Here is a 62,195-nt window from a genome sequence, read left to right as displayed (position 1 = left end):
CTTAATAGAATTAGATAGAGATTGTCCTTTATATATATATATATATATATATATATATATATATATATATATATGTATATGTATATATATATATTAGCCATCTCCCTTACCATATGGTGGGTATGGATCTCAAAGTAAATAATACCTCATTAAACATCATATGTACCTCGATGTACTAAGATAAAAAGGAAATAAAAAGAAGATGATTAAGTAAAGAAAGATGCCTCTCCCATCTCTATGCTCTCTCTCTCTATCCTCCTCTCTCACTCTCTCTCTCTCCTTTCTTTGCTCTCTCCCCCCATGTCCTTCTCTTCTACTACTCTCTTCTCTCTATCGCTCTTTCCATCTCTTGTTAGAGATCTGCATCTCTCTCCCCTCTCTCTTTCTATTTTTTACACCACCTCCAATCTAGCCGACCTCTCTCTCTTTCTCCTCTACTCCACTCCCCTCCCTCCTATTTCCTATCTCTACTCCATTTCCTCTCTCTTCTCTGCTCCTCATTCGATCTTTATGTTCTTATTCTCTGCTTCATCCCTCCTTTCACTCTTTTTCTAACCAAGATCTTTAAGCCTTTGCTAGAAACAATAGTAGTCTTGCAACAATGACAATTATGAGAAATTTTTAAAATTTTGAAGAATAACAAAAAAAATCATGATTTTAAAAGAAAGCTCCTTCCCTTAAAATCTTTTTCTAAATTACAAACCTATCAAAAAAAAGAAAAATCTTTGAAGAAAATGGAACTGCCCAAAATATTTTATTTTTTTTTCTTTATCATTTGCCCCGAATATTTTTATTTCTCTTGTCCTTTCATCTTTTCTTCTTTTTATATATTTCTAGAAAATCTCTTATTATTCTTTTTACAGTTGATTTCTTTTGGTTAGATTTATCATCTTGAATGAAGCATTAAACTAATAGAATAAAATTCTTCAAGAAGTTGAGGAGCATAACTCCACTCCCTTTACTGCTATCTCTATATTTGTCCATCGTATCTAATAGTGATACAAAGAACATCGATGATTTTGATAGATTTCCTAACATCTAAATCCACTATGATTTTAGTCAGATAGTTAGATCATCCTCACTTTCATTAGTTTCTTCTTTGAATAAACAATTAATATTAAGAAATAAATACTAACATAGATCTAGTAAAGACTCATAGTTTATAGGATAAACAAAAGAAAGGAGATTTTATCTTTGATTTCTTGCTTTGCAGATTGAGTAAACACTTATCATGCAATGATAAAAACCTAGGAGGCTAGAATAAACAATAACCTTTAGATGATAAACATCAAGTCTAAAATGATAAATACTAAAGTTATCAAATAAGAAGAAACAATCTATAGTAAAGAACAATGGAGGGTAAAAAGAAACTAAGAAAGGAATAACTAGTTTGCATTAGGAATTAAACACTAACAAATGAGATATCACTAACTTTTTATGTCTCATATTGGAGTAAGCACAATAATAATGACCTATGGCCTATGACCATGATAAACAATAATCTTGAAATGTTAAACGTCAAGATCAGAATAGTAAGCATTAAGCTATAGAAATAAGTAGTAAAAATTCAATACTATGATGGATTAGGGCTATTTCAGGATAAATAGTAATGAAAAAGGATAATAAGAAACTTTGCAAGGATTAAACGATTAGTATTGAATAAATAAATATTAACATAAAGTTAATAAAAGATTGTAATATGCAGGATAAGTAGCAAAAGCAAGAACTCATCTATGACTTTCAACTTTGTAGATTTAAATAAAAACTTAGTATATAATGATAAAGACAACATGGTCAGTCTAAATAGTAAGACTAAGATGATAAACATCAAATCTAGAATAGTAAACATTACAGCTGGTCATAAGAAAATAAATTTTAAGTCATGGTCCATGTGGCCAATTTGACTGAAAGTTGTGGGAATGTACTTATCATTTAATGGGTTTCTTCATGTGAAGTTAATAAATTGATGATCGCTTGGTCACTATAGAAGAATTTGCTTTATCATTCAAGCCAAAAACCTCCTTATGTACAAAAGTTGTCATATCATAGATATCAAGTTTCTTTCTTTTCATTACTTATCGATTACTACACAATATTATGGAAAATCATGAACTGTTAATCCTAATTGATTCTTCTACAACCACCAATCAAGTTCTCTATTACAGATTAAAGTAGTTCCAAATGATATACATGATTTTCTAAAAAAAAAGTTAGTCACTACTCAAAAAATTATAAATAGTTAGTCTATTTATCTTTGTTTTATGACATTATTTACTAGTAGTTTCCAATCATTGAAGAGTTCAAAGTAGAAAATATAAGATGAATTGAATATGGGGATGGAAGATATAGGAGGGGGGCATGTGAGAGAGAAATTCAAAGTAAGAGAGGGTTTGGAGGGACCTAAGAAGAAGAAAGGGAAGTGGACTAAATAATGGGAGGAAAGAGGTGGAGAAAGAGAGAGGTGGAGCTGGGGAAAGGGGATATAAGAAATAAAAAAAGATCGAAACAAAAGATATAAAGAAAAAGGGGGAGAGAGAGGGGAAAAGATTATATGGAGAGGAAGGGTCAAGCATATCTCTTGATTATAACAAAGAAGAGGGAGAAGGTAGATTAGAAATAAGAAAATGGAGTGAGAAGAGTGGAGTAAAGAAGAGAGAGCTTTCAACTAGATTGGACATGGAGCAAAGAATGGAATAGATAAGGAGACAAAAGGCATGGATCTCTAAGATGATATAGAGAGAATAGTAGAGAGAAGAGAGTAGCCGGTGAGAGAGAAAAGGAGAAGAACAAGTAGAGAAGAGAGGAAGAAGAGAAGTAGCATAGAATATGTTGGGTGGATGTCTGGCCAGGACACCACCTCCCAAGATCCTTTCAGTACCACGCGATGCAGCAGGAAGAAAGAAGAAACAAAACAAAAGGAAAAACAATCAAAATACGTGGATCAGCCACAAAAGGGCTCGCCTCCACGGGGCATGCAAACTTCACTATGAAAAGAAAATTTTACAAGAGGAGACCTCACCCTCAACCCTTGTACACCCAATTCTCTCTCACATAAAGTTTCCCTCACAAAAGCTCTCTCTCTCTTGGAGACCCCCCTGAACCCCTGAAGAGCCTGGCGACCGCTGTCCAGGAGCCTCCTGCTCCTTCTCTCACAGCACGTCCGCCTCTCTCTCTTCCATCGGGGTCGTACGGCCTTCGTACGGCGAGAAAACGAACCACAGCACCTCTCTGTGCCTCACAGGCCTTTTAAAGGCATAAACACTGTTTAAACTTGATTAGAGAGGGATTAGGAATCCTAAACAAAACCAAAAAACCCCTCCGGACCGTTGGATCAAGACCGGGAGCGTCCTCGACCCTTAGATCACGCTCCGGTCCACGAAATAGGGCCGTGGACCGCGAGAAACGCGTGGGAAACGCCCACGCGGTCCACAGACCGCGCCGTGGACCACCCGGTCCACGGTGGACCGGGGCAAGGGCCAGCAGGCCCGCTGGCCTGGGCCGGCCCGCGCGCGCGGGCCTGGGCCGCGCCTGCACGCGGGCCTGCGCGCGCCTGGGCCGCGCGCCCGCGTGCGCCTGGGCCGCGCGCCCGCCTGGGCCGCGCGCCCGGCTGGGCCGCAGGCCCCCCGCGCGCGGGCCTGGGTCGCGCGTCCCGCGCGCCGCCGCCTGCGGCCGCGCCGCTGCCGTCCGCCGCAGGTCGCCGGCGATCCTCCGCCGCCTCGGTTTTCGTGCCATCTTCGAAAGCTCGTATCTTCTCCATCCGAGCTCCGATTCAGGTGATCTTGGTCTCGTTGGACTCCGTTTTTCGCCGCGAACCTCGCTGTGGGCTCAATGTGGGCTGAATCTCGAGGCGTCAAATCCTAACAGAATACGACAGATGCTTCTCTTGATTATACTATATATTTTTTTTCTTCTTACTATAATACATCAAGGCCGATAAGGGGTTTAACAGAACTTTATTTGTTTTGAGATTCATATTTTTCTTAATCTCGTAAAAAAATCAATATGAGAAAAAATATTCATATCTCAGAAAAAATCTTTAAAAAAAATATTGTAGGATCACAACCATTTATTTTTTTATATTTTAATATAAATTTTTGTATTGTTGCATTCTTATCTCTGAATTAAATAAGAGAACTCTATCTTGACCTATGTTGTATGTGATTTCTATTTTTTTTCTTTTTTTCTCTTGCTTTCGTTTTATTTCCTTCATCATATATGGTTTTCATCCTTTAGTAGCTTTTTTTTATTTTTTCCAAATTGTTGAACTCCTTAACTCAAGTTGGAGTCTTTGCGATATCTTTCCTAATTTTTCATTATAGCCCTTCCACTTTGGAAAATTGGACCTTCATTTCTTTGCATACCGTCCAGGTTAGAGCCTTAGGTGTATTTCTTAATTGTGGTATTTGATTTACCCAATCAGTTTTTTTAAGTATATGATAGAGCTAGAGCATGCTTTCATTAAGACTTTGGTTTTATTTTTTCCCTTTTACCACTATCTGACATTCCTCTTTCCCGTCCCCTTTTAAATAGGGACTCTCTACTCTCCTTTTGGATTTGAACTTTCCATCACATGATCTCATGTCATAATAAAAGTTCTTATAATATAATAAGAGATGGCAATAGACAATGATGAGGGGCAACACAATAAACAACTAGTATGGAGTAGCCATTCTGTTTTAATTCCTGTCAGCCTTGTTTAGATGATCCTGATCTTTTTTTTTTTTTTCTTTTTTTTAGTTCAAGAGTGTTCTGGTGCCACCATGTAGATTTTCTTAGATAGAAAAATAAATTGGCTGTTTGAAAGATAATGTCCTTAATGGCCTCTATCTTTTCATGAGCAAGGATAAATATGTATACGCACTTCTTCAATGAACAAAATATTCGTCACTCCATGCACCACTCCCTTAGTATACTCTATGGAGCACCAACGTGGGTTTTTATGTGCCATACACGAGGGTGAGTGGATCATGACGGGCTTTATTGCCCATTTGTCCTCTGATGGCTCATAAAAACCCATCTTGTCCTTTATCATCTTTAATCTTGCACTATTTCACATGCATTTATTGCATGAATAACTCTACACAATCCTGACAACAATATTACAATCCTTCTGCCTACTCTATATGACATGAAGAAAGCAGTACGCATGTTATTAGTAACCGTTGGACTGGATTGGTTAAAGATAATTAATTAATTAAATTCTCCTACTCAACCAAATGAACATCTTGATACTCAATGATCAACCAGCCTCTCCAATTCAACTAAGGGGCGAACGATAATCTCTCTTTGAATGAAGCGCAAATAAATTTTAAATTTCATTTTTACAAGTCCCTCTACACAACTTCACTATCTAATTGAGTTAATTCTTGCTCAATCTGTCCATGCGCAATGATCTTAGCCAAATGTAGACATGATTACCATAACCTCCTCCACAGATTGTTAGCAGTTCACCTATTAATAGCGCATGAAGGACATCACAAATAATCAACTGGTCCAAGGCATCATGGTTAATCATGAGGTGAGTGGGAAACTATCTTGGATGATGCAGAGAACAGGATTTATATATATAATTTTTTGGTACAAAGGATTTATAAATACTTGTGGCTTACAAAATATGCATGGTATATGTAATGAAAAGATGGGGCCGATCAAATTAGCAAAAAGAAATTCTTTATGCATCACAAACGATGTAAAAAATCCAACGTGGAATGTACCATCTCATTCAATTAGTCTACGTAGTCATTATTTTCCAACGCACACTTAATACTTGTAAATTAATTTTTTTATTTAAAAATTTTGTATAACGAAAAAATCCATCTTTTGAAAAAAAATTATGACATCCTTTGACGTAATATAATCCAAGATGTCATAATATGACCTAAAATATCCTAATATGAGAGAAACATTTTTGTCAACTACTTTTCAATACGCATTTAATACCTACAAGTCAGTTTTTTCGTTTGAAAATTTTTAATAATAAAAATATCTCCACCCTTTAGAAAAAATCATGATACCCTGTATATATTATTAATGCAGGATGTCATAATATGAATATAAAATATCATAATTTTTTCAGAGGACAGAAACATTTTCATCATACAAAATTTTTAAACGAAAAAAATTCATCTACATATATTAAATGCATATTAAAAAATGATGATTATATGAATCAAATCGAACGAGACTATGTACTTTACATCGAATTTTCTACACTGTCCAGATTCATGCACATGCTCAGAGAAGGTTTCCACCAGAAATGTTTGTTATACAACTCAATGACAAATCAAAGTGAACAGCCAACATCAGCAAACTCTAAATAACAACAATAAATATGCTCAGGAGATCACTTTCCGGTAACATTGCTCTTCCAGGGCAAGTGTAGAGACTTCACATATTCTGCTTTTTCAACATGGAGAAAATATGTTACATGTATTTCCCTCTTTTTATCATGTTTTATTATGGACGTTACAAACAATAGTTGGGACTGTCTGAACAGGAGGTGAGCCACAAATTAAATAAATCTTAATAATTTCTTTAAATCACTTCAACAATAAGTTGAGAATTTTCTCGAAGAGCTAGGTTCCCATGTTCCAACAATAACCACGAGCGCTACGCAATGCATAACATTCTTTCCCCTAGGCAGAAGAACAAATAGAGCCTGCCTCCACCATAACAATCGTTTTCAGTTCCTATTCATATACACAACACGGGGGAATTCTTGTAGTAAATTTAGCTTTGAGGACAAGCAACTAGCAACTGAAGCTAATTGCTTCAATCCAAAGTTGCTCAACTGGGAAGGAAACATCAATGGAAAATCACGTGCTTGGCTCAGTTTTGGACTTTGATGCTGACAACTTCTTAGTCAACTCTAAGTCTTGCTGTTTCTTCAGATATCCCTGTGCCGTGGCCGTCACTATCTTAACAAAGAAATTTATAAGCATAAGCCATATCAGAGTATTCCAGATCAAAGAAAAGGATAGGTTCCACCGCTTTGCCTGAAGAACAAGAGACAAATTCGAAGTTAGATAATGCTAATACAAACAGCCATGGAAAGTCATGTGCAAAGTATGCTATTTGGACAAAAGAAGAATGCAATTATGAAACCAAGGGTTATCGTCAAGATGAATGAGTCTGAAAAAGCAATGCCCAGAGTCTGGAGGTGGCCTACCATTTTATCTGACATAGCTGGAGAAGGAACTGGAGGTGATAAATACTTGCCCTGAATCATGTGCAATTTTGCAACTATGTTGGGCAACACAGAAGAAAAGCCAGGGACGAGACCAAGAACCCAAATTAACTCATTTTCCACCAATTCCAAAAGTTGATTATTGCACATAGCAATGATAAAAGTTGTCTGCAACAACATAGAAAAAGGACTGTCATTAGGAAGACAGAGGCTTAAAGAACAGCCAAATACAGGAGCATAAAAATATATGCACTACTCCTAGCCAATGCCAAGTAAGAATTCCATCATATACTATCTAGATTTCAGTAGTTAGAACTCCCCTTTTAGCAAACTTGCTTTTCAAGTTGTCAGCAACTAAAGCAGCATATTACATATTATTCATGTTTTTCATGTTGCCAGCAACTAAGGCAGCATAATAACAATATCCAAGAGATGAGAACCTACACAGCTTGCAGAATTAGCAATATCCATACAGGAATACAATAGAACTGAAAATAATGGAGAAGCAAGTCACCTGTATGTGAGTCTTAATTATTGCCTTCCCAGTAAAGGTTGCAAGAAAGAACTTCCAAAATGGGACTCCAAATTGTCCACACATGATACCAGCGAGATCAAATAGTGGGTTTGGCACCTGTAATATAGCACCAGCATTATGATCATGGCATTTATGGCAACAAATGGGGAAAAAATTAATTATAAGAAATGAAATAATTGAAAAATTCATGATATGCTCATGAAATGTTATCAAACCACCAACTTCTAAACATTAAAAATACAACATGGTATTTTATATTTTGTCCAACCAACGCTGGGCAATGATTTAAATGTTGATACCATGGCTTCCTAGGTTTAATCCTAGGTCAGTGTAGTTCCAAGATGGCTCAGGATGGAGAAGGTAGACCAAAATGATCGTTAACAAGAATTTAAAAAAAAAAAAAATTGTATCTCAAGAGATCAGGGTATCCCAACTGTTGTGTCTCCAGACATAAGACTATCCCAACCATTGAGATGCAACCATCTCATTGATGTCTCATAGTGCCTATAGTTTTTCAGGTTTAAATTAACTAATTTTGCTGTTTTCTTATTACTTAAGAAGTCAAAAGATAACAATAATAATAATTTTCTGGTGGACATTAGAAATTAAACGTCAGGGACTGGTAATAGTTGTAAGTATATCTAAATCAAGGAGGCTGGATGAAATAAGAGTCACTTCAGTGCTCTGCAATGTCATTCTACTTCCTGACTTTCTATCCTCTCCCTTCGGTGATTATGTTGGACATTCATCCCCTATGACAAATTCACCAGAAATGTTAGTATTCCTATAAAATATTGAGCCTGTAGATAAAAAAACCATGAACTTGGAGCTTCATAATGGATACCGACAAGGCATATTCTAAGTATGAAGATTCTTTAAGGAATCTAAGGATGAATGGATTTATATATACTTTCAAATATTCTCTACAATGAGTTGAGAAATATCATTATATACTGTAATGTTTCTTTTGCTGGGAATTTGATGTTGGCTCATTACCTGAATCAAACAGGTTAGTGTCCTTTATTTAACCCATACAATTTCCGATTTGAATTATGAAAAGATATGCTACAAGTTTCCATAAAAATATGTAGGTTTTATATAGCATTTTTTGAACATCACATTGTGATAAGTTTTACATGGCACGAGAAGGAAAGCAGAAATTCTAGGAAATGACAATAAGCGACATGCATAATATAACTTGCATCAAACAGTATTGAAAATAACATACTTCAACGAACTACTTGCCTCATGCTCCATGTATTTTTTTTTTCCCCAGAAAGAAATTGTATGGGAAACTGTTGCTTATAGTAAATTTAAAATAACAAGTGTTAAAAGAACTGAAAAGTTCTTGCATGTGTCCACCATGAGGAGGGGAAGCAAGTTTCAGATGTGAGAACATACTTAAAAATAGCATGCTTCTAAGGTAACTCCATTTATGTTGTGATTCTTATACCAAAAGTTCTCATCATTCATAAAATTTTATTAATTTAGATCATGAAAGTGGCAATATTGACTTGAAGTAGTTTGTAGGTGTATCCATGAAAAAGAAAAACAATTGGGCTTATTAACTTAAATCACAAAATGACTGAATGAAGGAAAACAAACTGATTGGAAACTTGTCATCAAGTTATTATTTTATTGTTCTTGAAGAAAACAGATGACGAAAGATAGCTCAAGATGGAACTGTAGGTTTGAATTCCCATATTCTTTGTAATTTTATATTAACCATGTGATTTAATTTGGAAGGCTCCCACAAATGCTTTATGTGGTCATATCTATGGTCAAATGATTAGCACAGCATGCACGAATGGTGCTTAATCCGTAGTAGGGCCACAAAGTTGATTCCAACATGCAACAAGATATAATTGTCAGAATACTTTGGAAGTTCAAGTCCAAATTTTTTCCATGCTCATGGAAATCACCCCCAAAAATCTACAGGTTGAGGTCTCATTGTCTCAATATAATAAAGAACTATATTGAAAGAACATAAAGGAGACATGAACTATGGAAATTTCAATGAAAACTTACCAAATGAGCTTGTAAAGCACTTTGATCAACATAATCTCAGCAAATTATGATGATTAGAAGATGCAAGGAAAACAAACCAAGCATATTAGGAACATCACTGCACCTAGGCAGGGGCTGTCCAACCTGGGCTTTGGGTGGGCCTAGACTTGCATCTAGCCTGTTAGGGCAGACGAGAATGACACTCTGACAAACAATCAAATATCAAGTAAAATTCCAGCTCACCTGGAAATTGCCAATCCTGATGAAATCCAGCATTAAACTATTATATAACAGCCAAATTTCTTGAAATTTTATTTTTCTAGGTTTTCCTCTCTGCTGGCACATCACTGCAACTAGGCATGGGCTGTCCAACCTGGTCTTTGGGTGGACCTGGATGTGCATTTCTAGCCTGTTAGGACAAGCCAGAACGAGATTTTGAGAAATAATCAAATATCGGGTTGGAAAGCTCAGTTGAAAATTACCAGGCGTGATGAAATCAAGCAATTAATATTATTAGTTATCAACTATTATATAACAGACAAATTTCCTGAGATTCTATTTTTCTAGTGTCCCCTCTCCTCTCACTTTCTTCATTGTTCTTGGAGGGGGGACAAAAGGTGGCATCCTTGTTGCCGCGGCTGAGTGAAAGTGCAAAGCTTCACCAAAACAGTACAAGTATGGGTTTCCCAAAGTTCCTTTATCCAGTCCTCTCTCTCTCTCTCTCTCTCACTCTGTCTCATGCATAGGCCTTTTTCTTGTTGTGATCATCCCAAAGTCTTGCAACTGGAAGCATAACGGGACCTACATGATCTAAAAGTTATTCCTAAAAGGATTGGAAATAATGTACCGAGGCAGCGCGCAGCAATTTAAGGCTAGATGTATCCTCTCTTTAATTGTAATCTAATGGTTTCCTGGATTTTAGTTATCTTTGCATCATGTGTAAGATCACTATTATATACCTTTTTTACAGTCTTTCATTTTAATTATCCACCAAGCAGATATGCAACTTTTCAATCAATTCTCAACAAATAAACTTCCCATATTTAACCAGTGCTAATGAAATAGAATTTCTAAATCATAAGAGAAATGCATCTTGGAAGATTGCTAACACATTGGCTCCAATTGGATTGACCCCTCAATCTAATTGACCCCAGATCCCCATTTTATCACATTGAATACAGGCAACCGGAATCTAAACTAAGAAGGCTGCATAATGATTACTTTAATACTTCCATAAATTATTGATGTTTGCATCATCTCTTTAACCATTAGAACATGAGATATTTAATTTTTCTTCCTTTCCACTTTGACAATGTTGCTACCATCCAAGCATACCAAATAAAGAATAATGAAATCTAAATATTTGTATCATTGCAAAAATATTTCAAATTGGATAATGTTCAAGATTTTGAAATTATTCAGATTATTGCAGAAAAATCCTGTGAAGGAACAAACATATGTTCCCGAGGTGGTTTTTGTTCCTGAACAGGAAAATCTCAAAACCAAAGAAAATAAAACAAGTTGGAGAGAGGAAAACTAGAATAAGAGTATTTATTTATTTTGCATTAGACACCAAACTGTTTTTACACCATCTGCCCTCCAGCTTTTATCGTTAAATGCATTATAAGACTTACTAGATATGTTCAGTTAGTTAGAACACATATAGACTTATTCTCCAAGAAAGAAATGACAAGAAAACAAATAAGCCACTCTTTTCTATTTATAGAAATAGGACTCCATCTATCTCAAAATAGCAAAGTAGGTATCTTTATAAGACCCAAAACAGAAAACAATCAAAAGCAATTGAAAGCAAAGCCTTGGTATAAAGTATAACTTGCAGACACCAATCCTATTCATATTAGAATTCCAGAACCCAAAGAAATAACCCCAAAAGTGCATATAGAAATTACAAAAATATAGAAAAATACCTATCATCTCCCTTACAATGGATAAATAATCCATAGACTCAACAGCACAGTTACTGAAAATAGAACCAAAATAATCCAGAATAATTAAGTTAGACCTAAGCTAAATCTGAATTATATTAGCGTCACTTCTAGTTTTTACCTTGTTTAAGTCTTCCCATATTTCTGCTTTAATATCTTAACAAAAAGCAGACATTCTTTTGCATCTTGATGAAGAACATTAAGATATATGACTTCCATGGAGACCTCACTCTTTCCTAGCCAATAAGACATACAGATTGGTAATCTAAAACAACCACTTGAATGGGAAATGTTTAAATTGGTTGAAAGGAGCAGCATTTGAAAAGTACATTTGGTAGAACACTATCACTGAATACACCTTTCTTAATGATGTTCTCTTTTTCAAGGTTTGAAGAGAGAAGGCTGACACAGATTATGTTATAGCTTCATAATGTTAAGATTCTAGGGAGAGCTAATTTTAACAAGTTGATGGTCCTTTGACTGAACTTCCATTTTGGCTCCCCCAGTTTGACCGAAGATTATGTCTTCTTCCTTGTGCTTGCTCCCCTCTGTGGCACTCTTCCACCACAGGCATGACCATCAAGCTAGGTTCCCATTAACTGAATTTTCTTTTTGCTAAGAACTTGTTAAAAGAAGAGCTTATGAGCACTTCGATTCCAGTCAAGAAGTCTTGATGTTCTAGATGTTCCAAATGACCTTTAACTCTTTGTTGTCTAGATATTTTACTTCTATGACCAAAATTAGTAATTAACCCCTTTCTCTTGGAACTCAATGCTAAATCATAGGGCAGCAGACTCATTGCTAAAGAACCGTATAACAGAAATTGTACATGGTTAGAAAACTAGAAAGCAAGCATACTTCTCGAGCTGAGCAAAAGCACCTGAACAGCAAAAAAGTACTCATTTGTGTTAAAAAAAAATAAATGGGTGAAAACCCAAAACAGAGCTAGCACAGAAATAGAAAAACAGAGGACAACTAACAATTAATCCTGGTCAAGCCATAATAGCAAGCCAAAAAAAAGAAAAACAAGGACAACAAATAAACAATGAAATCACTTCCTCTTATAGTAGTGTTGCTATGATAAGCTAATAACAAGAACCATAACCATCAAGCCTTGTTTCAACTATTCTGGTTCAGCTAGATGTATCATCATCTACAAGCATTCCTATCTAGGACCTTCCACCAACGTTAATTCAAGCTTTTCCTTATCCTTTTCACAACTTCTGTCTTTGTTACCATTGATATTCCCCTCCTCTTTCTGCATCCTTCAACAAAGATTAAAGCATACCTCCTTACTAAAGTCCCACCCTTAGATCTTTGTTAAACATGTCCAAACAATCTGAATCAATTCTCCATTATTTTACCTCAATGTGTGCAACTCCTAAGCTCCCATAATAGACTGATTTCTCACTCTAATATTACTATTTTCACCATACATCCATCTCAACATTTTTATTTCTGTTCCATTTAACTTTTCCAGCTTTACTGCCAAATGTTCTAAGTCATACAGCATCATAAAACTTATTGCTGTTCTATCAGTTTCTCTAGTAAGTCACTACAATGTCTGTTGATCACATAATTACTCTAGAAACACCTTTCTGTTCATATATGTTCTACTTTTAAAGTATCTGGAAATTAAACAAGCAGCAGTGCAGAAATTTTGCCATCCAGGATGTTACATTACAAACTGATCAACTTTAACCTCGATCTATTAGAGGCATGTATGTCACAGTACAGAGAATGAACAAGGAAGAAAGAAGACTAACCGAAGCGAGTATTAATATTATAAAAAAGTTAAGATGCTGTGAGTGTGACAGGAGCCAATGTTTTATTTGTTTCAGGGAAGCTGATATAAATCTATCTTCCTTTGAAGAAGCAGCATCCAATTCATCAATAGCATCCACTTTCCTTCCTGACAAGCGTGCTGCAATGCATTTCTTGGTTAGTATATAGACCAAGTTGAAACGTAAAATGACTAGTGAAAACTTGAGCTAAGAAAGGTAGTCATGCTAAATGTCATCTGAATATTTGATGATTCATCTCACAGAATCTATGTGAAATGAATGAACAATTACAAAAGCAATAATTGATCAAAGAAGGATATTGATGCTACAATAGGAAAGGAAAATGATGTATGGGATCAGAGATCCAATTCCACACTACTTGTACACCTATCTTTGCATGTGCATGTGCAGGGATTTTGTGCAACTAAATCATCTTACTGTCGAGGTGCCTGGTTTGAATGCAGGTTTCACCTTGTCTTTCCTAAAGGCCTTTAGTATAACTAAATGACAAGATCAAAAAGTTTACAACAAGTTGGGGATGAAGTGCATGTGACCCTGAGATACTTCTATTCTACAGCCTTGTTTGCTCCCTTTACACAATTCTTGCAGCCTCTTAATGATGACAACAGAAAGATGATTCTCCTAACTCCCTAAACCCTCTACAGGCAAAGAAAATTCTAGTTGTTAAAGAAAAACCATTTCTGTCTATTATGGTTTCAAGTATCAGATTGTAACTGTCCATGTCAATCAGCATGTCCCATGCTGGGCTGTACTGGCAACTGGCACTCGGTAGCAGATAAAAAGCAAGCCAGTTGGAAACAACCCAACAAGACTTGTTTAGACATTTATTTATCATTTTCACCATCTCCATCATCATCATTACCATTATCAGTGTCACCATTATTACTATTGTTATTTGGCCTGACACAGCAGGAAGTATGGTCTGTGGTTCTCAATGCTCCAATCAGAATCATTTAAATCCCTGCTCTGTATATCATCTAAGGTAAAATTATAAATTAAAGAAGCTAAGAAAAATGGATGCATTTTTGTTTCTTAGACTAATAAATTATAGATGTGCATGAGCACTTTTTGTAGCCACCAAAACCAGTTTTTGAAAGGTCCCCCTCACTTACAGTTATGCTTGAGGTGCAGATGCAATCAAGCATACCAAGCAAAATGTCCTCTATAAATGATACCTTTCCAAATAATTTTTCCACTTTCCATGTTGAAGCACTTGTGCACTTGTTGCAGATCTTCTAGTTAAAAAGCTTACATATCAAAGGCCCCGGCAGTGTTTAAAAGGATTTCTCAATGCCAATAAACATAAATAATCAATCTACTGTGAAACTCCTCCATATAGTAAACAATAATACATGGGTGCTAAACAATCTCTTACTCTATAAAAGCTTCCCTAAATATTATGCATATTATTCCTTAAGCATCATAGTCATCACTTAATAAAAAAATACCTACTCTAATCCCTCAAATTTTTGACTCTGGTTATTGCTTACACATGAGAACAACAATATTATCTAAATCAAAATGTTGCTGAAAGTATTTCTCATTTTAACTTAGCAAAATTGTACCAGGAGTGCAATCACCAATACCACCTGACCAACCAACAAGCCCTATCCCATCAATATGAGCCCTATTTTGTCGAGCCTTTTACAAAAGGTCCACAAAATTGACACCGGAAGCTGTACCAATATATAACCGGTTCAGAAAGAGACACACGTAGTAACATAAACTTCCAACACTTTTTTCTCACTCCTAGGTATGGTACAACTCAGAAAAAAGGCAGTACAAGTGCACAACTGCACAGGCAGTACCAGATGGTATAGGGCAGTTTTGCTCAGTTCAACTATTATGGGCCCGTTTGGATCATATTGGTATAGTACAGTATGCACCTCATACTGACACAGGCTCCCAACATTTTTTTTGTCACCCCTAATTATGGAACTATTCAAAATTGTGTGGTACAAGTTATACCAAGAAGTGTGGGATAGTTCCACTCAGTTCGGACTAATATGGACTGCTTAATTCATACTGGTACATTATAGAGCAGTATGAGCATGGTAGACCTTGCCTCTAAATTTTGTTGCTTTAGTTCTTGTAAATGGTAACATTGGGCATGAGAAGAGCTTGGCATAGAATCTCCTACAATGCTAATTTTTAAGTACAAAAACATTTTCTCATTGGCTATACAAATTAGATTCATCACTCAACCGTCAAAGTTATTATCAAACTGTGCAGCTCTTCTAGAGTATATTATCTCATCTGGGTGCGTTAAATGGAGTGTCTCCAGAAAAAACGTAATTTGCCTGTCCATAGAGTTTTGTATTTATAGTATGTGCCCTGACAACAGATTACTAACATGGGGTGCAAATTCTCGCACCAGATGTGTCAACATGTATCAATGCATATCAACTTGTATCATTGCATATTTGATAATATGGACAAGCAAAAGCAAATATACTGACACAGGCTATCAGTAGCGAATACAGAAATTTTACTTTATGGGGTCAATATAATAAAAAAAATAGAGGAGCTACAAAGAAAAAAAAAATAATAATAATAAAATATTATTTTTTAAAAATAATAAAATATATAAAAATGATAATATGCAATACCTTAAATATCTTTTATAATAAAAATAAATTGATATGATCCACTTAGGATATAAAAAATAAATTGGTGTGGGGTTTAAATATAAGAGATGGATGGATGGGGTTGGGGTAGAGTATCAAAAGATAAATAAAAAAATAATTAATAAAGAAAGAGAAAGAAGGAGAGAGAGGGAGAGAGGTCAAAGTGGTGTGAGAGAAGGAGAGAAGAAAAGAGCGGTAGGACATGAAAGTCATTAAAGAGAGAAAACGAAGATCATAATTATTCTTTTGATGTGGTCTTTCTCATCCTTTATTTCTTTAAAATTTTATGTGAAATGTGGAGTCAATTCATAAAATTAATAGGGTCAATTTTGATTTTTTCTAATGTTGTGGGGTCAATTTTGGTTTTCCCATAACTTTTCTTACTAATAGTCTAGTATATAAATATATGGGTTTTTTTTTTTTTTTTGTAGGGTCAATGACTGCATTTTTTCCCCATTGCATCCGCCAATGCAGGCTATCCATGTCCAACAAACTTGAGCATTCTTCTTTTCTACTTAAGAAGATCTGGAGCCTATTCTTAAAAGGATCTAAAGGCCCAATCTATGAAACAAGAATGACAGAAAGCTGTCATTCTGCATCAGATTAAAAGCCAGAAACTAAGTTACTTCATACTTTATAGCATATGAACTTACCTGCTATGCTACAACAATGAATTTCACCCAGTATTGGCCACATATATACAACAAAATATGTGGTTAAAATCTCACATAGTTTATTGTTCCCTTCTCATTTTTACGATGGGTTTCTTAATTGCGTTGTTAATGCAAATTTAGTTGCGTGATATCAGCTCATGTGATAAATTGCATCATCCATGCAATGTGCATGTCAAACAACTGTCTCCTTGTAGTTTTTATGATGATTTCCTAATTGTGTTGTTAATGTAAATTTAGTTGTGTGATATCAGCTCACGTGATGAATTGCATGATACATGCAATGTGCATGTTAAACAACAGTTGTCAAGCTGTCAAGGTTTGTTTGTTGTTTTAATTATCTAGAGATCAGTTTAAACTATTTCAAATTGATTTTTCACTATGAAAAACTATTTCTATTTGTTAAAAATGTCTATCCACTCCATAGACAGCTATAAAATAGCAAAGCTTTGTGAACTTGTATTGCTTCTGTCTCACTACAAGCTATGTGTTGGCATGATATCATGCACTGTTTTGCCCTCGGTCAAAGAGGACAAGATATGTGGTATTTTAATCCCTTCCACAAAGAGTGTGAACAACTATCATAAATAAACACCAGGTAACATTTTCCCACTACGAACAGTAATGTTCATAATAGGATGACGCAGTAAAAGGAGACGACAACAAGTATTGACAGATTATAGGCTAGAAAAATGTTAGGATTAAAGAAGAAACATTTAGAATTTTAGGAAAAACTCAAGTTTCTAAAGTTTATTGATTAAAAAAAGGACAAAAGATGGCTGCAAACCTATATTACTGCACTTAAATACTAAGATCGCAAATATTTCTTTGAATCCCAACCCTAGATTAACTACTTTAAATCCTAGCCATTGAAAACTATTAAAATAAACCTAGAGCTACAGTACCCATGAATAGTAATGGAACTACAGTACCCTGTGAATAGTAACGGAACTACAGTAACCTATGAACAGTAATTCGCTACAGTAAAACAATAATTAAAATAAATAATCTATTTAAAGTTTAACCCTAAGCTCCTGCATCATTCTCCTCGGCTTAAAAAACTCGACTTCGATAATAATACTTTCAAAGTTTCAACATACATCTCTGGATCAATTTTCCTCAACTCATCTTCAGCAATCCAAGTACTCTCACTAGTTGGCTTACCCAACCACTTTACCAAGAATCTTCTATATTAGTTGCCCCATCGAGACTTGACTTCTTTGACATTCAAAACATCTTCAATAACCTTAACTGAACCCTTAGGATACTGTTGAATCTGATCTGAAACTTCAACCACTTCCCCATCAAAACCCTCAAATGAATACAAATCTGAAACACTAAACACTGGACTAATCTGTAAATCTGATGGCAGCTCAATTAAATAAGCATTAGAGCTTATTTTCTTCAACACTTTGCAAGGCCCAAACTTCCTTGACTTGAGTTTGTGATAAATACCTTTAGGAAACCTCTCTCACCTCAAATGCACAAGGACCAAGTCTCGTTCCTCAAATTCCTTAACATGATGATGTTGATTGGCTGAATTCGCATAAGTCTCATTGCTGGTTTTTAAAGCAGCTTTTACCTCCTCATGAACCAGTTGAACGTGATCCACAAATGCCTCTCCATCATCACTAACTCTTGCTCCTAATGGCAAATAAACTAAATGAATGGCATGTTGAAAGCCCCTCATCGATGGCAAACCTTTGGGTGAGTCACCACTAACTAGATCTGAAAACTCTTCTAACAGTTGTTAAATTTTTGATGGTTGTTTAAGGGATTCTACCATCTGGACATTTTCTACTATTTTACTCATTAGGACATACACTACATCTGCTTCTTGGCATTCCAATTCAAATTTTTCAATAGATAAAAAGCCACTAACCTTACTGGCTTTTGAAGAACCAACTGTTTCTTTTGTTTCCTCCTTTAACGAATGCAATGTATACTTCTTGTTACCTCTATAGAACGAATAAGTGTTTGGCTTAGCACGATGGTCCATGTCATGATCATATAACCAAGGCCTTCCTACAACGATATGGCCAATGTCCATAGGCACAATATCACACCATGCTTCATCATCCAAATTACCTCCCATCGTAAACTTTACCAAGCACTGAGAAGTAACCGGTATTTCATTACCCTTCTTAAGCCAACGAAGTTTATAGGGATGAGGATATTTTTCAATAGGCAGCTTTAATTTTTTCATAGCATCTTTCGAAATAACATTCTCCATGCTATCTCCATCAATAACTAAATCACACACCTTACCATCGCAAAGAACGCGTGTCCGAAAAATGTTACATCTCCTCTAATCTTTATTTTCTTCCTTATTCGTGGTTGTTATCACTCTTCGAACCACCAACGATTCCCCTTAAACAGGATGGACATCTACTTCTTTACCTTCTTCTATATAAACATCATAAACTGGCTCTAACTCATCATATTCGCCGTCTTCTCGCTCTGTTAGGTTCACTTATCGCTCAGGACATGCATAAGAATTATGACCCTTTTCTCCACAAGTGAAACATCGACTTTGTGAGCCATTGTTCCCTTTTAAAGCAGTAAGGGCAGAATTGTTCCGTTCACGATAACGCGCTACTACCTTCCCCTTATCACTCTGGCCAAAAGGACTTGAGCCTCCTCTACTTGACCGATTGTTTGCATAAATCTTTTGACTGGTTCACTAAGCAATTTGCTCACTTTTAGTACTTCGAACATACCCCAAACCCTTTTTATTGCATCATTGAATTTTCCACCTAAGGGCTTTCTTGCACCATATCACCACACTCATTTTTTTGCTAACAAAGCATGTTGCCGAAAATTTTCAAGACTAAACAAACAAACAACCCCCATCTCATCTCTAATAGATTGGTTTAATCCGACAAGATAATGAGAAGTTACCTGTTCATTAGTTTCAGCCAACCCTTCTCGAATTGACATGCTGTGGAACTCCGAAGTATATTCTTCGACCATCATACTTCGTTGCTTCAAGGAATGGAACTTCTCATACAACTCCATCATATAATCAGCCAGCAAAAATTATTTTCGTAGCTTCGTTTTCATGTGTTCCCAAGTGCTGACCTTGGGTTTACCCTATTATGCACGTTACTCTTCAACTCTGTTCCACCATTGAAGTACAGTGCCCTTCAATTTAAGCTTCACAAATAGCACCTTTCTATTTTCAACAATAGGCTTCCACTCAAAATAATTCTCCAAAATAGCTTTCCAATCTAAATAATCTTTGGCATGCATCTTTTCGTAGAAATTAGCAACTTCAATCTTGATTCCGCCGTAATTTAAATCTAGGGCATGAATCAATCGCTCCTCCAATCTACCTTGCACTGCATTATCTATGGCTCCAGCATCATAAAAGAGATTGTCAAAATCTCTGAGATCAGTTTCATCCTTTAGACCATCTTCCGACATGTCTATTGGGTCATAGACGCCTTCCAGATACTCCATATGGGCTGCCATAAGTTCCTATCACTGTAAAGCTTGAATAGCTCATGACAAATCTTCAATCATATACCGCATCTTAGCCATATCCACTTGCTGACCTTGATTTCTTCTTCTGCGACCTCTAGCACGTCCAGCCATTGCTTAAAAATAAAAATCCTAATCTAATCTAATAGGATGCTTGCTCTGATAGCAAAATTGATGCAGTAAAAGGAAAGGACAACAGGTATTGATAGATTATAAACTAGAAAAAAATTAGGATTAAAAAAGCAACAATTAGGATTTTAGAAAAATCTCAAGTTTCTGAAGTTTATTGATAAAAAAACGACAAAAGACAGCTACAAACCTATGTTACAGCACTTAAATACTAGGATTACAATTGTTTCTTTGAATCTCAATCCTAGATTAACTACTTTAAATTCTAGTCATTAAAAACTATTAAAATAAACCCAGAGCTACAGTACCCATGAATAGTAACGAAACTATAGTAACTTGTGAACAGTAATGGAACTATAGCAACCCGTGAACAGCTATTCGCTACAGTAAAACAACAATCAAAATAAATAATCTATTTAAAGTTTAACCCTAAGCTCTTGCATCATAAGGAAGAAAATTGTAAGCAAAACCTAGGCAATCTAATAGCGGCAATTCTTACTACTGTCCTTCAATAAAAGGCCACATTACAAACATTGACTGTATAGGCAATTAGGTAGGGACTTTAAGCCTAAAAGCATATTCCTTATGGAAAAAAGTTGGATACGATGACAAAATGATTTTAATCACTAACATTTAATATCTCAGTATATGTTTGGTCAACATTTGTAAACAGAGGTAATGGAACCATTATATAAAGGACAAGAAGAGACAAGAGGGAAGAAACAATGGATAAGGAGTTGGTTCCTAACATCTCTAACTCAGCCACTTCAATGACTCACTAGGCTGGAAGTTGAATTTTAGCAAACAATGAGGACATTCCAAATTTCACATAGTTTAAAAGTTCAGCCCATAGAAATACTTCCAATAAGATGCTATACAACAAGTCGATGACTTTCACTGTTTCATCTCTTTTTCTCGGAAGAGTCCTCTGGCAAAACCTTTAAACATAGGAAAGTATAGCCAATCATTCCATGCATTGAACTCTCCTGGTTCAGCCACCTCAAACAGGTTAATCCTTTTTTCCTCATTTCTAACAGAAGTGCCTCATATTCCTTAGGAATCTTAATCAACCACTCCAAACTATAAAGGAGGGCTGTCAACATTTGGCGAGACAAGTTTAATAATTAACAGCACTCTGTCATCCTATGATGAAATTCCATGACTTGAGAATGCAAAAAATATCAAAATCAAGGGGGTGCCTAGGATATGATACATCTAGATATCAGTTGCAACATCCCAAAATGGCAGTATGATTTCAAGTTTCAATATTTTGCCTCAAAAGCTAGTCACTAACCCAAGATCATTGATCCTTAGAAGTAGATGACTATTTTACTTAGGGGATAACATGACCAGTACTTTGTTATGATTTGTTTCTCTTTTTGTTTAAAATCAAGTCACTAAAGGAATCTTACATTAGGAAACTAGCAGCTGAATCAATGATTACTAACTCATCCCAAACTGCTGGATTTGGGGTACACCAACCCATATTGAGTTGGAACAGGGATGCCACAAGGTTTCAGCTTAGTACAGGCCTGGAACCAACCTAAACCAACCTGTACTGGCCCATACCAATGCAAAACGAGTGGTACTGTCCCGTACCAAGGTGCATACTGTACCATAACCACGATGACTATTCAATCTTGTGAACCGTCCCATACCACCCTGTACTTGGTGCACTTATGGATCATTGCAGACCTTGGGCTGAATATTAGATGCACAGAAAACTCACAGAAAACTCACGGTTCAGCCACCTCGAATCACTGAACTCTTTCCTCCTTACCCTTTTTTCCTTTTTCTTTTTTTCTTGTTTTGTGGCAAAAGGAGTGCTTTGACATAATCTACCCAATCTATGGATCTCTTCTGATGCACCAAACTCCATAATGACCGCTTATGTATTATTCAAATTGCCAGCAACTTAAAAACTGAATCACCATGAGTGCACCAGGCATACCCAAGATTAAGTGTTCTCATCAATCATCATTACTCAATGATGTTCCTTCTATATGCTATCTTGCTAACTTCTTCATGAGACTCACAAAACTTTATAAATTCTAATCCGCAAAAAATTTTCCAAGCATGATACAAGTTCCAAGTTTAAGGATCTTAGAGTCATATATAAGATAATGCCATGAATTCGTTGTACTAGTAAATGATACTAATTTTTATTTAAGGTTTGGAAGAATGATTGAGACTAAGGTGCTTACACCAATTGCATATAAATTTGGTTGCTGCCTCAAGTAAAATATAGTAACATGCTCATGCTTAACTTCCCAACTTTCCTCGTTGACTTTTAGTACTAATTTATGTCGAACATATGATAGCATATCCATTCAGCATTCTGAGATAGTGGCAATTATAAGTTGACCCAATCCAATATCATGAGGTTATGCCACGTGGTCTACACCCAGCGGATACAGAGATATGGTGAGATACTTCATATTAAGGTTCGCTATCTCAATACCGGACCCCATATCAGTACTATCCTATTAGTGTTGGTATACAATACAGTACAATAAAATTCAGCGGACCAGGTGTCGGCACCGACTGGTACAACAAACCTTATTTCAAATCCTTCTCTTAAAAGGAGTAAATTGCAGATGCAAAAGCCAAAATCCTAAAGTTGATCCTAGGTAATTTGGATGTCATTCCCAATGTGGTTCAGTCACTTAACAATAAAAATACACCTTTCTTGCAAATAGAACACAAACGAGCATTAGGTCATCAAACCAAGGTACACTTATTGCATCTTATTAGCAATTGGTTCTTATACAATGATATGCATCCTCATCTAAGCAAAAAGCTACTTTTATTCACCTAGTCAAAATTTTTCTCAACAAATTTATTTCAAATCAAGATTTTAAATCCTATGGGATATAGATGTCCCGATTTCTTCATGGAACAGGATGCCCCATCGTCCCACCTCGTCCCGGAGGTAGTCTCGATCATGCATTCAAGTAGATATCTCCCATCTCTCTCCCCTTCTTTCCTTTCTCTCTTTTTCTTCTTTCTTTCCATCCTTTCATTTTCTTCTACCTTCCTTTCTTTGCTTTCTTTTTTCTATTTTTTCTTATTCCTTCATCTTTTTTCTTTTTTCGTTTTTTCTTCTTTCTCTTTCCTTTCTTTCTTTCTTCTTTTCTTTGTTTTTCCTCCCTTCCTTTCTTTCCTTTTTCTTCTTCTTATTTCCTTTCATTTTTTCCTTTTCTTCATCTTTCATTCTTTTATTTTTTCTCTATTTCTTCTTCTCTCCCTACATTGATGGGTTTCAGAGTTCCAACATGTCTCACTCCCATATTCTCATAAGAATGGGACAAGACAGCTGGGACGCCCTCCATCCTATTGAGACTTAAAAACTTATTGCAAACTAGAACTAATAATAAAGCATCTACAGCAACTACAAATATTGGAAATTCAATTTAATATATGATTACAAATCCACCAAATAATTCATAATAATGGAACCATATTCGATTTTGTTTCTGAATATCCAAAGTTTCAATGTCTCAATATTTCCACATGCCATATCAACTTAATCAAGAATGCATGGGTCATAATGTTTTTCATGCATTCAAATGACCAAACACGAAATTTTGAACTAACTAAGCTACATCACCGAAGAATGGCTTGAGTTTGATCTACCTCTAGATCCCCATGGAGTCCATAAGATTAGAGCAGCATCATGTCAACAGACAATGAAAAAAAACTGTAATCAGCAGATCTATAGAATAGCTTCTGTTGCTACCTGTTTCTAAGGAATATCATAAGTTGTTTAGAGCAGTTAACAATTATAGCGACCCAGAACTAGCAATGTGTAATGCACATGACTGGATTTAGTTACAGCAGTATTTCAAACAACTAGATACTTAGATATCTTAAAACATGTGAATGGATGTATAGAACCCCACCTTTTAATGTTTCATTCCAATGTATTTTTAATTTTAAAACTCGTTAATATTTCCTTTTGATGAAAAGAGAGGGAAAATCCCACCCAGTTTTTATTAGAATAAAATACACTAGATATAAATTGCAACTATGGCAAAGGTGGGTCAAGTTACAGTTTTTTAGTATAAAGTCACAAGTAACAAACGAATGACGAAGAAGGAAGTTTTTTCAAGATCTTTTGCATTATGATACATTAAGAAATTTTGGTTAATGCAAATAGTATGAAGAACCACATTTTTTCCCTTCACCCTATTTAACTAGCTTATTAAAATAGGTTAGTATAATGAAGTGTTTTGGTTGTATTAACCAGTACCAGACACATGAGCTTCTATCTCATAATTATGGCATTAGGGGATTTTCTAGGCCCATAGGCCGCATGCTGTTAAAAAATTTTCCATTAACACAGAAAGACGCACTTCACTTGGTGAAAAGCAACAGAAAGGGATGATCCAAAAGGCCTTCACATTGTATATAGAAGATAAAAGTGCCTAGCATGTGCAGCAAAGCATCGAAAGAGATGATCCTTTGCCCAATATTTTGGTTTTATTCATGCAACTTGATAGATAAATATCAATGTTTTTGATGATGCACTTTTTTCTCTTCTTTAAGGCAAACAGTAAGTGAAGTGTGTGTGAAAAGAACAAGATCATCTATAGAAATGAGAATAAAGATTTGTAACTATGAGATATGAGTTCCTCGTCTCTCTCTCTCTCTCTGTGGGTGTATGTGCGGGCGTATGCATGGATATTACAAAGAAGGTTCACCTCCTTTTTCCTTGTCCTGGCAGGACCTTCTGAGCACAGGTGCCTAAAGGATGGTATAACTTAAAGGCAAAAAATCCATCTAGAGAGGAAGAATAGATTGTTGTGATTCCTCGGAAGAGAGTTCAAAAGAGAGCATGATCTGAGTAAGGAAATTCAATTATTAAAAATAAATGGAATCCCTACTGAGTGGGTGTATATTTTGTAGAAGGAAAAGTCTCTCTACTAGAAGCCAAGATTATCTTGGCTGGAATTCTGTATCCACGAGACCCTGCAACAGAAGGAGTTTGCCTATTAACTCTTGACTGCAGTGTGATTCTAAGGAGGCATGGCAAAAGAAGTTCAGCTAGAATGACTTTTTTCATTTCTTTCCTCCAGCTACTGGAAAGGGTTCCAGTAGCAGATCACTTTCCCATCTATAGTAGTCAAAGGATAATGTGCTTATGTTCTAAAGACTTAAAAAAAAAAAAGAGAAACAAAGAAGAGAAAGAAAGAAAGATAGGGTTAAACTACATCTGAGTTAGAAAACAGGAAGGGCAATATGCATGGAAGTTACGAAATTGCATTTGATCATGTTATCAAATCCCTCATGAAAGAAAATAAATGACTGTAAATAATAAAGGCCTGATAAAGGATGTATCTCAGTTATAGCTTCTTATTATTGTGGATGAAATGCCATGGGAGGAAGCAAGAGCCAACATAACAACGAAATGCACCTGCTCTTGATATAAAATAAGGAGGAAGCTCTCCAAGTGCAGTTCCCAAACCCCAGAGAACGGCCTCTAGCTGAACCTGAGGGAGTATGCTGCTGATAGGAACCCTGACTAGTGAACCAGGTAGTGGATGATATAATGAAGGTCCAAACTCTGAACAATCTTTTTCAAGCCATGAAGGTCCACTTTTCAACTGTATGGTATCATATGGAGCAGTTTTCAGATCAACTCGACCACAATTCATTGCTTTTATGGTAAAAAGAGCAATATGAGGCCCCAGATACAGAACAAATGTGTGCAAGCCAGATCCTGCATTAAAGCAATATAAGCTGATCAGCAAATTGGACAAGAGCATGCATGCACGCGCGCGCACACACAGATATATATATGTGTGTGTGTGTGTGTGTGTGTGTATGTGTGTGTGTGTGTGTGTGTGTACACACATATATATATATGTACACACACACACACACACACACACACACGCACACACATATATTGGAAGAAATACCGATACAGTAAACTAATATATGAACCCGATATACATTTAGAAGAATCTGATAAACCCTATTTAGCTTTAAAATTTAAATACACTCTAAAAATTCTATCATGCTATCAAGCTACTTCAGCATATCAGCATGTTTGTTCATGTAGAATATAGATAGGTAGACAGAGAGATAGAGAGAGAGCACCCAACAAAACTTATGGCTTGACTAAATAAATAAAAATAGTATAGATAGAACAATTATTATATCATAAATACAAATATTAATACAAAATAAAGTTACAAGGATGTGAGTTTTCAAGAATTTAAGTGAATAAGTGACAAATTAGGGAACCTATAAGCATTGGTGACAAAATTACCATAACAATAGTTGATCATGATTAACAATTTCTAAGTTTGCATTTATAAATCCCATGAATATCCATGTATGTCTATTAAAGCTATATAGGTGTGCGCCCCTTTTTATACCTCATTATTGAAATTTTGAAGTCCATTTATGGTCTATCTCTTCCAGATTGATGTAAATGTTGTAATAGCCTTCTTCACAATACAGCCATGTGCCCATAAATCATTTTGCAACACATAGCAATCTATTTGTTGCACATTCACTTGGCAAAGAATTAGGCAGAATCTATGCATTTCCTGTCAACAGCAACATGAATATGAAAAATGAAATATTTTCACCTCACATTAGACAAAAGGAACGTGATGAACTATAGAGAAATAAAACCAGCATTTTAGTCTTCTGCTTGATCATAAATAGCATACTCGTAATAATATTTATGAACACCAACACACTATATTGGTTCAGTTGGTTATCTGATAATCCCAGGCATATATTGCACCTTACAGATTAGCTGAATAACTTGCGAATGAATGTAAATTGATGTTTGCAGCACAAATATAAGAGGCATAAGATCAAAAAACTACCTGAAAATAAAGTAATTAAGTTGACATACCACAAAGCCAGAACAACAGAAATGATGTTCTCGAGCAGTAAGTAGTTGCAGAATAATGCCCATAGAAATTGCAGAAATTATTGCTTAGAATAGGTTGAGAAGTTGACTTCAGGAGACTTTGAAATGGAAATTAAACTTACCCAGACCGATTGATGATGCCACCCCAAGAGCCACCCACCACAAGACAAATCTGGAATAGCGAAGGAACTCCTGAATGTGCTGCAAGCATGGCAGTGAACAAAATCAACTAGTTGATTTACAAATTTCCTTGGCAAACATGAGATGATGAGAAGTTGGAAAGCTCAAGTAAAATAAGCAATAGCTTGATATTACTTCAAAACACCTTCACTACAATTCCAACTAACAAGACATTTACCATTTGTTCCAGTCATAGTATTCTGTACCAGCCCGAACCGACCAGTACACCCCGTACCGGTAGGAAACCGGTCTGGTTCAAACCGGATTTTCGAAAAATGACCTGAACCAGACGAAACCAGTCGGTTTGTACGGTATCGGCCCGAACAGCCCAATACCTGGCGGTTTGGTCCGATTCGGTACAATTCAGGGCCGGTTCGGTACGATTCGGCCTGATTTTTTTCTCTTTTTTTTGTGCTATTGAGTAGGATTTTTTTTGATTCTTTTATATCCGATATGGTACGGTACCGTACCATACCGATCGGCAACCGGCACGAGTTTCGGTACTGAGTTCATGAACCTTGATTCCAGTTATAACATGTCATATATATAATAATAATATTTCTAACAAGGTTTGCCATTTCAGTACTGGGCTCCATACTGGTGTCAACTTGTTACCATATCGGTACAGGATTGGTTTGGCATACCAAGTATTGGTACACCCCCCATGCTGCATACCAATAATGAACCGGTATGGTATGCTACGACAAACCTATTTTCTAATTTCAACCAAAATATCCACCATTAAGTGTTTAAAAAGTCATTTACAAAATATTTAGACTTCAGAGTGGACATGGTGCAAAAATGAAACAATAACATGTTTATCAAAGAACTCTAAAACAAATCTGCCACAAAAGGATATGGTAATCGGAAGGATAAATACCTTTTCATGAGGCCCATCAACAGTCACAAGTAGCAGCCCAAATGCTGCTACCAGGACCATGAAGACCATAATCCAACCACCTTTTGCAACAATATATAGAAGTGATTGCCTAAGATATTGCACAGTAGCGAAAATAAAAAGCTGTAAAGTCTTTACAGGCTGGGTTGTCAATGTCAGATTTTCTAGATCCATTCGATGCTTCTCACGAAGTTCTGCAAAAGCAAACATGTAAGAAAGTTAAGAAGTATTCAGAGAAGCATATGAACTTCCACTTAGTTCAAAATCTTGTGTTGTATCTAGTGTTTCAATATGCACCTTGAATGGGAGGAGTCCTTTTAAGTTTCAAATTTAGGACTATTATGATAACGTACTATCACATTCATGGAGTTGATATCAATTTAGGTATGAGCTAGTAATTTATCCAATGCTCTAAATAACTCAAGCATTCTTATCTGTACAAGTGATTCATGACGACAAAATTTATGGTGCCAATAATATTATTATCACTTTAAACATGCATGTTTTACAAAAATTATGTATAAGACGTGTTTCATGAGTCAAATTTGTCGGTTTAGGGTTCAAAAGCTCAGTTGATCACAAAGAGATTGGACATTGATGTGATGAGCAAAAAATTGGGTTTTTCAAGCATCAACATAGAGCCCCCAATGCAGAGCAATCAAATGCCAGTCAGTCTTGCTCTGATGATCCCAACTGAGATATAAATCATGCATATAATGAAGAGACTTGGTAAGGACACCTTTCACACTTTAATAGATGCTCTGCCCTAAGGCTGTCTTCTCTGAAACAATTCTAGAAAAGAACTAGCACATAAATTATAATAATCAACCATTAGCTGGGTAGTTAACAATATGGTATTAAATTTTTGTTTCCTGATGGAATTGTGTCGCAATTAGACACAGATTAGGAAAGACAAGGAAATCAACTGGCCTTACATGTAGCCTGGTTTTGGACATCTAAGACTTGTAAACTGGAAAATGTTACGAAGAACAAAGGCTGCAAGCCAGCTGTTTCCCCTCATCTTTCTCCCATATTTCTCTCTGATTTCTGATTTCTTATTCTCTTTTTCTCTCTCTACTAAATATGTCCTCTATATCATATTCTGTTTCCGTTCACTGACATTATTTCCTAGAATATCAGATTCCAGTTTTCTTGGATATTTCTGTTGGTATTTGAAAACTGCTTTGAAGTCCCTGTTGATTTTGATGTATTAAATTTTCCTTTAATATCACTATGGAGTTCAATATTAATTTCTCTACCCTTTGATCGTTCAGACTTGAACACTATGTTGCCTGTATAAATCTGTGTCAATTAGTTGCTGATATTTGATATAACACACTCTTCAATTGACCCTCAAAGCCCTAGATTTTGATTTCTTCTATCCTTCTTCACAAATAAAGCCCAAGATTAGAGTCGTTTGATCCTTCATTTGCCTGGAAAACTAATAATAGTTTTTTGCTGTTATATTCTCAGATCTTGGCAGCAAATAACTAATTTACACATAAACCTCGTTGAACCTTTTTAATGGGGCCCTCTCACATGGTATAAGTCATACCTGTTTGATCCTACATCAGTTTGGTAACAAAGCCAAACTTCCTACTCCTTACTTCACCATCTTTCCCTTTCTTTTTTTGACCTCTTCTCTCTTTTTCCCACTACGGTCTCAAATGTTGAATTAAACAATAGGCTTGAGCCCTTCACCCAAGACTGTGAGGGCACTAAACAAAAGAATTTTTTGTTTTCTTAATCTTAAAGACATGGTTTCTATCGAAATTTAGATGAGTAAAACAAAATATGGTACATTTGTTTCTTCAAAATCAAAATTATAGAGCTGAACGACATCAAAATAGAATCCTCCTCTTCTGTTGCTCAACTTTCACAGATTAATATCTGGACACTCCCTTGAAAAAAGTATGTTCGTATGCATGGCAATCAACAACTTGTTGAAGTTGATCATGGTGCGAAACTCGCAGTGGCTGACTTTTGTAGTGAACACAGTCCGCATGTCTTCTTAGATTGGATTCATGCTCTTCAAAGCTACTTCGAGTGGTAACAGCTTGCTGAGGAGCATCAACTTATATTTACTGAAGCAAAGGATGTTTACTGAAGCAAAGCTGAAGGAGACAACATGGATAAAGCAGACCAAACATCAAATTTCACTATACCACCATCGGTAGTTGGGATATTATGAAGGCAGCCACGACTCATGATTTGTGCCTCCTATTTACAAGCAGTGGCTCTGGTTACAGCTCATGCATTTCATGCAAGGGAATTTAACAATAGAAGGGTATATTTCCAAAATCTATAGCTTGGTAACTCAATCTAAATTTCAGTGGTGGAGAACCCAAATCTCCTTTGGTTAGCTAATGGTACACTTTACACATCAGCGGATGTTGTGCAAATTACTTATCAGGTCGAGGAAGAAACAAAGAAGTGATCAGCCTTGAAGACGTCCCATTCCAATATTTTCAGATCTGAACTCTGACAATAGAATTGAATCAGTCAAAGACACTGATAGCCTATAGAGCCGCTAGCAACACCAACATGCACATCGAGTGCACAGAGTGATTCAGGCACAAGCAATGTTGTTAAGAATAAGATCATCTGATCCACGATTCACATCATACAATCTGGATCAAAATGCATGCAATCAATTCAGATTGAATCAACAGATCGAAATCAATGTTGGATTGGACAATCCAATGTTGGATCATGCAATCCAAATCATGGATCATGTGATCCATTCAAACAGCCTTTCAGATGTTATTTGCACAGCAAAACAAGTTAGGCATCCCTATTTTCACATGAGGAGGTAACTGGTGTCCAAATCTGAAGGTGGAACTACTTTTTTGTTGCTCTTGAGAAAATGTGATTGTCTCTCCAGCTTATCCTTATCATAACTTTCTAGATGAACTTGAACTCTCAAGCAAGATATACCCATCTACTTTTCAACTGATCCAACAACATTTACCTCTAGCAAATATCCCATCTCAAAGTTTGTCCAAACAGAAATAAAATGAATTCTCATCTTTACCCAGTCCTGGAACCCAACTTGCTCTCATTCATTTCCTCATCCATCCAGACCATCAACCAATCCTAAGTTCCTGACCAATCTCATTAACTGCAAGCACATGAGATAAAACTCAACATCAAGGAATGGATTTGTTTGTGGAGAAGATAACATTAGAAACTTGAGATTTTTTTAAAAATAAAGTCATGAGTTGTACCAAGATCAATGCAGGGGTTGCTAGGATAAGATAATTAAGTTAATTGATGATTATTTTTAGTGAGAAGTCCTGGTGGGATTTAATTATGTATTATAACCAAGGTTTTAAATACCATTGGGATTGCAAGATGTCCCACTGTCCCTGAGTATCAAGATGAGATGAGTCAGAAAATGGACAGGGACGGGACAGGATATACCCCATCCCAATTCCCAAGTGTCAAGACACAAGGCATCATACCCCCTTAACACGTCCTACGATATTTCAAAACCTTGATAAGAACTTTTGAGATGACAGTTCTCATACTGCTTATATCCTTTTTTGTATTTTTTTTTAATTTTCATATTTTTCAGAAAAATCTGAAAGCTGACAATCCATGATCCAATCCACAATCCCATCCAATCCTACCCCTCTACAATTTACAATCTAATCTGATCTTGACCAAGTGTGGCAATGCTTAACCAGTTTAACCAGTTTAACTTGATTCAACCCATTGTAGCTCAAGTTAGATTACCTATTTAATAAAATGGTCAGGTTCAGATCTGGGTTTTTGACCTGCTTAATAAACAAAAGAGTTCAGGTTGACAGATTTTGACCACTTGTATCTGACTAAACCCAATGCCATCCCTAATCTCAACAATATTGGGCACAAGTTTCAAATATAAAGCTAAAATCCAATACTTCATATGCAAAGGATTTGGCCACTTCTCTGCACAATGTCCTGATCATCTAGTAACATTCGCTAATAAGGCCCATGTGATTGCTAATGCCAGCATCGAGCAAAAGGCCAAAGAAGTTGTCTACCCTGAAACTAAAGAAAATGATGTGGAAAAAGGTGCCGACAGTGAAGATGAATTACATCATTATTTCATTCTCTTACCTCTTTTCTCTATACATCAAGAAGTTGATTGTGAAGATTGGAGGCTAAGCGATATTTTCTCAATAAGAGTAACATACAGTGGACAGCTATGCACCATGGTGATTGATTCTAGGAGCTGTACTAATGTCCTCTGAGAATACAATCATAAGTTGGTGCTGAAAGCTGACCTACACCCCAATACTTACAAGATAGCATGGGTGAACAACACTAATCTCAAGGTTTGTGAGAGGTGTTCGGTCAGTTATTTGATCAGTGGGCTCGTGGACACCATGCAATGTGATCTGCTGCTGATTAAAGCATGTCATATACTTCTTGGGCAACCAGGGCTTTTTAATAAGAAGATACAACATAATGTCCATGTGAATACACAGTCCTTGTAGTAGTCCTTTAGCATGGAGGCCTCACCATAATATACATACCTACCAAAAACGACCAATCAATGAAGTTAAAGAGGGTGGCTGGAACATTCCTTGTGCAACATCTTAGCTTAGGTGGAGTGGCTTCTTAGATTCCTACCCCAACTTGACAGAGTTAAGTATGCAAAAGAGGGGGAACTGATGCAGCAATCACTGAAGATCAACAGCTAATATTCAAAGTGAGGGCGCCATGGCTACAAAAATTGGCCCCAAAAGTGCTCAGATTTCTGTTTGGACCATCTAAGGGTTGACATGAGGTTGCACCACAATCAAGGCATCTTAGGGCCCCATCTAGCTGCAATGAACAACCATGAAACAGTTCGCAAGCAGATCTTATCCAATGACCCAGATTTTCACTGATTCATTAGCTTCTGGCTTTTATTATACCATGGTGTTTTGGGATTAGTCTTGAAGTTAAACATATATCTGCAGCATAAATAGTGTTTGCTATGGTATAAGGACTGAATGAGAGTCTCAGAAAGTAACCATTAATTCATAATTTTGGCAGTTTGGAGTCAACACACTCAAGTGACATCTTGAAGGACTTAGCAATTTTTATATTTTCTTTTCTTTAATTGAGTACATGATGTTATTGTTACCCAGCGAAGCAACCCAAGAAGGGGGTGAATTAGGTTTCTCAAAATTTACAGATTATGTGCAGCGAAAATTAACTTTCAAAAATGTATGTGATGTGCGAAGACAAATATAAGCAATAAATAATGTAATGGCACGTTTGTTTCACGATCGGAATCATAATGGATTGGAATGCTCATATCCTCCAATGTATTTGGTTCATAACGAAAATTGGAATCGGAATTGACATTGGAATTGGAATAGAATTTGAATCCTAGAAGAGAGTAAGGATTGGATTTTGGAGCACGTTTGGTTCGCTATCGGAATCAGAATGGATCGAGATATTCCTACCCATCCCTCAACCCTAATTTTCAGAATGAAAATTGGATGCCCTCTAACCAAATGGCTGGAATGAGAGTCACTCATTACCATTCCCATTCCAGAGTCCAACTCCCTCCAACTAAACATGCCCTAAGTGTCAAATGCACAAGACAAACAATCATGAAACCACAAATATAAAAAATTTATAACAGTTCGGTACCAAACCAAGCACCTACACTGCTCCCCAAGCTCCTCAAGAATTTTAATCCACTAATTATGCGCAAACTAATACAAACATCAGATACCACAAACCAGAAACTCTAGCTTATCCCAAGCTAGTCGCTCATTTCTTGAGTATAAGTAATATATATACACTCTGTTTCAAGATACGGATCAACCCAAGGTTCGTTGTACCTATACCAAAGCCTAGACCGATGGTTAAAGGTACGGTTCATTATGCCCCCCATATCGTTCCATACTGGGCCCAAACCAACAGGTAGAGGGAGAATAGGAGAGGAAGAGAGAGGAGGAGGGAAGGAGAGGGAGAGAGAGAGAGAGAGGGCCTCCGGGTTGTAATGAATGCTCCTTAATAAGCACAAGTAAAACCGATAAACCCCTTTTGATTTGCTAGGAGAAGCTCTCTTTGTTACATACTTCAGGGAGAAATCTTTGATCAATGCTCTTGAAGTTGTGGTTGTGCTTGTATTGAATGCTTTTCAATGAATAAGGCTCTTTTTCTTTCAATGATCTCAATCTCTCAATGCTTGTATTCTTTCTTCCGATTTTGGAAGCTCTTTTATGAAGAAGAGATGTTGGAGAGTGGATTCTAGCCATTGAAGATTGTTGGAGAGTGGTTAGAATGCACTTAATGCCCTCTGTTTGTGCGGAAAAACTAACTATTATAGGCCTGACAGAATAAGGGTCAACCATTGGGTAGACTCTTGGGCTAAGGGTCGACCCTAGGATCGACTCCTACTGAAACCAGAAAAAGCCCTTCTTTTTCACCTATGGCACATCAGGGGTTGACCCTAAGGTTGACTCCTGGTCCGTGCCAATAAACTCCCATGTACCAATCAGCTCTCAAGTGCCAGAATCAACTTAGGGGTCAACTCCCGATGCCCAGAAAGCTCTAAACCTTCTGTTTCGACCGATGGGCATCCAAGGGTCAACTATTGGCAAACTAGAGCCAGCTCCTATGATGCAGAAGCCTCCAAATGACTTCAAACTTCTCCCCAACTTTGAGCTTCTCCATGCTTCTCCAAGTATTCAAACTTCTAAAGCTTCCCTAAAAAACAAATTAAACTACTCCAAAACACACAAGCATTAATAACCTACTCAACTATTTTGCAATCATTAAAATCAATCCCTTAGGTCAACAATTATACCTTGGAATTATGATTGCAAGACTATCCACGGCATGTCAAGACTGACATCAAAATAAACATTGCTCATACTCTGGACCATTTAGAACAAAGGTGAACCTAAGACCATAGCAGTTACTACAAAGGTATGACATGAATATTGTTTTACCATGCCAAGCCTTATTTGAAAGTTCTTGCAGAGAAAAATGTTTAGTTTCTTTACCCTTACTAAAGATGTCAAAAGGCCATAACTTGTTCCTAAGATTTGATCACTACTTAAGAGACCGCTACAATAGCTATTTGCCAACCTCCTCTCAAAGGAATGCAGCACCATACATCCTATTGCTCGAATTATACACAAAAATTGACACATCTTCTAAATTGTCATCTAAACCCTGAATATGAGTTTCCATTGTGAGATTCTATACCTATTGCAAAGAGGATATAGTTGTCAATATACAATTCATCATGCCATCTCTAAAATCCTGACTTCCAAAAAAAAGTATGAGATGGGTGATGTGCATGTCTCGTTAAGGGTGGCAAGTTATGATACGACCTATCAATCCAACCCATGAATGAATGCTTTAAGTAGGTTTGTATCTAATATAAATGGGCTTGGGTTATAAACGAGTCAAGCTATCTAGACCCATTTATTAAATGGATTGATTTCAGATTTAGATATTTGACCCTTTTACCCATTTTGACCCACTTAATAATTGGGTCGGGTCATAACTTAACTCATTTAACCTATTTAAAATCTATTTAAGCTGTTTAACCTATTTCTGACCTTCTTAACCCGACCCATTTAACCTATTTAATCCGTTTAACTTAACTTGACCTGTTAATAAATGGGTTATGTGGGTTGGGTTATGTGTTTAACAAATAGGTCAGATTCGGATTTGAGTTTTTGACCCGTTGAATAAATAGGTTAGGTTTGGATTGACAAATATTTGACCCAACCCACCCAATTGCCACCCTATATCTCTAGTAGCACCATCAACAATATTATTATCAAGTAAGCATTTTCTATATGTGGGTTAGAATATGAATTGGATATAGTATATGGTTTTTGCTACAGAAGTGGATATCATAAAATTATGACTTAGGCGATAAGCAAGATGAGTTAAAGACAACATTCAAAATTTGAGGGTCAATGTGAATGGTTAGACATGCCATGTTAGAAACCTCCATGAGTGCGAGGAACCAAGTTCTATGAACTTATATTAAAAAATTGTCATGTAATTTGATATGCTTGTCCACAATCTAGTGAAAATCATTTGATATATTTGAAGCAATTAGTACATATATACCATGAGGCAGAGAAAGTTATATAGGAACCTCATGAAGTACATGTTTAATGGTTTAAATTGCTTGGGGCATATTATTCTTGTAGATAAAGGTCAAAGCCATACAAAATTGCCTAACACCTTGATCCACCATAAATATGAGGTGCCTTTTATGGACTATCTTTTTTAAACATAAGAAGAGATCTTAAGAAATATGAATAAGCCATAAAAGGGAAACATTAGCTATGATGTAGTAAATCCATAAAAAGAAATAACTTAGACACTATTAATTCACAAATCAATCACATTGTCCATATTCAGATTTGATGCAAAACATCAAGGCAGGGACCTAGGTGGGCACCCAAGGCAGCATCCTTAATTTAGTATTATCTTAATGTTACATTGAATACGAGCCATTGCCCTTGTGTTGGCAACAATAAACTACCTATGCACTACCACATGCTCTTGCAAACGCTTAACTTATCAAGGCCCCTCCCCAACTACAAATAAAATATTGAACAGAATACCATAGGATCCACTTAGTAATTGACACTTTTGCTCCTCACTCTTCAAAATCCTTCCTTGCTCAGAGGCACATTTCAAACGAACTCCTAGCTAAAGGCTCGGTTGCTTTGGGAAAAAAGGAAAAGACAAAAGATAAGCAAAAAATTGAACTACTTCAAGCAATAAACATGTCCATCCATAGTGATATCATTGCAAAGGCTAACAGAAGCTCCTAGTATAGGGAAGGCAGACTCTTTACTTACTTTATGTTCCCTTTAAATTGATAGCAAAGTTTGTCTTCTAACCAAATTTTGAAAAGAGCTACGGACATTTATAAACATTGTGCAGGGGCTAAGGACATTTATGAACACGGATATTCTCCGGAATAATCAAAGAACTAGAATGAAGAAAATCAGTGGAGATTAATGATACATTAACTAACCCTATAAGCCTACCTATACTAGCCCTAGCATTTTCCTAAATATAGTAAATGGATAAAGCCTTCCACTGGAAAGAATATCTATGTCAAATCGTATCAAAACTATTGCTTTTTTTGGTTGCAAGGCTCTGGCTTCTTATTTCTGATGAGAACATGTGGTGGTGATGAGAGCATAGCCGGAGAATTGTCACTAGAATACCTCTGAGATATTCTCCAAGATAAGTGATTCTTGCAGTTCTGATGAACAAGAGGTCATGGGCCCTACTCTCCTAGTTCAATTAGGGAGAGACCTGTAGAAGAGATGTTATAATCTCAATCTCAGCTCTTAATGTTGCATCATTGAAATGTCACATAAAAAGCACAGGAGTGCTGAGTGCATCAGATCAACAGATAGACAAAAGTGTTACTATATCAGAATTATCCCTAGGCAATTTCCGCTTCCCTGGACCATAGCATATGTATCCATGGGCTTCAGTAACATCTATCTTTTCCACTCTGTATAACGTGTGCTTCTTTTTACCCAGATCAATAATAATTTCACTTACCCAATCCCCAAAAAGAAAAAAAATAAAACGGATATTTTTGATGAGTTATTATAAGGACAATATATGCAGCCACCATCCACAACTAAATCTGGAGGCGTTTAGAGAGGAATTCTTCAATCCAAGAAAAGACCCAAAAAAACAAAACATAGTAGTACCAAAACGCAGCAACAGATTAATACCAAATTAGTTAATTACATAATTGAATTGCTAAAATACGAGAACTAACAAACAAAAGCTCACTTTGTGAGCTAATTCTCCTGTCTCAAACGCATAGGGGATTTAGTAAAAGAAAATTAACAGCGAAGGGTTTGCTTTCAGAAAGAAAGGAACAAAACGAGCAAGGGAAAGGTAGATTCCCAAACTCCTACAAATGGCTTGAGAAGAGAAAACAGAGCCGCTCACCTGAGATCGATGTCTCGAAGTCTTCTGATGATTGAGTCGCCGCCGCCGCCGCCTGCCCGGATCCCATCTTCACCGGCTACAGCGGAGGAGCCCCGAACCCTAGAAATTTTACTGATTCCCAGCGGATTGGGATCGGATCGAACTCCGCTCTGGAGAACAAGGACGGAGATCGATCGGGCCAATAAAACGGAGGAGGAGAACGCCCTCGTTTTGCTAGTTTTCTTTTTTGGAATTTGGATCGCTCAAAATTTCATCGACGCACGAGTTGAAGAGCTTAAATCGCTTTCGAAGCGGAAAAAGGAAAGACTTGGAAAACCTTGTCTTCGCTTACACGCCCGACACGGAAAGCAGAGGAGGCAGGAAATCTACACAATCTCGTGGACAGGTAGCGGTACCGCATAAGAAAGCGGGACGCCCGCCGCTTCCCTTTTATCCCAAAACCGTTGGATGGATAGCACCATTAGACCACCCCATCGGTTCCCCAGGACCGTGGAACTCAGCGATAGGGGACCTATAAAATTTCGTGCATGGGAAGTCGTAACGCGTAGGAAAGTGACGCCCGGCCCTTCTTTTATCCGCCACAACACCGCCCTCTCGGTTTACCCTGAAACGTAGAGGTCAGTGCTCGGCTGGGCTTGCCATTTGGTAAAGCGAGTAATTCTGTGCACCGCGCACGGTGCAAAAAATTTCGACGTAAAATATTAATCCTCATTTAATTGCTTTATATAATTATTATTTTTTAATATATATTTAATATTTTATAGATTAATTTTTATATAATAAAAATATATCTATCTCAGATGTCATATTTTAGTTTCAAATACCATAATATCATCTCGGATGTCATAAATTTTTTTCAAAAGATAGAGACATTTTTACCATTTAAAATTTTCTATGACGAAAATACTTATATTTTTTATAAAAAATTATGACATCCGAGGTCATATTTTGTCTCGGATGTCATAATATCACTTTGGATGTCATAATATAAGAAGGATATTTTTATTCAACCACTTTTCAATACGCATTTAATATCTACATATCACTTTTTTATTTAAAAATTTTGATTATTTGAAAATTTTGAATGACGAAAATATTTCTGTGCTGTGAAAAAATTATGACATCCGATGTGAATATTATAATATTCTGTAGATCAGATATCATAATTTTTTGCAAAAAATAAAGATATTTTTTTCATATAAAATTTTTAAATAAAAAAATCGATATGCAAGTATTAAATATGTATTAGAAAGTAGAGATTATGTAGGCTAATCGAATGAAATAGTGTACTCCACGTTGAATTTTCTCCACCCTTCATGGTGCAGAAAGAATTTCTCATGGTAAAGCTGCGTTAGGCTTGGTTTTTCGACTATCAAAATGGCTTAGGTTTATAGTTAATCTAAACTTAGCCATACTAAAGAGATATCAACGATAATTTTGTCTAATGGTAACAAGAAAGGCCTTGGATTCTCAAGAGTGATTCGTATCCTTCTAATTTCTGTCATACAATGAATTAGCACTTTAGTATTTTGAAACTCTCCTCTCGAAAGACTAAGATGGTGTGCTCCTTTCATGGATATTCAGAACCTCTTCATATGCATTATGGGTGACTAATACAAGTAAATATAGATGAAATATGTAAACTAGTTATGGGAAATCAAGAACAAAATACGTGACAAGATTGATATGTCACTGTTAAGGATAGTTTTATTGAATTCTCATTCTTCCATTGAGCTTCATAGGAAAGCCCAAGTTAATATAGCTATCCTTTCTGATTGGTGGCAGTGATAATGGAGATTAGAGTTCTTAATCACTTATTATCTATCTACTTTATATGAATACATATAAGTTCTATCATAGGACACTGTTGCTGCAAGACTCCAGAGGAAAGAAGATGAGGTCGGTGTTGAATAGAGCTGGAGAGCTGGTGAGAGTCAGGCCAATATAGACCATGAATGGACCTACAAAAGAAGTCCTAGAACTGGTAGGATATCCTCCAGTTTAGGACCCTCCGATGCTTAAGTTAGTTGGGGCCTTAAGATCAAATAGTAGAAATAGAGAAAATAAAAAGCAAGAAGAGAAGTTTTGAGTGGAAGGAGTAAAAAGTTTTTAGTTCTCTTTAGTGAAAAAAAGTTCAGCAGAGTCTGGGCTCTTTCAATTATAACTTACCCTCCGAAGAGTACCTTGTCCTTCTTTATATAGAGGGGGTTCGCTTAGGTCATTAGGAGAGTTTATTAGGCCATTAGAAATTTGTTAGACCGTTAGTTTGTTATAACAGAATGATCAACTATATGGAAATCGTGAGCTGTTCACCCACATGGTGATTAGCTGTAGTATAGTTGAAAAACAGTTGTTGTAGATTTGGATGACAATTGTAATAGACTGTAGAGTGACTGTCTTTGTTTCGAATTAGATCAGTTCTTGATCGATATCCTTTGTAGCAAATTAGATAAAAACTGAGCTAATCACAATACCCCGTTGAGACCCAATCTAGATCAAATCAGATTAGCACAAAATCAGTTTGAGAGTTAAATTAGATCGGTGTTGTACCGACTTGACCTAGAAGTCAATGTAATTTTTAGATGATTCTTTTTTATTCCGTCACATGGCCAGAAGTCGGTTAATTATCCCAACAGCGACATCCAAAATAATCCAGAATAAAAAATATCATTCTTTTCATTATCAATCAATTTTTTTGTATAAACAATATCAAATCATATCATCAATCACAAATTTTTAATTCAAAGAATCAATATTGCTGACTAACTCAAAATGATCTTAATCACCACACTTCTGTTTGCATACACTGATTTAAACCATTAAAATTCCTTTGGATGTGCTAAATAGTTTTTGATCAAAATATATTATTGCATTGAAAATTATCCAAACTTTAAATTCTTAAGTCAAAAAGGAGCTTTTAATTCCCATCCTAATATGTATATCAAGCACATCCTTCTAAATCAACTTTTAAGTCAATCAACTTATTCAAGCCATCATATAAGCTAGCTATTGTAATTCAAACATGAATTAGGTCTTGCCTCTCTAGTCAATTTAGTTGGACAATTCTAAATCAAACTCTTATGAGTAAAGCAATTAAATGAATTTTCTCAATGCCCCATAAATTAAAAGGCCTTATGCCATCATACGTAAGTAAAACTGACTCAATCATCTCTTCTAAAATTTCTTTCGTAGAGATCCTTAACATCTGTCAAAAATCCTCTATAATAATCATGTAAATTGCTTAAGATTTAATTCTCTATTCAATACCAGATTTTGTTGGAGACCTCAATAATAATAACAAAAGAACTCTAGATCAATTCATAATCCCATTTTTTTAATTATAATTTCACATATGTTCCAAAAATCAAGAATAGATATAATTAAGATCAATTATGTTAATCCAAAGATAGCAATCAAGGATTTTATTAGCAACTTTAACTATGATAGTAAAAAATCTCTTGATCAACTTATATATGAAATCTTTGAATTGAAGTTTCATATATATATCATATAGTTTTCAATAGACATAAATGAGATCTATTATTTGGATCCAAAGATAACAACTAAAATTATTATTGGATCCATCGAGATAAATACTCTATGATCTCAAAATAAAATTAATTTCTTCCATTAGAAATAGACTTATTTGTAATATTTTCAAATATATATTTTTTATAGCATCCCAGTTTATACATCATCCATATACTAAGTTTAACTTCAAAATATATTCTAATCAAATATCATAAAAGATCTTTCTTTTCTTAGTCTAGATCATAAGCGACTTTAAATAATGAACATTCATCTTGCCATTAACTTCAAAGTCAAGAACAATATCATAGTATTACTCCTATATCTAATTTGAGCTTGTAATTCACTTAAACAACCAATGATCAAATTAATAATCAGAATGCACAATAAAGTTTCATGATCAATCAACTTGCAATTACTTTAGATCAAGTCTAGCCAATCATAACATGATCCATAAATTGCCCATCATATATCAAACCTTATTAATCATGATTTCTTAGTGATCTTTTCATACATAATCTTAAGATTTTAAATCTTAAAATTTAATCAAAAATCACGAAGATAACTTATACTACAATCATCATAGATCTATAACCCAAAATCTCTAATGTCTATCCGTATGTCTACACTCATCTTATGTTTGATTCTTCATGTCATAATTCATTAACTAATGCTTTGATACCATATTAGTTGTCATAACTTCAATTTGAGATCATGAGTCTAGGGGTCACGGCAACCGCCACACGCTCATAAGAAACTCTCTCCACAAGCATGCAAGGTATCTCATTAAGCTATCATAAAGCAACAGTGAAATAATTAATTCAATAAGTTAAGTCCAAATTTAATCATCTAAATTCCAACTTTAATGTCTCAATAAATTTGATTATATTCGAAAGATCTTACATCAAATTCAATAAAATTTTTAATCTAAAATAAAAGTATCAGGCTCTACTTCTGATCACTCTCCCATATCATCTTAGTTCTCAAGATTTATAAAAAATAATAAAATATAAGATAATGAGCTAAACAACCTAGTAAGCAATATTCACTTCAATTAGATTAAATTAAGTAATAAAATAAATAAATTATTAATAAAAAGTAAGCATATAAATTTATCAGTTCAAAATCAATTTCTATTATGCAGCATTATTAAAATATAGTTCATGTCAGATTCAATTTCTTTTCAAAATTTGAGTTTCTTTGAAGAATTTTATAAGAATTTAATTCTTTTAAAATATTAAGTTCTCATCAGTCATGAGCTATGACCATATTATCCCTGTGGTAGGGTCATAACACCACTTGTCATCTTACGATGGGCCGTGTATTATCTTACAGCAGCTACGTATCATGTTGTAGCAGGCTACGTGTAATCTTATTGTATGCTGCGTATCATCTTATAGTAAAGTCATAACAACCATATATTATCTTACAGTATGCTATATATCTTCTTGCAGTATGCTATGTATCATCTTGCAGCAAGTTCTTAGAAAATCATGGATTTGTTGGTGGTTCATAAATCTATTGGTGACATATCGCATATCCGCTTGCGTCATAAATCCTTAAGACTAGTCAATTGCCAATGCATTAGACCCATTAGCAGGGTCCTCTATATAGTTAGACTAAGAGTTCGAGTCATCTTGAATTAAACTCTTTTCATAAATCATGTTTCATATTCCAGTTTGACAAGAATATACATAATCACATGGTGTTGAAATCAATCAAGTATAATATATAACAAAATCAATACTTTCAATCATGCTTTATTATAATATTCTAAAATAAGATATATTCAATAACAAAATATCATTCATTAAATTCATATATCTTGAATAGTAGGATTCAAAAGTTATTGATATATCAATCTTATAATTTATCAATATACCTCATAGGCATTCCAATAAATTCTTATAATTCTAAATTTTTTTTTTCAAAATTTTTGGTTCATAGGTCATACAGCAGTATCTCATTAACAGATATCTACAACCCTATACAATATCAATTCCAATAATTAGAAAGAAGATAAATAATTAAGAAAAATAGGATTGATGAATAGTTGCATCCAATGGTCTGGATTGATCCGATCATCTAATTTTATCTGATCAAGATCCAAATAGGATATAGATGGTTCAACAAAGATCGAGGATAATTAAATCAGTATTGTCTGACAAGAGTCAAGATGAAAGTCGGTATGTCATCCGATAATTAGAGGTTAGATCGATCAAATATTTTCATTTAATCAAGATCATTAAAGATGTAAGGATTCAATAAAGATCAAATTTTATGATATTCAATGAAAACTCGGATGGTACAGGCATGCTATTCAATCGATAAAGTAGCTCAAAGTCTGTCTATTGGATCAACTCAGATTTAAAACGATAGCATTGATAACCATTTATTGAGTTCACAAATCAAGTGAAGAGAAAAGGTTAGAAGAGAGAGAAATTAGTGAGATACAATAGGACTGATCAGGCAACACTTTCTAGCATCTCGATTGGTCCAAGCAAGATAATTTTATCAAATCATAATTGAAATACTACACAGATAATTTTATAAATGTTGGGTTCTAGCCACATAGTGAAAAATAATTTTAAAATTTTAAAAATAAATAAATCAATAGCTTATCAAATAAAACTATTGAGTCAGAATTCAAACCCTAAAATCACCTTATCGATATCGATAAAATAAAAACAAGCATGCAAAAGAGATAGAATTTTTACTTTCACTAAAAAAGACAAAGTGGCATGTTGGTGTTCTCTATGAGACTTCAAAATAAAAGCCCTCTAATGGTGATCCACACGAAAGTTGACCAAGATTCTTCCTAACCGGTGCGCTGCCGCAGCCTTGTCTTTTGAAAAATACTGTCGGCTTCGAACTCAAGGAACAAATGCGTTGAAGCCCAGTCGCCTCCAAACTTGCCACTAGGATCATGCCAAGAAGAGACTCTTCAGATGTCTCACAATTTAGGATTTGATTTTTGACTCCAACATGTGAAAAAATCAAACCCTAGGGCATACTAGCAACACTTGCTAAAAATCTCACCACCCTTCTTACAACTTTTGCCACTCAATTTTTCCTTGTCTTTTTCTCAGATTTTTTTTTATGATTTTCACATCCCTTCTCTCTGGTTTCAACCCAAAATCATAGTAGGTAGCCATGTGAGACATCCCATATAAATAGGGGACCAAAGGACGTGTCATGGGATGAAGGGGCGCCAACCTTTGGCACTCCATCTTCTCATGTGGTGAATAAATTCACCGTGTATGAATTATGGCACATGAGAGACTTCTCACAAAAGGATTCTCCTTCTTCTACAAGTTATAAAAAATTCAATTAATTTTGGTGGCAAATCAAAAGACTTCTGGTTTATCATTTAAGGCAACGTGTAAAGATAAGAGTCTTCATGAAGAAGGACTCTCCATCTTCACACGGTAAAATGAGTGGGGTGGCATTTATTTTTGTGTGTGGCTTCTAGTGGGTACAGAGGAATCCTTCTCCACTTGAAACTATTTTAAGTTAGATAAGGATCCAATCTAAATTGACCCAATCCCATTAGGTCAAAGGTAACTGGTCTAGGTTAGCTCAAACACTTTGATCTAAATCAATTTAAGAACTTGGGTTAATACAATATGCTAGCATATCAAATTAACCCATAAAATTTATATTAAACTCTAATTAAATTAGACCAAGGTCAAATCTCAAAGTATGTAACCTATTGGGTTCCAAATCTAGCCAACAGTGGATCAGAACTTTCGACGTAACCCTAATTCGAGGAGATTAGGTTACCCAAAGAGTCCCAATCAACTTGGACTCTTCTAAATTGATTTCAGAATTAAAATCTTTTAATTTTGATAAATTCATAAGTCAAGATTAATATCTAGCAATGGGTCATGATTATCTAAAAGATTTAAAATTTTGATAAAAAATTATCAAAATATCTTTCAGTGATAAGTTATCGTGTAATTCAATCTTTCAATCAAACAATATCTCAGATAAGCTGTGGGTATGAATATGTCAAACCCAATCACTTATCTTTATATATCTCGATCTGAAGGTGATGATTCAGTTGATGATATATTAGAAACTCTTTTCTAATTATCATTCTGCTTTGGCCAAAGACTTTCAAATCATCGACCTATAAGATTACATAGGATATTCGCTCTCCTTATTAGAAGTGACTGATCCCTTATTGATCACTCACAATCTTTATGCACTCTTCACCATATCCAAAACATCCCATACAAAGATCAAAGAATCAAGTTAGAAAGTGGACTAAAATATGGATCCAAGTACACAAGGTACCATGATGATCTCAGGTCAAAGAATCACTTACACAACTCTCACTAAAGAATCATCAGTTGATATATAAATAAAACTTCATCTAATATTTTTTTACAGGTCAATTCAGTGAACTCATTCTCTAATGAGCACCCATATCTTTGTATTAGTATCACCACACAAGTGATTGTGAGATCAACTACCCTCATTTTTGAGCATACATAGGATATGCCAGTCTTACCAGTATCATTGATCTCTGACTCAATGTACCAACGATTAGAAATATTTTAGGTCAGGGCTATCAAGGATTTAGATCTCACTGACGTGATCTCACATGGCTCTAAAATCATTGTCCAGACCTATGGGGTCTATTATAATCTTAAGAACACTAAGATGCAGTATATAATGAATCAAAAATACCTATTTTATTAATAATATAAATATCAATTACATGAGTCTAAAAGATAAATTACAATAAACACCCTATCGCATCTCATATGCGATTGACTTGTAGGACATTATTCTTTCAATGTTCTACTTGCACTAAAGCCAATCGCCCCTATACTTGATACCTATGCTATCAAGGTGGCGATCAAACTACTGCATTGATAAGGCTTTAGTGAATGGATCCACTATATTATTCTTGATGTCAACTCGCTCTACGATCATATTGCATCTTTCAACAATCTTCCGAATGAGGTGGAACAGTCTTAGGATGTGCTTAGATTTATGATGAAATCTTAGTTCTTTGGCTTGAGCAACTACCCCAGTATTATCACAATAAAGAGGTACTAGTTATTCAATCTTTGGAACCATATCTAACTCTGTGATGAATTTCTTCATCCAGATGGCCTCCTTAACAGCTTCACTTGCAGTAATATACTCAGCCTCAGTGATCGAGTCAACAACAGTTTACTGTTTGAAATTTTTTCAACTTATTGCACTACCATACAAGGTGAACACATACCCAAATATAGATTTGCTATCATCCGAATCAGATTGAAAACTAGAATCGGTATAACCTTTCAGTTTTAAATCAAATCTACCATATACCAGAAAAATATATCTAATCCTTCTCAAGTACTTGAGTATATTTTTCACAGCTTTTCAATGATCCTCTCTGGGATCAGCCTGAAATCTGCTTACAATGCCCAAGGCATAAGCTACATCAGGCCTGGTATATAATATAGCATACATGATTGTTCCTACTATCGAAGTATAAGGAATAGAACTCATTCTATTTCTCTCTTCAGGTGTCTTAGGAGATATTTTCTTAGAGAGTTGTATGCTATGACCTATGGGCAAGTAACTTCTTTTATTTCCCTCCGTGTTGAACCTCTTCAACACAAAGTCAATGTACCTAGACTGGGACAAGCCTAGATCCTTTTTGATCTATCTCTATGGATCTTTATATCAAGTACATAGGATGCTTCACCTAAGTCTTTCATGAAAAATTTTTGTAATAGCCATGTCTTGATCGATTGCAACATCGGGATATCATTTCCAATGAGTAGTATGTTGTCCATATACAAGACTAAGAAGACAATAATATCACTCTTACTATTCTTTTTGTACACACAAGATTCATCCATATTTTTGATAAAGTCAAATGATTTGACTGTCTCATCAAAATGAATGTTCTAGCTCCTCGATGCTTGCTTTAATCCATAAATGAATCTATTCAGCTTGCATACCTGATTTGCTCTCCCATTAGAGATAAATCTCTCTGGTTGAGTCATATAGATTTCTTCCTTAAGATTTTCATTGAGGAAGATAGTCTTGACATCCATCTGTCAGATTTTATAGTCATGGTATGCTGCAATAGCAAGCATTATCTGAATAGACTTGAGCATGACTACCGGTGAAAAGGTTTCTTTATAATCAATACCTTATTTTTGTCTAAAACTTTTTGCTGCCAGCCTGACCTTATAGGTCTTTACTTAGCCATCTGCTCCAATCTTTTTTTTGAAGACTCATTTGCAGTCTATTGGGATCACACCCTCAGGTGCATCAACCAAAATTCATACTTGATTGACATACATGGAGTCCATTTCGGATTTCATGGCATTGAGCCACTTGTCAGAGTCACTACTCATGACAGCTTCCGAATAGATCATGGGATCATTATTCTTAATGATATGGGATGTATTGTCATTCTCAATGATAAATTTAGATCTGAGTAGTACATTACGTACTCTATTTGATCTTTGGAGAGGAGGTGTGTGTAGTGGCTGTGCTTCAACAATGGATACATCTGGTTGAGAACCATTTTGTGAATCCTGGATAGATTGTAGGTTTTGAATTTTTTCAAGTTTGACGGACCTCCCACTGTCTCCTTCTTGGATAAACTCTTTCTCCAAGAAAATGGCATGCTCACCAACAAACACCTTTTGTTAAGTAGGATTATAAAAGTAGTATCCTATACTCTCATTAGGATAACCTACAAACCTATATTTTTCTGATCTAGTATCCAGCTTATGTCCATCAACATTTTTCACATAAGCCGGATAACCCCAAATTTTAAGATGCTTAAGATTGGGTCTTTTCTTTTTTCATATTTCATATGAAGTGCTAAAAATAGATTTTGAAGGTACTTTATTTAAAGATATACACTGCAACTTCGAGGGCATATCTTCAAAAAGATATCGAAAGATCCGTGAAATACATCATAGATCACACTATATCTAATAAGGTACGATTCCTTCTTTCCATAATTTTATTTAATTGTGAAGTATCAGGAGGTATCCATTGAGAGAATATTTTATTTTATTTTAAATAATAAAAAAACTCACTAAATAAGTATTCTCCTTCTCGATCAGATCGAAGAGTTTTAATACTTTTACCAGTTTATTTCTCAACCATTCTTTGATACTCTTCAAATTTATCAAAGACTTCAGATTTGTATTTCATTAAATATACATATCCAAACTTAGATCAATCATCAGTAAATATGATGAAATAAAAGTATCCATCTCTAGCTTGAGTCGATATTGGACCACAAACATCAGTATATATAAGGTCCAATATGTCACTTGCCCTTTCTTCATGTCCAGTAAATGGAGTCTTGATCATTTTTTTCATAAGGTAAGATTCACAAATTCTATATGATTCATAATCATAAGGATCAAAAAAATTATCTTTGAATAACTTGTTAATTCTTAACTCATTTATATGGCCAAGTCGGCAGTGCCAGTGATATATGACATTCACATCCTTTCTCTTTCTTTTTTTCATATTATCAATATGAAATATATTATCATTAAGTGAAAGAAACAAAAGATTATTATCAATATAAGCACTTCCATAATACTCGTTAGAAAAATAAATAGAACAACCATTGTTCTTTGCATTTATTTCAAAATCTTGTTCCAATAATAATGGTACAGAAATAATATTTCTAACGATATTAGGAATATAATAACAGATCTTTAGTTCTAAAACTTTGCCCCGAAGATAACTTCAAAATCTTGATTCCTATGGTTTCAGCCTGAATGGACTCTCCACTAGCACCAAATAACTAGAAATCATCTTTATTCAGACTCTTTATTTCCTATAAACCCTGCAACGATTTGCAAAGGTGTGAACCACAAGCGGTATCTAATACCCAAGAATTTGAAATTAAAGTACTTAATGATAAATTAGTTTGTATCACATACAAACCTTTAGCAACATTTGTCAATTTCACGATTGCAAGGTACTCCTTGTAATTTTTTTTTCAGTGGCCCTCCTTGCCACAGTGATAGTAAGTACTTTTGGCGGAGACCTTCTTCGCCTTCTTCTTGGAGATACCAGCCTTAGGGTTCATCTTTTTCTTAGAACCTTTCTTTGCTTTCTTCTTGTTGATCTTATCAACAAGAAGAACTGGAGCCTTTTCACCCTTAAAATGGCTCTCTGCTGTTTTCAGTATGTTCAGCAGTTCTGGCAGGCTAATGTTCAGTTTGTTCATATGATAATTTATGACAAATTGAGAGAAGGAGTCAGGGAGAGACTGCAGGATCAAATCCTAGCTCAGTTCACCATCCATGGCAAAACTCAGTTGTCCCAAACGAATCATCAAATCAATCATCTTTAGGACATGCATTTGTACGGAGGTGCCTTCAGTCATGCGCGCACGGAACAACTGCTTTGATATCTCATATCGAGCAGTTCTACTTTGTTTCCCATATAACTCTTGAAGATTAAAGAGTTCAGAGGAAACATCCATGTCCTTGTGCTGCCTCTGAAGCTCATTGCTCATGGAGGCAAACATGATACATTTGACAGTCACACTGTCATCTTTTCAGATCTTGTATGTGGCCCTTTCCTCCTTGGAAGTATTTTTCTCAAGGAAATCTAGTGCAGGTATATCCAGAACGTAGGAGACTTTTTTCTGAGTGAGAATAATTCTCAAGTTTTCTAACCAATCGACATAATTAGATTCAGTCAACTTGTTTGCATCTAGAATGCCTCTAAGTAAAAGTGAGGATGCCATGTGTGTAGTTAATCTACAATAACAAGAACATAATATAAGTGGATGACTCATGATGACATTCACAACTAGACTAGAATTTTTATCTAATTGTGTCTCTCACTATTTTATCGAACTTTATAGCCTTCAAATATAAAAATCAAGAAACATACTAATATTTCTTAGTGAGTTTGAGATCCCTATTCCTCACAAATACCTTGTGGATAGCACAACAAGTATTCATGAGTTCAAGAGTAGGTAACTCTTTATCAATTATACTTCTACAATTCTCAATATTTTTCTCTCTAACCTCTAGATTACATATAGCCTTGTGGATAGCACAACAAACTATAGTGTTCTAGTTAAGTTGACCCTTCAATTCTATATGGTCATACCTAAACAATGCTACCCTTGTGGATAGCACAACAAAGCAACACTATTCAAAATATGCCATAAGCATCAATATGCACTTGATTAACATCACATCAATTTCTATAGTAAGCCTTGTGGATAGCATAATAAACTCATTAAAATCTTGACATACTCTATTGATCAAGTTTGAAGGAAGGCCCTTGTAGTGTCTACATCACTAATCAATCTAAGTTCGAAACTCAATAAGACCAAATTGGCCAGGTCAGTAGGTGGGAGGCTCCTTGTAGCTTTTCTTAGATACCAACAGAGTTGGTCAGGCCAGCATACAGATCAAATTAGAAAATTATCTTTCATATTTTTTTGACACTAATTGATCTTAAAGAATTCAACTTTTGATTTAAAAATAAATCCTAACATTACAACTTAATATAATTTTTAAGAGGATCTTTGAATTGATCTCGGCACATCCTAACTACGACTACATACAATGTACATTATAAATTATGCAATTTGGCATGTAATCACAAAATATAATAGTAAATATATAATCATACTAAAAATCAAATAAGGGTACAATTGAAGTCATAATACATGACAAGCAAATTCAAATAATATAACAAACCCTAATCTTATTATGCATGCATAACACCCTTAACCATACATCGATTTAAGCATCATGCTATCATGATAATAAAAATTTTAAATTATCATAAATTTATAATTTTAATAATTAAAATTTAACATCATGATAGAAATAAAGTCAAAAATATTTTTTGAGATTAAAGATCGATGCTAAAAATCAATGCAACATTTTTGGCAGGATATATGATCAATAACAATTCTATGCAACAAATTTGCACTTATTTGATCAAATCAGACAAGGATGGCTCTGATACCACTATTAGATTCTAACCATACAGTGAAAAATAATTTTTTAAAATTTTAAAAATAAATAAATCAATAGCTTTATCAAATAAAACTATCGAGCCGGAATCCAAACCCTAGAATCACTTTGCCGATATCGATAAAACAAAAACAAGCATGCAAAAAAGATAGAATTTTTACTTTCACCAGAAAGGATAAAGTGGCATGTTGGAGTTCTCCATGAGACTCCAAAGTAGATGCCTTCTAATGGCGATCCACACAAAAGTTGGCTAAGATCCTTCCTAACTGGTGTGCTACCGCAGCTTTGTCTTTTAAAAAATACTGCCGGCTTCGAACTCAAAGAACGAATGCACCAAAGCCCAGTCGCGTCCAAACTTACCATCAGGATCATACCAAGAAGATACTTTTCAGATGTCTTACAATCTAGGATTTGATTTTTGACTCCAACACATGGAAAAACCAAATCCTAGGGCACACTAGCAACACTTGCTAAAAATCTTACTATCCTTCTTACAACTTTTGCCACTCAATTTCTCCTTGCCTTTTTTAAATTTTTTTTTCAAATTTTTTTTTTATGATTTCCACATCCCTTTTCTCTAGTTTTAATTTAAAATCATAGTAGATAGCCATGTGGGATATCTCATATAAATAGGAGACCAAAAGATGTGTCATGGGATGAAGTGGTGCCAACCTTTGGTGCTCCATCTTCTCATATGGTGAATAAATTCATCGTGTATGAATTATGGTGCATGAGAGACTTTTCATAGAAGGACTCTCGTTCTTCTGCATGTTATAAAAAACTCATTTAATTTTGATGACAAATCAAAAGACTTTTGATTTATCATTTAAGGCAACACGTAAAGATAAGAGTCTTCATGAAGAAGGACTCTCCATCTTCATACAGTAAAATGAGTGGGGCAGCATTTATTTTTGGGTGTGGCTTCTAGTGGGCATAGAGGAGTCCTTCTCCACTTGAAACTATTTCAAGTTGGATAAGGATCCAATCTAAATTGATCAAATCCCATTAGATCAAAGGCAACTGGTCTAGGTTAGCTCAAATACTTTGATCTAAACCAATTTAAGAACTTGGATTAATATAATATGCTAGCATATCAAATTAACCCATAAAATTTATATTAAACTTTAATTAAATTAGATCAAGATCAAATCTCAAAGTGTGTGACCTATTGAATTTCAAATTTAGCCAGCAGTGGATCAAGACTTTCGACATAACCCTAATCCAATGAGATTAGGTCACTCGAAGAGTTCCAATTAATTTGGACTCTTCTAAATTGATTCTAGAATTAAAATATTTTAATTCTGATAAATTTATAAGTCAAGATTGATATCTAGCAATATGTCATGACTATCTAAAAGATTTAAAATTTTAATAAAAAATTATCAAAATATCCTTCAATGATAAGTTATCGTGTAATTCAATCCTTCAGTCAAATAACATCCCAGATGAGCTATGAGTATGAAAATATATCAAATCTAATCACTTATCTTTATGTATCTCGATCTAAAGGTGATGATTCAATTGATAATACATGAGAAATTTTTTTCTAATTATCATCCTGCTTTGGCCAAAGACTTCTGAATCATCGATCTATAAGATCACATAAGATATTCGCTCCCTTTATTAGGAGTGACTGATCCTTTATTGATCACTCACAATCTTTATGCACTCTTCACCATATCCAGAATACCTCATACAAGGATCAAAAAACCAAGTTAGGAAGTAGACCAAAATATGGATTCAAGTACACAAAGTACCATGGTGATCTCAGGTCAAAAGATCACTTACACAACTCCCAATAGAGAATCATCAGTTGATATATAAATAAAACTCTATCTCATATTCTCTTGCAGGTCAATTCAGTGAATTTATTCTCTAATGAGCACCTATATCCGTATATTAGTGTCACCACACAAGTGGTTGTGAGATCAACCACCCTTATTTCTGAGCATATATAGGACATGCCAGTCTTACTGATATCATTAATCTCCGATTCAATGTACCAACGACTAAAAATATTTTAGGTCAGAGCTATCAAGGATTTAAGTCTCACTGGCATGATCTCATCACAGCCCTAAAACTATTGTCCAGACCTATGGGGTCCATTATTATCTTAAGAACAATAAGATGCAACATATAATGAATCAAAAATATCTATTTTATTAATAATATAAATATCAGTTACATGAGTTTGAAAGATAAATTACAATAAATATCCTATCACATTCCATATGTGAGTGGCTTGTTGGGCATTATTCTTTCAATAAAATTATGGATGATAAAATTTGATGGTGTTTGATCCGGTTAAGATGTGTATTGACATGTTGTTCGATGACCACGGATGAAGACTCCTTCATTAGGGTCATCCAAATGCATCATCAATCTTCTTAAAGATCTAAAAAATTTTAGGAGAGAGAAACAATCTAGAGAGAGAGACTAAAGAGAGAAAGAGAGAGTGGAGAGAGAGAAGAGAAAGATAATCTTTTTTTTCTTTCTTTTCTTTTTCTTTTTCTTCTTTCTTCTTTCTTCTTTTTTCTTTCTTTCTTTTCTTTTCTTTATTTTTCTTTTTTTCTTTATTTTTTTTTCTTTCTCACATTTTGGGGGTGAAACATGGGTTTACTTCCCCTTTTTTTCGAGACAGGGGAGGGCTTATAGCCTAACGGTGGCTGTAGGCTAAACCGATAGCTGGCCTACTATAGATGGCAGCATAGGCTATGGACCATAATTGTCGATTGACGGTCGACGGTGACTACTGCCACCAGAAAATCAAGAAAATAGGCATGAATCAAGACAAAAATAGGGGATTCTTGAATCTCATTCTCTCTCAAGCTAAAAATATCTACTTTGCTGGAAGATGGTAGCCGAGGATGCAGCCCATGGCGGTGCGACCGATGGTTGCCGATCCAATGCTCAACGACAATAAACAACATCAAAAATCAAGAGAATACGGATGGCAAAAGTAGGGCATCCCCCTTCTTAACAAATATCCGGTGATAATCGATCGAAATTCAAGATCCAAGGACCAGAGAGAGAAGGATGCTAGGTTCTTACCATGCTTCCTAGCAAGATCCCAAGACTAATTCCGACAAGCTTTGGCCGTGATTCCGCCGGCACAAAGAAGATCGAAAATTAAAAAAAAAGAAAAAGCCAGGGAGAAAGATGGTGTGGGAGGGAGGATTGTCGGTGGTGGGTGCTCATAGAGGAGAAGATGGTCTCCTCTTATAGAGGAGCCCTAGAGTTCGGTGCTAACACCAATTTCATCAGAGAAGAAGACTTCTATCGAGAGTATTCTTCCTCCCTTTCCTTTCTTCTTCTTTTTTTTTTCATTGCTTTAAGATTCATGCATGGACTTTGTTGGGCTACTCTTTGAAATCAAGCTGGGTCAAACTAGGCTGGGGTATGACAGTATACTTGGCTACAAGCAAGTAAAATCTATAGTTGGTCACCATAAGGTATGCTTGCTAGGCTGAGAATCAGTTACTTTGTAGAAAAGAGGTCACTTAGCCAACTGAACAGAACAGGAAGGAACCTTTGCTAAGGGAACAGAAATATTATGCCATTAGAAACCATCTCTTGATGCTCATATAACATTACCTCAATATCCAGGGTTCCATTCTCATTTTCAAGGTATGTTACCTTTAGACCCTTAATATATGACTATGGGATTTCAGTCTTGCTCTTCAGGTCTCCTTCAAGAAACTCCCAAACAAGTATTATTTCTTAAAGTGGCACTTCGCCTCTAAATCACCTTCATGTCTTGATATATGTTGATGACAACCATAGTTCAATTTGCCACAGGAGAAATTTTTACCCATGTTGATGAAGAACTACTTATAAATAAAGTACATGAGATTTTCTACGACGACAATTAGAAAAATTAGTTATTGTAGCATTCGATAGCATTAGTTTATACAATGCTTTTATCTTGGCCAATATCTCAGCCAAGCAGGATTTTGGAGGCTGCTACTATATACGGATTGTTAAGAGATCCATCATACATATGCAGTGATGACACTAGAGATGGTCAATGTAGCATGGTACTAGTTATGGTAACGAGCAAGGTGACACCTTCGATGGATGAGAGCAAAGATAAGTGTGACAGTAAGAAAAATCTGCTTATTTACATGCTAAATATGACTACTAATCTCATTTTACTTAACTGACCAATATTATCACATCATTTTAGTTGTTTATAGAACCAGATGTGTGGCAATCTTGTTTTTAAATACTTTTTAATTCTTAGATCTTGACTGAGACAATTCAATGTCATGGTCTTTGTCTGTATCAAGTGTCTACCAAGATCTCTGAAACACCGGTACGTGGAGATCTTAAGTTTGTATTCTTTCTATGGTAATTAAAAAAGATTAGTATTTTACTCTACCTAATTAATTACAGACCTCTCACAATATGCAAAAACAACAAACTATTTATTGCCTAGCCAAACAACCCAAGAGGGGGGGAGTGAATTGGATTTTTGAAACTTAAAATAACTATATACTGAATTAACCAGTTTACTATTGATGGTGCGGCGTATGCTATGTATGAGTGCAAATATGAAGACGGCAAGCACATACAAAAAGATAAAAAAAATTTTATAGTGGTTCGATGCATACCCAGCACCTACGTCCACTCTCCAAGTAAGATTCTTAAGAATTTCACTATAATCCTTCAAGATTACAGCTGGATAGTTTTAATCGGGCTCACTATCCATAAACTCAGTTAGTTTTTTCTTAGGTTTATCAACCACAACCTTTACACGCTTTGACTAAGGTTCTACAATCCAATTACAGGGATGGATTAAACCTTTCTCTTAGTTTCAGTCTCTACTGAAACTAATTATAGCAAATAAACAAGAAGAGAAAAGTTATAACAAAAGAAGCTCCTTGATTGAGCAAATTTGTTGTCGATGTAGCTCAGTAGTTGTTCTCTTGAATGCTTAGAGTTAATGCTCCTCAAAAGCTCTTCAATGCTCTCAGAGAATCAAGAGATTTTTGGTTAGAAGTAAATGAAGTCTCTTGAATGTTGGAAGTTCAGAAAATTTGTTCTTCTTCTCTCTTTTTTTAAATAGAACAGTAATCTTTTCATTCCCTTTTTAAGTCTGGAGCTTTTCCATCAAGTTTGAAGTTGTTGAAGTTCAAAACTAGTCATTTTAGATCATTGGAGGTGAGATATAGTCATTGAAAATAAATTAGCATAGTTGCAGAACTAGCCGTTAAAAGCTGTTAGTCGCATCTCAAGTTGGCTCAACTATCTTCGAGTCAACTCGGCTATCTTCTCGAGTTGCCTCGACTGCACGTCGAGTCCGCTCATTCTCAGATATGCAAAATCAGCTTTCTAAAATTTTTGAATCTTTGAGATGGAGTTGGCTCGGATCCATCAGAGTTGACTCGGCTGCCACCTTCAAGTCAACTCGAAAATCTACGAGTCGGCATAGTCTCAATGGATAGAAACATACTTTCTATCATCTGAGATGGAGTCCACTCGGATGATTCTGAGTTTGCTCGACCCATGCAAAGCCTGCATGCCAGTGTCCAAACCGTGCCAAAGTGGACTCCAAACTCTCCCGAGTCGACTCAAACCTTTTCCAAAGCTTTTTTCACTTGACTTTAGCTCCAATTTGATGTCACTTGGGCTCTATAATGAATTCACTTGATTTCTATCTCATTTTGATGAAAAAGCTCTCTTTCATCCAATCTTTACTGCACTTAAAAAGAAAATATTAGTAATTATGTGCTCTAATATTTGATCATCATCAAAATTATTTTGGGGGTCAACAATGTCCTCCTTTTTGATGATGACAAAATATTGAGTACTCGTTAAAGAATAATTAATATGAACAAGATATACAATATGTATAAGTAATTACAAGGCAATCAAATGCTTTAAGTTTTTAGATTTTCAATAATGCTCCCCCTTACATTGTGCTACATGAATTTTTTTTTAATTTCAAATTTTTAGATTCCTATTGTGCTCCCCCTTAGATTATGCTTAAATCAAATTTTTAAAATTTTGCATTATCCTTATGATGCATTGTCCATTTCTTTTTTTACTAATTCTCCCTCTTTTTGTCATCATCAAAATCACATGAGGAGAATTAGGATGTAAGCGGTCTTTGATAGGTTTACCTTTTCAATTTAATTTTTAGGCTAGACTTGCTTGTTTAATATGACATAATTCTAATTAAAATTTCTTACAAGATGTGTTGTCCAGTCTAGAGTGTGTAACTTGAAAGTAGACATTCATAAAAGTCATTCACATAGAAACACAATACTATATAAGAAGATGGAATAGTACACAATGAGATAAAGAGAGATAGATATTCATTAATAGATTGTATTGTTTACATAAGACTAGATTTAGGATAATCTAAGGTAAAGACTCTGGTCTTCATTTGGAACTTCTTCAATAATAAGGTTAGGGGGATAAGATGATGAAGAAGAAGATGGAGTGGTTGATTTGCTCTGGGTGCGAGCAAAATGTTTGGGGTGAAGTGGAGGAAAGCTACTGCCAGGTCTAACAGTGGTACTAAAAGGAGGTCTAGTAGAAGAAGTGGGAGGCTGGATAAGGGAAGGTATGGTCTGAGTGTTAGATGGGGATATCCAAGACCAAAGCAAACCCAAATGCTCCTCAATCCATCGAAGTGCAGCGATAAGTAGCTTTGTGCTACCGTGCTGTGACACCATGATCTCCTCAGCCCTTCTCAAAATTTTGGCAACCTCAGCTTTTATCTCACCAACTTCCTCAGCTGTCCGATGCTATCGTTTCTTGAATATATCTATATTTTGGGATAAGACACTTATTTGATGTATGATAGAGTCATACTACCCCTCGAAGAAATCTTCATCTCTTCCAAACTCTGAAAGATATACTGTCGAAGAGCAAAAACATCAGTTTTGGAGGATGAAGAGTCAGTCCTAGAATCTGCGACTCTCTCTAAGCTCTCAAGTTGCAAGGTGATCCTCAGTAACTCTTCATAAAGCTGCTAAAACTGAATCTGTGTGTCCTCATGAAGTGCTTCATGGCTCTGAAAGATTTAAGACTTGAAATCATCAAGCATCCTTCCCATCCTATCAAAGAACTGATCAGTAATCCCCTCAGAAAAATTGTGACTCTGCTACACTCGAGGAGTGTGGGGGGATCCTGGGGTGAAGAACTGAGCCTCTGCTGGTGTTGCTGAATCTGGTGCTGCTGCTGGAGAAGATAGTCCAAATCTGGCTTCAACCTGTGGCTCAAGCTCAGCCATCTCTCGCTCCCGCTCTATATCTTCCTGTCCAGATTCTCTTCTTACACATCTGTCTCCCCTCTTCTCAAGCTTCATCCGGTAAAGAGTGTCCTCATTCAAATAGTTTGAGTGCTTAAGATCCTTGAAGTCTTCTCCATCTAAACTGACTCCAAACTCCTTGAAGATCAATGTAAACACCATCGCATAAGGCAAACATGTTCTGTATCGATTTGCCACATCTTTGATGTTTTGAAGCATCATGACTGACATCTTCATTTTTGTCTCTTGAATCATATAGTACATCATAGCAAGTTCTCTTTTTCCTACCCAATCATGCCACTCAATTTTAGGGTAAATGTAGTGAGCTACTATACCGTGCAGCAACCTCATCTCAATGATAGCTATTTGGCCTTGATTTCATTAATGTTTGCCACATTTTTCCTTTCCAAAATGCATTTCAAGGCCTCTGTTTTGTCTTCTAAGTCTAAATTGCAGATCCCCTGCCTAGGTACTTCTAATAACCGTCCTAAAATCCTCTCATCTAGGGTAATATTCACTCCTTTCACCATCGACTCCAAGCCAGTCTCCCCTTAGAATCTTATATTCTCAAAGAAGGCTCTAACAAAGTCGAAAAAAATGGATACCTCGAGCATGCATGGCTTGTCCCACCCTTGTTGCCTGATCCAAGTACCAATCCAAAAGTACTCTCCATTCAGGAAGTCAATATCCACTCTTCTTTCGATTGGGATAGCTCTAGTAGCCATGAATCGATGAGGATGCGGGGGAGAAATGGACGACGACCCTTGTGGAGCTTCCCTCTATGGCTTGGACCTTTTTTGAGCTGATTGAAAGCTGCTGGGATGCTTGCCAGTAGCCGTCTTCCTCTTCGACATTGTTAGAATCTCAGATTTCTAGAAAAAAGGAGAATGGAATAGTGATTGGAAGGATTGAAGGGAGTCGGGAGGGGTTTCGACAAGAGAGGACTCGAGGGCTCAGAGAATAGGAGAAAAGGTAAAGTAAAAAAGATTTTACAGTCCCCCATTAAAAAAATTGAGTCCGCAACATTCGACTCGACTCAACTCCTTTTGGAGTGGACTCGAGCATCGAGTCGACTCGAGACTTCTATGAGTTGACTCGACCATTGTATCAGGAAATGAATTCAGTTCAAATTTGAAACTGATTTTCTTTGAACTATCTCAACTCAAAGAAATTAATATAAATAGCATGAGAAAGTATAAATCGCATCAAACACACAGAATAATCCATTCAATTTCAATAAAGATCACAGATCCCAAGTTCACCCCTAATTTTTGAAAATCTATCTTTATTTAATGGTTTAGTGAAAATATTAGCTAATTGATTTTCAGTTGAAATAAATTCAAGCACAACATTATTGTTCTATATATGATCTCTGATAAAATGATGTCTAATTTCAATATGCTTAGTTCTATAATACTGAATTGGATTTTTAGTTAAGTTTATGGCATTGGTATTGTCACATCTTATAGGTATTTTATTTTGCTTCATTCCAAAATCTTCGAGTTGCCGCTTAATCCATAGTATTTGAGCACAGCAACATATTCGATCTTAGCTATTGATAAAGCTATGGAGTTTTGCTTCTTGCTATACCAAGAGATCAAGTTTAACCCAAGAAATTGACATATGCTACTAGTGCTTTTTCAATCTATTCTACATCCTCCATAATCAGTATCTGAGTATCTTTTTAGATTAAGTATAGATTGTTTAGAGTACCATAAGACTAAGATTTGAGTGTTAACAAGATATCTAAATATTCTCTTAACAGCTATCATGTGTGATTCTTTAGAATTAGATTGAAATTTTGCACACATGTAAATACTAAATAAAATATCAGATCTGCTTACAGTTAAATAGAATAGAGAATCAATCATACCTCTGTAGAGTTTTTTATTTATATTTTTATCATTTTCACCTTTGTCAAGTCTGCATATGGAGCTCATTGGTGTGCTAATCTTCTTTACATTCTCCATACAAAATTTTTTAAGCATTTCTCTCATGTACTTGGTTTGGTTAATGAAGATGCCTTTCTTTGTTTGTTTGATTTGAAGTCCAAAGAAGAAGGTCAACTATTCGATCATGCTCATCTCAAATTCTCCCCGCATTAACTCAGGAAGTTCTTGATAAAGATCCTCAATAGTAGCTCCAAAAATGATATCATCCATATATACTTGAACTACAAGAAGGTTATTATTGTTCTTTTTCAAAAATAGTGTTGTGTCTACACTATCTTTGCTAAATTTGTTATCTAATAAAAATCTGCTTAATCTTTCATATCAAGCTCTAGGTCCTTGTTTTAATCCATGCAATGTCTTAATCAATTTAAACACATGATTTGGAATGAGTAATTTTCAAATCCTAGAGATTGCTCTACAAATATTTCTTCAAAGATATGACCATTCAAGAAGACACTTTTACATCCATTTGAAATAATTTAATATTCATATAGCAAGTAAAAGTAAGTAAAAGTCTAATGGCTTCTAGTCTTACTACGAGAGCATATGTTTCATCAAAATCAATCTCTTCTTCTTGATATATCCTTTAGCTATTAATCTAGCTTTGTTTCTAATTACATTATCATATTCATCTAATTTATTTCTGAAAACCCATTTTATTCAATTATGGGGTGGTCAATAGGTCTACTAACTAGGATCCAAATATTATTTCTTTTAAATTGATTAAGTTTCTCTTGCATAGCAATCATCCACTTAGAGTTATTTTCAGCCTCTTCTATACTTTTAGGTTCAACTTAAGAGACAAAAGCAAGGTAATCAAAAATATCTTTGAATGAAGCTCTAATTCTTATCCCTTGTGAAGGATCACCAATAATAAGATCTTTTGGATGGTTTATATACATACCTCCACTCTTTGGGTAGATCATTATGCTCCCTAGTTACCGCTTATTCAGCACTCTTCTCTTATTCAACATCCTTTGTTGCTTCATCTTCTCTTTGGATTGATTTTTCTTCCAAATTGAGCTCCTTTAGTCCATTCTCCAGGATACATGTATCATCATTAAGCAAATCTTCTTTTCTCGAAGAAGGATTGTTAGCTTCATTAAAAATGACATGAATGAATTCTTCAACAATCAAGATGCC

The 62,195-nt window shown here is 35.4% G+C and overlaps 1 protein-coding gene across 1 annotated transcript; it reads right to left on the bottom strand.

Annotated features, from left to right (window-relative positions):
• Positions 1-6,500: 6,500 nt before the first annotated feature.
• On the bottom strand, positions 6,501-38,809 carry LOC105032461 (vacuole membrane protein KMS1). The gene is made up of 8 exons (XM_010906914.4): positions 38,314-38,809; positions 28,345-28,556; positions 27,407-27,485; positions 25,806-26,111; positions 13,441-13,598; positions 7,701-7,817; positions 7,169-7,354; positions 6,501-6,995 (listed from the first exon to the last, which is right to left on the bottom strand). The coding sequence occupies exons 1-8, from the start codon at positions 38,378-38,380 to the stop codon at positions 6,816-6,818; spliced, it is 1,305 nt and encodes a 434-aa protein (XP_010905216.1). The 5' UTR covers positions 38,381-38,809; the 3' UTR covers positions 6,501-6,815.
• Positions 38,810-62,195: the final 23,386 nt, after the last annotated feature.

Source organism: Elaeis guineensis, chromosome 13 (genome assembly GCF_000442705.2).
Source record: "Elaeis guineensis isolate ETL-2024a chromosome 13, EG11, whole genome shotgun sequence".
Classification (NCBI taxonomy): Eukaryota; Viridiplantae; Streptophyta; class Magnoliopsida; order Arecales; family Arecaceae; genus Elaeis; species Elaeis guineensis.
Note: the sequence above shows the minus strand (reverse complement) of the source record. Positions and strands in the feature narration are given on the sequence as shown.

What these genes read in the sequence shown, in the direction of transcription:
- LOC105032461 (XM_010906914.4), bottom strand. Translation starts at nt 38,380, where the DNA reads ATGGGATCCGGGCAGGCGGCGGCGGCGGCGACTCAATCATCAGAAGAC. An exon ending in CTTCGAGACATCGATCTCAG is followed by an intron (nt 28,557 to 38,313) that starts GTGAGCGGCTCT and finishes TTGCTTTTGCAG; the next exon opens with AACTTCGTGAGAAGCATCGA. An exon ending in TAATTAAGACTCACATACAG is followed by an intron (nt 7,355 to 7,700) that starts GTGACTTGCTTC and finishes ATGTTGTTGCAG; the next exon opens with ACAACTTTTATCATTGCTAT.